The sequence below is a fragment of the Vigna unguiculata genome, chromosome 6 (assembly GCF_004118075.2).
Source record: "Vigna unguiculata cultivar IT97K-499-35 chromosome 6, ASM411807v1, whole genome shotgun sequence".
NCBI classification, from domain to species: Eukaryota; Viridiplantae; Streptophyta; class Magnoliopsida; order Fabales; family Fabaceae; genus Vigna; species Vigna unguiculata.
In genome coordinates, this window is record NC_040284.1 from 11,792,021 (window position 1) to 11,864,109 (window position 72,089).

The following is a 72,089-nucleotide window of genomic DNA, read 5'->3' on the forward strand; positions in this document are numbered from 1 at the left end:
CTTGTTTTTGTTTCGCTCGTCGATCTGTTCGTTTTGTTGTTTTGCTCAAAGCTCAGTTTTATTTAGAGTTTGAAGGAAAACATTGGTATCAACTGGTTTAGGTGATGCTCCTAGAAGAGGAAGTGGAATTGAAGCAAAGATTGTATCTACATGAAGTCCTTGAGTTTCTATTGATGGGAAAGAAAGAAATGTGAAATGTAAATATTGTGAGAAATCATTTGTCGGTGGAATCTATTGATTGAAGCATCATCTAGCAGAGACTTAAAAGGATGTTGGAGCATGTATAACAGTTCTTGAAAATCTTAAACAATTAATGCTGGATGTGGTTTATGTGCTACAACAACATTTGATTAAAAGATCAATATCTAGAGGATTTGAATAGGATAGTAGTATGGGTGATTCAAAAAAGGCTAGAAAATGATTAAGACAAGAGTGTGAAGAGGGGTCAAGTATTTTTAGAAAAAAAGGGCACTCAAACTACTAGCAATTCCATTTTCAAGAAAAGTGAGAGGGAGATGAATGTCAAGAAATTGCTCTATTTTTCTACAACAATGCTATTCCATTAAATGTAGCAAAGAGTAAAGAGTACATGTAGGGATGACAACAGGTCGGGTCAGGCACATATAGTGCTTACCCGTCACTCGACTTGAAACAAAAAAATCCACTAGTGACCCGAGCGGATACCCATTTAAAAAATATTTGCAGATGTTTTAAAACTCGCAGGTATTTAAAGGGTAAATTTCGATCTTTTGATAGTCCGCTAGCTGAACGTGCACTTAAAAACCAAAACTCCATCACAATGGTGGGAATCATATGGTGATGAAATTGATTTGCAATTAGAGTATTGGGTTTGACTTGTTCATCCGATTGTGAGCGTAATTGGAGTGCTTTTGAGAAGTTAAGAATTTAAATTTATGAAATTGATTTTACAATTATTAGAGAGGCTAGTATGACATGTTAATTAACTTTATAATAATTTAGGTCTGCACCAAGAAAAGAAACCGTTTGCAACAAAAGACCACGAATGATGTGGTGTTATTGAAGATTGAAGAAGGATGTTAGGAAAAGAAAAGACTATAACATTGATGATCTTGTTTTTGATGATGAATGGACTACGGAGGTGAATGAAGCAAATTCAAGTTTGGATGCTTCAGATGAAGACATTTTAGTTGAAGTTGGAGAAGATGAAGATGCTAGTAGAGGTGGTGTTTGTTGCACCTGTAGATGATTTGGAGGTTCCTGCAATTGTTGATAATGATGAAGGTCATGGAGGAGATGACATTAATGAAAATGAAGATCACATGGAGGATGACAATGATTATCCTACGTTTAATATGAATGACATCCTTGGATAGTTTGTTTGTATTAAACATTTATGAATTTATTTGTTGTTTTATGCATGAGCATTTTAAGAATTATGAACCTATTTTTAGTTGGGTTATGTATTAAATTTTACTACTCAAGACTTATAATGTATGAGTTATTTTTATCATCTATATTATTTTTAATGGATGCACATGCTGTTTATGAATATAATTTTTCATATACTTGTAACTTTATCGAGTTGAGTTATGGTGCGTGCTCGATTTACGATTTTTTATCCTCTTAGGATCCTGGAGTTTTGCAACATTGATGTGAAGGTAGATTTTGGTTATAGAATTTGATTTTAAAGCTTGTCTTGGATGAGGTCATGAGATGTAGGGCTTGTGATGAGAGATCCCATGTCATAAGGTCATATTGATTGAATAAGTTGACTTTCATATTTAAAGAGGGCATTCAGAACTGCAGCCAGGGATGATACAATTTTTCAAGGAGATAATTTTTTTCTCTCATGAGCAAATTCAGAAATAATTTACCCATGAGATCTTGTACAAGTGTGCTTGACTTTGCTCCTCTGATGTATGCATCCAGCTCTTCATATGGCTGCGGCTAATGGACATATGGATATTGTGGAGTATCTAATCATTAAGGGAGTGGTGAGTGGCTTTTTCTCAAACATTCTCATTTGGTTTTCTTAACTTTGTGATCAAAGTGAGCCATTGGTTGATTGCTACAATAAAAGTAGACACTTTCTGTCTGATATCAAGTCATATCACGGCCATTACCAACTTTTTCCTTGAGTAAACTGTTCTCGCACTTTATATTTGATGAAGATTCACTGTCTCTTTTCATTTACCATTTACCTACCTTTCCGTCTCTCACTTCTCACTTCCAAACATCCTATCATATTAGAGGTTTTAAAGCATCTGCTTGTGAACAGGATCTTAATGCACCTAATGAGGAAAAAAATACACCTCTTCATTGGGCGTGTCTCAATGGGCATGTTGAGGTAAATAACGTGTTCCTTCAACGACATCTTATTTTGCAGCTGATAGTTTTCTTTAACATATAAAATGCCTTTCAGGTTGTGAAGAAACTAATCTTAGCTGGAGCTAATGTCAGTGTTTTAAACAGGTTTGTTATATTACCGTAGCCTCAAGAATTTTAAGATGTGCAGTGAGTTTCTTTTAAGACAAAAATTAGACGTAGTTTCTTAAATGCTTCTGATGTTCTTTAATTAAAGTTGGAGTCTTATATCAATAATCTGCCTGATAAAGATTTATAAGAAAGTTTAATGCAGGTTCGCAAATTAAAATTTCAATTTCCATTGTAGAACATTTAAAGATCCTAAATTAAGTACAATGCTCATGTACAGACAACTTAAGATAGTCTTACCCTGCCATTGAATCGTACACCGTTGTTGGTATGACTTTTATGGTAATTATTGTAAAAGTCAACAAATTTAACATAAATGATAGTTTGTGATTGGAGGATAGCGTAAAATTATTTTTGCATTGGCTTACTTTTTTTTTTTCTAAAAAAATAATTTAAATTGCCCTTATAATGCATCTGTTTTGGCAATGACATTTTTCAGTCACGAGAGGACCCCAATGGATGAAGCTGTGAGTAGGGGAAAGCTAGAAGTGATGGATGCAATCAATGAAGCTGTGGCACTAGTTGAACTTCGTGGTGCTATGGTTTCTGCACAAGAAACCTGAAGTTTATGTCACTTTAAGTAGCTTCTAATATGAGAATTTGGTGATAGTTATACGTGTGCTCTTATAATGTTTACATTGTTAGTTGTGAACAATGTCATGAGTTTGTTTTCTTTTATCATTTTCCATATTGGATTTCCTCATTCGAAATCAAAGCGGGTTCATTTCTTCCTAAGCCTAAAACAATCAATCACACCCCATTCTGTTCCCAGAAGAGTTTTCCAAGAGTGACATTATTTCTTTTTAGAGGTAGCAAAATGGTTTGTTTGGTGTGCTGAGGATGCTAAAAAAGGCATGTTCAACCTGGTGGACGGGTATGATTCAATGTCTTTTTATAATAAAATAAAAAAGTTTGAGTTATTATACGTATTGTAAGATGTTAATTGTTCTTGAACAAAAATAAAAATAGGTTTTTGTTAATCCAAAAGTTTAGAATTAATTATCAAAACCTTTTATATCTCGTAATTAAATGTTTATTTATATTAATCGAATAAAACAAAAGATTTAGACGTTTTTCATTTCGCTTGTTTTATTTTTCCGTGGTCTGCCCTCTGCAACGTGCTTAGATGGGTTAAAATTGGTGATAAAGGATTGATCCCTCCCAAGGATGATGGCCCATGGCACATGCTTAGAAGAAAGGGAGTTCCTTGATCCCTTCCTTTGCTTTTATTTTCTTTACTTTAAAATTCCTTTAAGTTGGCTTGGTTGACTATTTTTGAGTTGACTTGTTGACCTTGACTTTGGGTTGACTTGTTGACTCAAAAGATTAACTTAACCTTAAACCAACATGCTAATAAATTCCTTAATTTGCTTTTGTAGGAATAAGAAAGGAGGAGGACCACATAGGAGACACTTGGCGTCCTAAGGAAGAGAGAGAAGGAATAAGACTTTCTAGAAGCATCTAGAAAGGGGAGGCCCACATGCCTTGGACACCAAGTCTTCTAGAATGTTCTAGAACCTTCCTTTGGGAGCCTTGGCCATGAAGACTTGCCACCTAGATGGCTTGGACGAAAATTCACCCATGTGCACCATAGGATGACCTACTTTCTAGAACATGCTAGGTTTCTTTTGTAATCCTTTAACTTGTTTTGCTAAGGGGCCCCTAGACTTGTCTATTTAAGGGGACCTCTAACACTTGTACAAGGGTTGAACATTTTGAAGTAAAAATACTCTTGTGTCTCAACCATTTGTGAGAGTTTCCTCCCTTGGGAGTGAATACTTCTAAGCCTTATCTTGCATAGCAAGTGGCGGCACACATCCACTCATCTTCAAGGTTACCATGGCTTCTAGCCTAGCCTTGTAGTGGCGTGCTTCTCACATTTTTACCATTCCTTTCCTTTCCATTTTATGTTTTTTTCTTCCTTTAATTGTTCTTGGTTTTCTATGGTTTATGTGCTTTTCATTTCCTTTTTGTTTTGAATCAATCTATCATCTTCTTCTCTTGAGCTTTGTGAAAGGAACCTTCACATCTAGATAGCTTGCTATCTTAATGTCCAGTGGGGATTTCACTTAGTTTTCTTAATCAACTCACACCATATTCAATAATCTTAAAAAGGAACAAGATAATCCTTCATCAATTGGTTCAAGTGTTAATTAGCTCCCCTTAATGTTTTTTTTGCCTTTTCTTCCTGCGCCTTATAATATCTTACTCAAGGACTTCTAGATTATTTGTTTCAGAAATAATCTACAATAAGCTTTTTGAAAACTTTCGAATAGAATTTTTAGTTCAGGATTTCCAGCACATGATTCTTAGAACAAGCTTTTGTAGACCATACGAATCCATTCAAGGTTTCTAGAACAGTATAACTTTTCGAAGAACAATAGATGTTTTTCAAAATTAACCTTTTGAGACCCTTTCTGGAACAAACATTTTGAAAAATATGAGATGTATTCCAATATAGGATTCCTAGAACAAAATTACAATCAGTTTTTTGGAATGAGCCGGAACAAGTTTTTAACTTTTATGTTTTGTACACATAATTATAGTTTTATTGTATGATAAACTATTTTTAGTTTTCACATAACTTTTTGATTGTAAATTAGGTTTACCTAATGTACATATTTGTTTTTGATGATAATGTTTTAAGCAGATATTATTTTGGTTTATTTTCATGGTATTGGAATATATATTTCTAGATCTTCAAACCGGAGATACGGTACGCTATATTTAGATTCTTTGTTATTTTTTACCATTACTAAAAGTTGGAGAGAATTTGCTGAAATTTTTTAAAGGAATCCTACATATTTAATTATACTTATGTTGACTCGTACACTTTTAATTGGATATATGAATCTGACTAGAGTCTATGATTAGGTTTCAATTTTCAAAACCTATGTAAAGTCTAATTGTGCTCAAAGTAGAGAGAATTCATTAACCAAATTTTTATAGTTTTAGTTTTTTTCATTTTCTCTCTTTTCTTTCTATCTTTCGATTTACCAAAGTGGAGATAGTCAAATAGTTAACTGAATAAACGAACACAATTATATATTTAACTGAACTAAAGAGCTTGGGTAGCAAGAAGGGATTGAACATGATTGTGCAGAACGAAGAAGAGCGCAGAACCAGTTATTCTCTCCAAACAATTCACTCAATAAATAATATTCACCTAAGACAAAAGCCATAAAAATGAATATATACTAACCAAATTTAAGCCAAACTTAAACGAAACCAAATTTAAGGCACTGTGCGTGAGAGTTGTGTAATGCATGCATTTTGTCTCAGGCAATGTCACCAGTTTCATGACCATGACAACATTTGTATTTAACAGAAGCCACTCCCATTTGATGTCCACACTTATTTGGACATGGCAAGCGAGCCAGAATATCTGTGGGGTAATTAGCAAATTCCCTATGTTCACATTTTTTAGGAACACTCTTAACCTCACAATTATCATAGTAGTCCTTGAAAGCTGCATCAAAGCTCACTTCATGCTCCAATCTCTCTTTCCAAATTTCGAAGTCCATCACAGTTTTAAGCATAGGCTCACCAAGACCCAGAAGCTTGACGTGAGACCCTTTTGTAAGAATGGCCCATCCATTAGGATCTTGTTTGAGGGACAACAAATTCTTAATCTCTCTTGTTGTGGAGTCTTCCACTTCTTCACCACCCTTTTTTGTTCGTTTCCTGCTGGCAAGCATGTTGTCTATGGTGATCCAGAAGCGTGGAACGTTCTTGGGGCTCTCACTTCCCAATTTATAGGACTCAATTGTGGTTTCCGCTAGGCTGAATGTTCCACTGTTTTTCAATTTCTCCACAGCTGTGCTGAATTCTTCAACCCACTTGGTGTTGGTGCCTCCATAAATGAAGATGTAACACTCCCTGTTCATCTGAGTTACCCACACAAAAAACACAGTTAGTTTTATCTCCTGCTCATATCTAAATTATGTTAATGCCAATTTAATTGAAGAAGTAACATTGAGTCTTTTTCACAAAGAATATGGACTCAATTGAGTAAACAACCTATATAAGGACAAAATCGAGTTAGAGACAAAAATATATATAAGAACCAAATTAATAATTAAGCTGATTAGAAAATGATGATGTCAAGAAAACATGGGATTGCAAGCACAAGCCTTTGAGATTGCAGATGAAAGTATCACTAAAGGTTTCATTGATCCATGACTTGTAAGACTTTAACAGTTTAATTTGGAAGAATTCAAGAAAGAAGAAACAGTCATCAACGAATTATGCATGTACCAAATAGAAGAAGCATTAGTTTGCAGAGCTTACCAATTCCCTTATTGTTGAACTGAGGTTCTTCATTTCAGTCCAAAACCAGTTCCATTGTTGAGTAAGTCGAGTATGGTCAGAGGTTCTGAAAGGGAATCCCTCAATCCCCCATGTTGAAATAATTTGTTTTGCATCAGGGTTTTCCACTTTACCCTGAGGGCTAATGAGCAAGATAATGGGGTTACCCTTGTACTTGAATACCTCTTTGATAAGATCAATACCTGTTTGGAAATTGAATTCCTTCACCACATACCACCCAACCTCACAAATATTTTCTACCTTTTTCCTTTGCTCTTCATCCCAAACTCTCACAATGGGGATCCACAAAATACTGAAATCCTCTTTTCTGTAACCTTCTACCTCTTTAGGCCCTTCCCTCAATTTCCCATCAATTGATATCAAAAGCTGACTCTCATATTCAATGTTGTCAGTGCCCGAAATGAACAACAACACATATTTGTTCTTGAACACTCCAATTCCAACCTGTTTATAAGTCAAGCAAATAATAATGAACAATGAATTTCTTATTTTACTCACACTGATACCTTAATAATTAAACCCTTTGTTTACACTAAGTTTAATCACTCATTGTTATTTTTACTTTTAAAGAAATCATCTTTTTAGTTTCTGGACATAGCATTTTAATACCTTCAAAGACTAAAAGGAATTAAAATGGAATGGGTGAAACTAAAGAATGATTCTAATAATAAGAAGTAATGAAAAAGTTCTATAGTTATGTGGACAAAACGAATAACCAAACATTGCATATACATTGGATTAATACTATAGTATAAGAACATGGTAGCAGTGAAGATAGAACAATATTAAAGATATTTCTTTAATCGATACCTCTTTTTGGGTAAGAACATTATACACTACTGGTCTTGGATCTTGAGGATCAGTGGGGATAATAAGAGCTTCCAAATATTTTACAATGTCAGTTTCAGTGAAATTGTTTATAATATCCTTCCGCTTTGAGTAATCTTCTATTCGCCCTGCAATCAACACAAAAAACCTTTACCTCTGTCCCAACTGTAGTTCAATTTATCACCTTTACTAGTTCAGAGAATTTAAGGAAAACATGCTTCTAATGTTCATATAAAATATTTGCAAGAGCACTAAACACTTAATTAACCTATCTGTGTGTTGCACTTCTCCTGATGCTCCTTGAAATTTTTGAGAATGTAGTCCAACTTATAGTCAAATTTAGACAAGTCATATCTGTATCCCCTGAATCCAAGCATTTACAATTTCGAGTCATTACACAACATTTAAACGTACATAAAAGCAGATTTGGATCCTCTCATGTCTATAATTAAAACGACAATTTCATGTGTCGAGAATCGAGAATCTAAGTAAGAGTTTAAATTTAATGTTTGACAGAAAAAAAAAATTAATAAAAGAAGCTTACTTGTCACACAAGAAATCAATGTGGCTAGTACAAGTGACCAAGGTGATAATGGTCCAGTACGCAAGAATAGGAATCTCATGCAAAGTGTCGGTCAAAGAAGGAACATCGTTTATGTTATACTGTGCAGTAATGAGTTTCTTCCAATCAGTGATGCATTTAACTACTTGCATCACCTTCTTCACCAAAGTGTTGAAGTTATCTAGTTGCTGCATGTTTTCCACGATGCTATGAAGTCCATTCAACTCTGCCAATGATTTTCCAAGTTTGTCACGTGGAATGGGGGCAAGTTGCCAAAACTTGCCATACTCAAGAGCAAACGCCGCCAGAGCTATCACCGCTTTTGCATCCCAGGAATACTCTCTCAGCTGTTCAAGGATCAACATTGTTGTCTGATGCGCATATTGCTCTCCACGACCCGTGCAAATCATCTGCAACCAATTCTTAAGTTTCTCTCTTTTATGATTTTTATGAGTACTCGAAACTGTTACCAATTGATTCTGCGTTTACCTGGCAAGAAATTCGCTTCAAGGTAGGGAGTCGAGGGAAAGAGATTAATGGATCCTTTTCTTCTCTGACTTGTTCAATTTGTTGCCCATTCTCCTGTACATCAAATTTTCAACACTTAAAAGAGCTTACATTGGATTTAGTTTCTCCCTTTTATAGTATTTAGTCCTATTCGAGAGACACAAATATTGTTAGTAAATCACATATTGGACTTTTGCTTCATATTTCTGTCTTTTCCTCACTATGTAGTGTATCTCAACGATAGGATAACAAATGCAACCCATATCCAATGAATGAATTCAGATCTCACACATTTTTGTCTTTAAAAAACATCCAGGAATGGTGAAGAATGAAAGTGAATTTAAATTGTCTTTAACATCGATTCTCAAATAATGTGAGACTATTTAATGTACCGAAACCATCTTCCTCATCGATGGTTAAAGGAGTTTTCGTTCTCATAGCTAATAAAATGTCAGTCTTATATTGTTTAAAAGTTGAGGTTAAACACAGTATAAATATATCTTTTTCTAAATTCCAAAACATACGATATGTCAGATATAATATTTAACTCTAACAATGTTATCTAAATGAGCTTGAAGTAAGAACATACAGATCACACATTGGATACATGCTTTTCACAATCCTAACTCATTTACATTCAATGAGACTGTGATGTATATACAAGAGTGTGTGAAGTGTTGAAGTTACCTTGATCAAATCAGCAATTTCAATTGAGTGATGGATAACGTTTGAAGCAATCTTGTAAAGAGATTCAACGTCATACTTCTCAACACAGTGGTAATGAGTCATGTATATTTTCTCCAACATCTGATCGTCATTGACATCAAATGGGTTAAGCAGCAGCTTCTCTTGGTGAAGAGTGTTACTGGAAACTTGCTTAGACGACATGTTAAAGTTCTTTAGACAAATATTTGAAAGCCAACAAACAATGTGTATTTATAGAGTGAAGAAAAGCACTATAGTTTAAAATGCAAAGCCAAAATAATGATTAAGAAACTTCAGTATATATCAAGAAAGAGAGTGAATTACATGATACAAAATTTCATGTGGCTTTTGTGGCCTATAAGTTTGCTCTCATAAAGGGTGTAACTGATAATTCATTATAATTCCCCAAACTAGAGTTACTCACTTACCTACTTCGATTCAAACCTTGAAGGAAAGAATATGTGTAACAAACAGTACTATAAAGAGTGATATGTTTTCAAAAAGATAAAGGTAAAATTGCGAATAAAGGAAATAATATACTCGGAGTGCTTCTGCTATCATGTTCTGCACTTTTATATAGTATACTATCTAAAAGATTGAAAAAGATTAGTTATATAAACAAAAATATGATTGATTGTGCATTTTTAAGGGCTTAGAAATATATTAATAGTAAAACAGGTAAAATAATCATAAAGGGAGAATTTGGTTCCATTTAGGAGTACTTTTTATATGCTTTGGAACACCCTTTATTTTAGTTCAAGATTGGTTGTTGGGGACATTATTTCGAGTGACTAATTAATATAAACTACTGGAGTTTTATATTTTGCTGAGCCGTGAATTTTGCATAAAAATTAGTAAGAAAGGAGTTTTTTAATTTTTCAATGAATAAAGAGTTATTTAAGAATTTAGGAATTTTTCTGCCAAATTAATCTGCAGAAAATTTTCCTGTGAACTTTCTTGCAGGAAAGACGCCAGTTAGTTTACTGCGAATTCCGAAAACGCGGGTAATTGTTCTTATGAAATTTTTATTCGTAATTAAGTTTCCTGCTAATTTAATTTGAAAAAAAAATTCAAATGAGATTTTGTGTAATTTTAAAATTGATATACATATACATTTTTTTCTTTCAAAATATTTTCTTTTACCAAATAATTTTAACTATTTATTTTTTATTGAAATTATAAATTCCACATGAAATTTTGTATGAATTTTAATATATATATATATATATATATATATATATATATATATAACTTTTGCATTCAAAACAATTTATATTTGACTATATAATTTAAAATTTGCTTTTTATTTAAATTATAAATATTAGTTTCGTCAACGCTTGTTTGAAAACATAATTACTTTTTGGCTTAAATACCTTTTTGGTTCTCATTTTCGTAGTGTTTGTTGCAGATGGTCCTTATTTTCACAGAATGTTTAAAATGGTCCTCATTTTTACCGAATGTTTAGAATGGTCCTCATTTTCGCAATTCGTGTTTTATTTGGTCCTTTTCTGTAACGCCGTGTAAATCATTAACGGAACATTGTACAGGTGGCACGGTTTGTATTAGGGTGTGTTACGTGTATTGTACAGGTGGCTTAATTAGATATTTGGGGATAAATAAGTGAGCTAGGGTTTTGGTAGGGAATGTTTGGGCAGTTAGTGAGTTTTGACAATCTTGTTCCTCCATTCCCAATTGGTATTGCTGCAATCTTCTTCTTCCTGCAATCCCATTATATAGGTATGTTACAGTCCCTGTGATATGTGTAATGATATTTGCAGCTGGTCAGGAGAAAAGATATTTGAAGTGAGGCATATATCCATGGTTGGAGATAAGTACACAGTGAATGTGGATGCTCAACATTGCAGCTGTAGGAAATGGCTTATGACTGCTATCCCTTGCTGCCATGCTATTGCAGCAATGAATTTCATCAATGTCAATGCTGAGGACTTCATACCAATTTGTTTCAGGAGATCCACCTATGAAAAAATATATCAATCCATCATCTTTCCAGTCAATGGTGAAGTCTTATAGGAAAAAACTCCCTACCCTGACGTCCATCCACCACATAAGAGAATCTTACCAGAAAGACCCAAGAAAAAAAAGAAGGTTGGAAGAGTGGGAGTTGAGAAAGGATAACACACAAATCAACAAAGGAGGTCATAGAAAAAATGTAGCATATGCCATCAAATTGGACATAACAGGAACAATTGCCCAAATAAGCCTGTGGATGAGCAGACTGCAACACCTGCTGAGACTGCACCAGATGCCCAAACTGCTGAGAATGCACCAACTGCTGAAACTCAAACAACTCAACCACCAAGGAATGAAGTGGAGAGTCAAGCAACACCACTACCAACACCAGAAGAACCATCTCAGTAGTTTAGGATGAAATTACAGATTAGGAGGAGGCCATGATAGCAGCTACAAACGTCTTAGTTATTTTTTAGAATTTCTGATGTAGAATTCATTATTGATGTACTGCATTTTGACTTTCCTTAAACTTCGTTCAGTTTCACTTTTGCCAAACATTGATGTAGTGCATTTTGATGAGGATGAATTAATGTTATGAATTTAACTTCTTCCAGACTTATATCAATTTAATTTTTCCCAAACTTAAATCAATTTCACTTACTTCAATGCTCAGATTAAGATGTCATTTTGAACATGTTGGGACTAATATCAACATAATCAAACTAATTCATTTCTTCATTTAACAATAGTACAAAACAGATTGGACTTTAAAAGATTACACACAATAACAATACGAATAATACAATAACAACTCACGTGAACCCTATTACAAATTGCAGCCTCTTCTCAGCAACCTTCAGTGACTTCTCCAAATCATTAATCTGCCTCATTTGTGTCATGATGATGACATGCTTTTCATCAACAACACCATTTGAAAAAGTTGCAGCCTACATTATTGGAACCACCACTCTGTAAATCAATAAACCAAAAATTAAAACCAATTTATTATTAACACAAAAATAAAAATAGATTGTACCCAAAATTTTCTACCAATATTCTTTGGAGTTCTTGCCATCCTCATAGGAGCCATCTCTCTGCAACTACAAATCGGGGTTAATTCGTTTCTCGTTGAACCACCAATAGTGCACGAAATGATACAACACGATTGCCTCCAACGATTACAACCAGAGGTAAAGGAAGAAGATTGAGACCGTAACATACCTATATAATGGGATTGCAGGAAGAAGAAGATTGCAGCAATACCAATTGGGAATGGAGGAACAAAATTGCCAAAACTCACCAACTGCCCAAACATTCCCTACCAAAACCCTAGCTCACTTATTTATCCCCAAATATCTAATTAAGCCACCTGTATAGTACACGTAATACACCCTAATACAAATCGTGCCACATGTACAATGCTCCATTAATGATTTAAATGGCGTTACAGAAAAGGACCAAATAAAACACGAATTGCGAAAATGAGGACCATTTTAAACATTCTGTGAAAATGAGGACTATTCGCAACAAACACTACGAAAATGAGGACCAAAAGGTATTTAAGCCTTACTTTTTTTTAAAAATAATATATAACTATAATTAAATTCTGAGAAATAAATGTCTTGAAATTTATTATAATGATTTGTCTAAAACTTAATTATAGCCTATACTTTTTCACATACCAGCTGATTTCATAGTGATTTGATGTTTAATTTGTATTTATACTAGTTTTTTACCCGTGCAATGCACGAGATTATTTTTAATAATTATTATAAATTATTAAATTATTAAAAAAAGTTTAACAATTTATTATAAACAACTATATTGTCATATAACAAAGTTCAATGACCATAATTGATGAAGTACACAATTATATTGTCATATAACAAAGTTCAATGACCATAATTCATCAACATTATAAAATTATGCTTAATCTAATCACAACAACAACCATTAACGAATATTTCAACATTTGATTCGATGAAATCATTGTTTGCTTGAAAGACAACAATATCTCCTTCTTTTAATTCATTTTCAGAACAAAATAGCCTCCAACCTTGACCTATCTTTGTTGAACTTCGTTGTTTGTTGGATATTAGTATTTTGCAATTCACTATAGTTTTAGGCCCTATAAGAAAGACGTCTTCTACCTTCACCTCCCGAATAAAGTTGGCAAACTTTGATGGCAAATCCTACATGATTCAAACGTTTATTGTTAGTATAAGTATTTCAATTTAATTATAATAATAAGCATAAGAATAAATAAGAAGGAATATACCAAGTGACTTGCTTTACTTTGATACTTTGTCAATTTCACTGAAAATATAGATATTGTATTTTGATGAGTAATACGGTGCATAAATGTTGTCAAACTTGTTGTTGTACATCCACCTTTAAACACTGTTAGGTGAAATAAAGAATTTCCCAAATACTAAAACTGGATGTGAGAATCACTTTGAATTTGATACAAATTTCTCATATTAAACCAACCTTCAATGATCCTTGGGTTATCTGAATCCATGTTATAGGTAACTTTTATGCTCTTACCATTTACATCTACCAAGTGTCACTGTAGGCCTAATTCGTGTGCATAACCAACAACAAAGTGTCGATCAACAAATAAAAATGGCTACAAAATAATGAGGACACTAAATTATTTTCAAACAATAAAGACATTATCAATATTTTTTCCTGCAAAAACAGAAACAAAAACAAAACATATATAAGTTGTCAACATACTTATATATGAACAAAAAATATATTATATATAAACAGACGTTGATAAAAATTAAATCCAGAATTAATAATTCTTTACAAAAATAATTAGAAAAAAATGAAATAAAGTAAAAATTCTGAAGATTGAAATCTTTAGATATATATGAAAGTGCAGTACATACGTTAAATGAACGTTAGTAGATTTGATTGTGTTCCTCTGTAATACTACTACTAAAGTGGGGATCATGATGATACAATATGAATACAAAACATATCGAACCACATAGAACAGAAAATCTCAATGCATGGTATTGGATCTAAATTTGTATTTGTGTTAAAATTGAAGACATACCTTTCAAGAATGTTATAAAAGTAATTTTTATACCTTTATCAAAGATTTTCAAATATTTCTTTGTAAACCACATTTGTAGTTGTAGTGGTTACTTTTCCATCTTCATCCAGAATTAAGATTTTTAGTCCTTTCTTTAATGTCACTCTAGAAATTGCTACGTACAATTGTCCATGAGTAAAAACTGGGCGAGGAAGATAAAGTCCAATTTTAGAAAGAGTTTGACCTTGGCTTTTGTTTATTGTCATCGCAAAGCATAAGGATATTGGAAATTGCCTCCTTTAAAATTTGAACGGGATGCTGGAATCAAAAGGTGTCAAGTTCATTCTTGGTATGAATATTTTGTCACCAACATTTTTGCCAGTTATGACCGTAGCAGAGATAACATTCTTTCCCAAATCATTAACTTGCAACCTTGTACCATTGCACATACCATTTGCTTGATCAATGTTTCTTAAAAGCATAATTGGTACGCCAACTTTCAATTTAATCCTATGATTTGGAATTCCTGAACATTTAATATCATTTAGAAACTCTTGAGTAAACCACTCACCTTGAATTTCTTGATCATCATCAGATTGGCAAGGACTGTCTGAACTTAAATAAACTTGTTCTTCACCAGGAATCAAAGATAAAATGAAGTCATTTACTTGTTCAACACTATCAATTGTAGGGAAAAGTATAACACCATCATCAAAGAATCCAAGAATCATGATATTTTCAATTAGACCACCATAAACAAATTTGACTAAAGAAAGTAAAGGTGTTTCACTTTCCTGAATTAGAAGATCTGTTGGTATTGAAAGGTTGGTTTCACCACTTTCATTCAAATTCATATTTCCATCTCCAATTTTAAGAATCCAATCAGCAAATTCTTTTATATCTTTTGCACTTTCATTTGAAGCAGCAGCCTTTAACCTCATGTTTTGTGATAGCTTAAGAACTGTGCAATATTGCCACAAATCAGAATAGTTAATTGATGAGTTCACAATATCATACCTTGATTCCTTTCTTACTACTGGCAAGATTTGTCTAAAATCACCGCCCAAGACCACCACCTTTCCACCAAATGGTTTGTCAGCATTATGTTGATTCGTAGCTCTCATAATGTCTCTCAATATTCTATCAAAAGCTTGAAAGCATAACTTATTCATCATAGGAGCTTCATCCCATATTATAAGTTTTGCTTCCATCAATAGTTTAGCACGAAGACTTCCTTGATTGATGTTATAGGTTGATTCATCATTGATTGTTAATGGTATGCAAAAAGTAGAATGAACAGTTTTTCCTCCAGGAAGCAATAAAGATGCAATGCCACTTGAAGCTACATTAAGGGCAATCATTCCCTTTGCTCTAATAGCAGCTGACAAAAGTTTCCAGATATATGTTTTACCAGTACCACCATAACCATATAAGAAAAAGAAATTCCCTACCTCTGAATTCACTGTTGTCATAATTTTGTTATAAACATGTAGTTGCTCATTAGTGACAGACTGCAATAGAGATTGATGTAGCTTTTCCATTTGTTCTTTATCATAATTCATTTCATCAACAATGAACCTGTTTTGAAATTTGAATGAATTTGAAAGATCAGGTTGAGGAAGGCAACTATAATCTGTTAAAGCTCGCCCATTTGAATTTAAAAGTTCTTGTACTTCTAGTAGACAAAGATTGTGTAAATCATGCTCTTGAATTTGAAAATCTACAAAATAGAACATGTAAGTAATACATAATTATGGAAAAAATAGTGTAGATTAATTCAATTTAGTACCTGGTATGTTCAAGTCTTTTCTTTTTTGATATAGGATACCATCTGCAAGTAAAGTCCAAGTTGAATCCCAAACAACATTTGGCTTAGACATTGTATTCATGATTAACAAAGCAACAAATAACCTTCTAAGATGATTTCCAGATGCAAGATGGCTAGCCTCTTTAATGGCATCAATGAATTCTTTGTCATCTGCCAATAATCTTAATTCTTGGCAAGCCTCTTGGTATGTGGAGAATGTTTTACCATTAATTGTCTTTATACTATCATGATCAATACAACCTTTTTGTTTTGTTAGTAAGATTCTCATGTAGTAGCATTCACTTGATCCTGGAGGAACATATGATAGTCGACAAATACTATAACCTTGCTTTCTTGGTTTCCATTGTTTTTGTTGAGACATCCAAACAAACTTTGTTGGAAATTCAGCATAGGTCAAGTTTCTGCCTTCCTCAAATTTTTTGTTAGCTTCAAACCAAGCTAGGAACATGGTGTTCATATTCTCATTCCTATTCAATACATCATCAATTTGATCATCATCTTTAAACAAAACTGGTTGTTGATCTTGTAAGTGAAAAGTTAAACGTTGAACAGCTGGCCATCTATGATGGATATCAAAGCCATAAATTTGCCAAACTGCTTCACATGCAGATAAATATCTACAATCATAGTATCTTTTTATCTCATCAACAACACGCATCTCTGTAGATTCATTCTCTTTGTCTGTAATTTTAATTGTTGCTCTATTAGGACCTTTGTTGACATATTTGAACAAATACTTGATTGAGTTGGATTTGTTGCAATATTCTGTATTAACATAAGCTTGATAACGCATTAAGAGAAGAGGACTATACGGCACCACATTTGCATTACCTAATTTATGTCCATTTTTCAACACAAATAAACCATCATTTCTACGTCTATATACAGGATATCCATCTTCATCAATTGTAGTTGAATGTCTAAATTTTTTAGGAAAAAATTTAGAACACCGACCTTCTTTCATACATGGCGAGTTGAATCTAACGGCTCCGCAAGGACCATGTATCATATATGTTTGAACAACCTTTGAAAGTTTAGGATAAAGATCTGGATGAGGAAGTTCAGCATAGATGACTTGATCTATATGCTTTGCATTTTCTAACTTGTTTGAGTCACTCAATCATAGTAATATATGAGCATGTGGCAGACCTCTCTTCTAAAATTCAACTGTATACATACCTAAATTTGGAACATAATTATTAGAGAAAACAATTGCCAGTAAGAAAAATAAATTAAGAAAAGTAGAATGGTATACCTGCATTGACTTTGCCAAAGAAATCATTCTTCTTGAAATCTATCATCATTTGGTCTAATTTCATTTTAAAAACTCTGCAAACAATGTCTGGCCTATCTGAAGCAGTTAATCCTCTTGATTTGACAAAATCAAGAATTTCAGGCCAATTTACATTACATGTGATTATTATAAACAAATCTGGATAGCCATACTTCTTACAAATTGCCATAGCATCTTGGCAATTATTGAACATGTATCTCATACCACATGTAAATGAAGTTGGAAGAACAATACGCTTACCAATGGAAGAAGGATCAGTTTAACCTTTGTTAACAACTTCTTGTAACCCATTTAGAATATCTGAACGAATAAGTTTTTGATTATTTCGTATAAAAGACAACCTTTGGGCTTCAATCATAGTGTATGTATCCACTAAAAACTGTTGAAACAATCTACGTGAATTTACAACATTACCAAATTCAACCTTTCTATCTTGTATTCTGAAAGCAATGAATTCTCGTAAAGAAATGCGAATTCTCTTTCTACTTTGTCCATATTTTTGACAATCTCTAATTGGAATATCCTCTTGATAACCATCATCTCTATATGGGAAAATCAAAGGATATTGAAGAGGAATGAAACATGTGTGTGTTTCATGTAGTCTTGTTAACTGACCAGAAACTTTCTTGACAATGATGTCCCTTCCTACATCTAAGGTGCTCAAATCACCAACAATCAATGCTGCCACTTCATCTACTACTGGTGTATTGTATACTCTAGGATCCTTAAAGCGATGTCTAAATAACCTCAATCCAAAATCTGATTGTTCATCATCATGTATAAAATCTCTTACTCTTCTGAATGTTTGAGCAAGTACATTGTGTTTGTCAATCATTTTCTTCAACTCTTCGATCAATGATTCATCAAATATGGATTGCTGACTATCAGACCTGTAAAATTAAAAATTAGACAATTATATGCGCAATGATGGCTAAAACATAAATAAACTATTTACACATACCCAAAGTGACTAACTCTGTTGGTTGTTTCATTTTCTGTGTCATAAATATATAGTTGTGCAAATTTTGGATTTGATCCTTTTTCAGGCAATAAACTTCCAATGCGATGGTAATTTTGACCACTAAGAATAAATTGAGGAGGACCCGATCCATCGTTGATTGAGGAATGGATCTTAACACCAATGGATGTAAATGAGAACATGTTGTAACTTCTTATGTAATGTAAGAAATGCTGGCTTGTACTGTCTTCACCTTTGAACAACTTTTGAAGCAATTGTGGAGGTTTCTTCAACAATGGAAGTTGTACTTTTCCCTTTTGACAACAAAGAGAGAAATCAACTTGTTTTAATCTTTTGCATTTATCAGATCTTTCTTCGTACCACAATTGAGCTTGACAATAGGGACACTCAAGTGAACACTCCCCAACATCAACATTTCCTAAGTACATAAAAAACATATATGTCATTACTTAAATAACATTTATATTTATATCTATATAGTAATATAAAAACACTAAAAAGTATTGCTCCACCTTGAATTTCAGCTTTTGAATACAAATTAGAGGAGAAATGTCCAATTATGTTATCTGAAAGAAAAGGAAAAACCAATTTTACATAAAGAAACAGTAAGTATTTATTATTTAAAATGAACCATTATTGATTACCATTATTTTCATCTTCGTCAGAATTATTGTCAAAATCCAATATCTTCGAAATAAATCTAATAGCCTGCTCCCGAGAAGGCTGACAGAATTGTACACCTTGAACATAGATTGAAATGAATATTAGCAACCTGAATTTGTAACAATTAAAGAAAAGTAATAAAATGAATTTTGTTTATATTAGAAATTACCATGACTTTGGTTTTGTTGAACATAAAAAGGATTAACAACTTCAGAAAAGGCAGAACAATTTAGTGAAGCATGACTGGAGCTGCTACCCACAATTTCTTTAGGTAACAATTCTTGTGTATTAAACATATTGGTTTTGCTTCTTCCAATATGACAATCAAATTGAACAATACCTGCAAGTACATCCATAAATTAATGAACTGAATTCTAAATTTATAAAAACAATAAATATTATTGATATATATGATTTTGTAATTCTATTCTTAATTTAATTTATCAATAAAATATAATTATACATTTGAATAACTAAAATAACTTAAATTTGACTTTGAAAAACTAAAATTAATAAAAAGACTAAAATATATTAAAGCACTGTGTTTGTACTTTTTCTATTAAGAGAAAAGCATTAAAAAATTAATATATTTTTTATTTGTACCTGTGTTGTTATTGTTGCTGTTGTGCAAAATTGGAGCATTGGTAGATCCAATAAAGGTAGAACCATGAAATTCTAATAAGAGAGATAGTAATAGTAAAATTTAGTATGAAAGGAATTGAAATCAAGATAAGATAATAATAGATATATAAAGAATTAGTAATTAAACATTTTTATCACCAATGGTATTACTTTTTTCTGCCAACTTCTGATTTATAATAAGTTTCCTTCTTCTTCGTGCAACTTCCCATTATTTTGGTCAAGTTCTGCAAAATGCAGTTAAACAAATGATTATGAAATGCATTTAAAGATGAAACAAATTGATTATGAAATGATGTCATCTAATATCCATGTGTGTTAATTGTATAATATGCATTAAAGATGAATAATGAGACTAATAAGTCTGTAGTGCTAGCATTTGTACTGAATTTGAATGAAAATTAAATTAAATAACAAACTTACCACAATATGTCAACTCAGAAAGTGGCTTTCTATTTGTAGATTGAATTCTTTTATTCTGCACGTGTGTATCTTCATTAAGAGATAAGTAGGTTTTGATAGATGCATCTGGGGTAACATTTCTTTCCATACTGGTAGAATTGTTATAAAGTCAAATGAGAAAAGAATAGATGTAAACTATGCAACACAAATAATAAACATATAGAAAACTATCACACTGAAAGTTTTTACAAAATCCATATTTGTGTTAGTGCATTGAGTAAATTGATTTTGGTGCCTTTTTGATATCAATATTTGTGAAGGAAATGAAAAACAGATTGACAATAATGAATGCAGTAATAAATTTGTTGGATGAAATTTATAGTGAATGAAAAAAATGATTACCACAATTTCTTAACTGAGAAATAGGTGTAGTATTTGGAAAAGGAAATGCTTCACTTGGACTGGATTTGTCCTCATTTGTTACTGCAATCAAAAGAACAAAAAAAAAAAATAACATACATGAAGTAAGATTAGTATTTACATCTTTGTTTTTACGTATGAGTGTAGATTTAATTGAATTGGATGAGAAATGAATGAAATGAGATAGAAAAAATGAAGAAACTTAAAAATGCAATGTGAGAAACATAAATTTATTTAACTTTTGGACTTCATCAAGGTATTGGAAAAATTTTGTGAGACAATGTTCTTCCTTTTTCTTTTTCCATTTGTTGAATCCATTTTGTTGCGATAATGTTCAAAGTGTGTAGAAGTTATGCATTGTATTGTTGTATTATGGTGTTTTACAAATTCAGAACATGTTGGAAATAAAATAAGATTAAGATTTAAAATTAATAATAGAAAAGTAATAACAAAACCAATTAACAATGCACTGTGAAGAAAGTATAGCAGAAAGCAAGAAAAAAGCTATTAATAGATGTAGGCACATTTTTAGTTTTCCACACACATTCTTCCTGATTCAGGTACTGTTAGTACAAACTTTTGACAAAAAAGAACAAACATTTCATTGATATGGAAATATCAGAACTGAACATATAACTCAATATTTGGAAAAGCACACCTTTTAAAAAAGATTTGATCTGCAATGTCCAAATTGATGATTTGCAGACAATGCAAAGCCTCATTTCAGAATGTGCATCTGTGCTATATGTCCTTTTTTGGCAAGCACAAAAGTACTATGGTTTGTAATAGTCAACCCTTAAAGTAGACATTTGTTTCTACATTGAGTGTAACATGCAACTACTAAAGAAAGGGCAAAACAAAATAATTTTATTGTTTTGAATTTTAGAAATGAAAATAAATTCTAAGAAATTAAATTTAAATTAAAAAACTTCTAAAAGAGTTCAAACTGAAATGGGTTTTAATGTTTTCATGGTTACTATATTATTCGAATAAGTTAAAGATTACTAAAAGACAATTAAAATAAATTTTGCAACAAATATTAAAATAATTTTTGTAAAGAAATTAATAAAATTTTATGCAAATTATATTCAATTAGTATGTCCAAATATTAGTACTGTAAATTATAAAATTGACTTGTTTATTATTACTTCTAACCTTTTTTTAAGAAAATCAATCAAATATTTTAACATATTTGAATTCTCATCATAATCATTTTCAATTATTTTTATTATCCGAATTGAAAAATTATTTTAGAAAATCATTATTTAAATAAATTTTGTATTAGGAAAATAATTAAAATATAAAACTTGACGATAATTAAATTAGGTAAAATACTTATAGATATGGCTTCTAATTATTAGAAGTAACAAAAAAAGATGCTAAAACTATTACAAACAAAATAAAAGTAAAATACTTTGAAAGTTCTTCAAAAAACCATACATAATATAAAAAGTAAACTAAAAAAAAGTGCAATATTAAAAACTGCATTCTTTGTGGACATAGACTTTGATCTTCTTCTTTTTCATTTCTTTGTCAGCTAGAAACACAAGAATATCTCCTTCTTCCAAACGATTGAATATGCAGAAGTCCTTTCATCCCTTCCCAATCTTACTTGACTTCTTAGGTGTATTACGGAGCAGAAGCTTACATTGAACAATGAAAGTGTTGTGACGTCCCTGCAATTCTAACCTCCTCAATCTATGTTTACGAACGTAATCTGCAAAGTCAGATTGTAGGTCCTGAATTGAACAAAAATAACAAATATAGGGACTAAATTAAATTTAGAACATTGACTTTGACACATGGCACACTACTGGGTTGACACGTGGACATTTAAAAAAAATTTAATTTTTTTTAAAAAATTCAAAAAAATCACGAAGTGACACGTGGCACACTCCTGGGTTGACACGTGTACATTTACAAAAAATTAAAACAATTTTAAAAAAATTCAAAAAAAATTCAAAAAAATTCAAAAAGAAGTAAAAAAAATTGAAAAAAACCACGAAGTGACAAGTGGCAGTCACTGTTCATGGCCGTTAATGATTTAAACGATGTTAGTAAAAAAGGACCCAATTGAACAAAATTAACAAAAATTGGGACCTATTTGAACACAAAACCAAAATTAGGACTTATTTGAAAAAACTTTACGAAAATTGGGACCAAAAAGGTATTTTAACCTAATAAAATCATATTCTGAAGATTAATAATATTACCTAGGTGTAACCTTAATGACATGCTTGTTACACTTTTCACAAAAAACATTTTGGAATCAGGATATACTGCTTTGTTGCAGATACATGCTGTATACCACCAATCATCATGATCTAGCACATGTTTGATAGTAGCCTTTACTACAAAAGTACTTTCCTGTAAAATAAATAATGAAACAATATGAAAAAAAAATAAACGGTAATTAAATAAAAATATTTATGTGCAACATAGAGACAAATATTTGAACCTGTTTAAAATCTTTGAGACCTTCAATTGAACTCCTAGGATTAGGGATGTCAACGGGGCGGGTAGGGTACGGGTAGTAGCTCCCCCGTACCCTACCCGCTAGATAAATATTTGCCCCGTACCCGTACCCATATCCGTCGGGTATCCGTTATGCGAGTACCCGTCTATTTTTTTCATATCCGCAGGTATCCACGGGTATCCGCGGGTATTTACAAAAATATTAAAAAAAAAATAATTAGTGCTTAGATCAACAAGTCTCCTTTCTCCGATTGATTCTTGAAAAACAAACAAATAAAAAATCGCTACCAATTTATATTGTAGTTTATTTTTGAATAAAATATTAAAGAAATTACTAATTTCATCAATGTCCACCTCTTGCAACATTGTATAAAGTTTCATTTTGTCCAATTTTAATCTAGAAGAGCCTTGAAACATAAGAAGTTCAGTAAAAATTTCTTACAATCACTTAATTAAAATATCTAAGTAAAAGTGTTAATTTCATTACCTTCCATGTTGGTCCATAACCAGTCTTAGAGACACATCAATACCTCCACAGTATATGGAAGTAATTTACTTATTTGTGGGGTAAGAATCTGACCACCATTATTGGATGAAGACTCATAATGTTGTTTACTAATATATATATATATATATATATATATATATATATATATATATATATATATATATATATAAGGTAAAGTTTAACGGATACGGGTATCCACGGGTACGGATACTATGATACCCGTACCCGCCCCGTTAACATGCGGGTATCAAAAATACCCATACCCGCGGGTAGCGGGTATCCATTTTTAATATCCATTTCCTACCCGTTGCGGGTTTTATCCGCGGATACCCGCGGGTACGGATTTTTTTGACATCCCTACCTAGGATGCAACTTAATGAAATCATCTTCTAAGCTAACTTTAGAAGAAGCACAAAGTTGGGTAAGAGGTTGAGAAAGAGATTTAGTACTATCCCACATCATACGTTAAAAAAATGTTATATTACAAAGATATATATATCTATCTATAAACAAAGATATATCTTATGTATATATACTTACATTTTTTTCAACTTGGTTGCATCTTCACCATCACAGTTAAAAATTATCTTGGTTCAGTTCATACAATTTTGAATAGAAACTTTATCTACAAAAGACAACATGTCAAAAACAATTTTAAAAATTAATACAAATGTAATAATCAATCAAAGTTAGTTACCTTGGAAGGTCTTCACTTTGCAATAATGTAAAGCAATGACAACATGTTGATCCTCTCCAGAGGCCAGAAATGCATTTAACATATCAACATATTGACCAAATAAAGTACACTCCAGTCGCAAACTATTGAATGTTAAAAATCACATAAAAAGAGAAGCAAATGAAATACATAAAAAAAATAAAAAACACTAAAGAAGAAAAACAGATGAAATCCGCTTACCCATCAGCTTCAATAAGGATGACATTCATTTTGGTTTTCTTACCAGCTTTCTCTAGCTCCCTTTCTATTCCAACACCAGTAAACATTCCAATGACATCTACAAAAAAGGAAAAAGAAAGAAAAAAAAATTAACAAAAATTTATACGAAAAAAGAAAGAAAAATAACAAAAATATACTTACTAACTAAGTAATCTGTGTCAAAACCAGCAGCTATGATTGTTGAAAAAGGGGTGTATGAAGTTGAAGTTTTCGGAACTAAGGTACTTTCAACCATATTGACCTTGGTTCCAAATTGGAAGTTGATCTTATAAGCGTGATTTGTAGTTCTATAAGAACCACCATTACATGAAACACTAAAAGATTGAATGGTGTAAACCTTATCTTCTTTGATTTCAGACTGGAATTTGTATATCAATGTGTGTCTAACAGATGCATGGATTAGGACACCCTGCAAAAATAGTTTCATAAATGAAAGAATAAAAGCATATTTAAACTTATGGGTAAAAATAAAAAATTTAGGAAAAGTAAAAAAATAAAAGGCATTTATAGTTTTAGGAAGGTACCTCTTTGTCTTGAAGAACAATTTCCATGGAAAATGGAGTTTTTCCTTTTGTGTAATCTTCAACAAACCATAACCTTACAACTCTTGCAACGATATTCCAACTTTCCTTCTCAGGGTTGAGTTCTTGTAAGGAGTGAGTGTGTTTTTGGATAACAGACATGGTGTAAGGAATGAGGGAAACGAGGGAAATTAGAGTATAGTAAGGAATGAAGAAAGGTCTGTAGACATGTATTTGTACAAAACAAAAACACATAATAAAAAAATATTGGAAGATCATAAATAAAAAACAACACCATACGCATGCTCTGGTTTTCATTTCAAAAATTTAGAAACAATCGGGAAAAGCAGAAGCATATTTTGACATGAGTAAAGATATTTACTAAAACAATACGCATACTGTGGTTTTGGTTAACCAAATGGAGTAAAAATTGGGAAAAGTGACTGACAAAAATACGAAGACCACAGAAAAAACAAAAGTTGTTTTTCACATGGCTCAATGTTGTGTAAGAAGAGGAAATATGGCAGAGAGTAGTAGAAAAAGACAACATAAAGTCACTTTAAATGTTGGAAAAGGTTGACAAATAAACGAAAATAGGAAATAAAGATCTGATTTCAAATAAAGATGTAGTTTGAACATTTGAAAATTTAAAACACAAAGAAGAAAAAGGAAAGAAGTAAAGTAATGCAAACAGTAACATAAATGTTGTAACATAGATGAAAAAGGAAAGAATTGACTTGATGTATGCATATCAAAAGACATAAGAATTAAGTAAACCTGAAATGTTGGGGTTTCTTGAAAGTTGAGGTACAATTAGATCAAATTTCAGCAACCATTAAGAATAAAAGGTCAAATTACATCTTGCTAATATTAAGAAGCAACTTTCTCAGGTAATAGAAACCAATAAAACATGAAATAGGCCACAAAAAAATAATTTTCAAATGGTAGTATAGAAGATCTTTGAATCAACAATACAAAAAAAAAATAAATACAACATATTAAAGGTATTCCATTATATCAATATTCTTGACTTACATTTAAAAGTTGGTTACCATTAGCAACTACTCCTTGGTCTCTTCTTACTTCAATGCCATATTCATAACTAATCAACAACAAATTTGCTTATGACTTAAGATGGCAACAGTTTCTGCATTTAAACAAAATTATACCTGAAACCTTAACGTCTCTTGAAAGTTAAGGTGAATGGAAAGTAAGAGAAAATATAAAAATAACATAAGAATGAAATAAACCTCAAATGTTGGGGTTTCTTGAAAGTTGAGGGACAATAAGATCAAGCTTCAACAGACATTAAGAATAAAAGCTCAAATTACGTACGAGATGGAGAAAATTGAATTCATCAGACATCAGAAAATCAATAACAATGGAAGACATGTTTAATCAAAACATATGAATTAAACAATACAAAATATTAAAGGGATTCCATTATAAATTTAATTATAATGGAGAAAAGAAATTTGATAAGAAACTGGAATCCGTAGTGCTCGTCATGATGAAGTTATCTTCTTAGAGTTAGTGAAGGAATAACCCCAAAAACAATCTACATAAACAAAAAAAAACAAAAACATGAGTTAGATTTCTAAAAAATAAAATGTAAACGAAGTTGGAATCAATGAAATTAAGAAAAAATTAATTAGGGTTTCAAAATGAGAAGTGAAGAATGAAAATAGAAAGTATGATTAGAAGAACATATCATATTGAAATGGTAGGGTTTGAGGCGGCAAAGAAGTGGAGAGGGTTTGGTTCAGCAGAGACGTCGAGAGGGTTTAAGGCGGTACAAAACCACAAAAACAATCTACACAAACAAAACAAACAAAAACATGAGTTAGATTTCTAAAAAAAAAATGTAAGCGAAGTTGGAATCAATAAAATTAAGAAAAAATTAATTAGGGTTTCAAAATGAGAAGTGAAGAGATGAAAATAGAAAGTATGATTAGAAGAACATATCAGATTGAAATGGTAAGGTTTGAGGCGGCAAAGAAGTGGAGAGGGTTTGATTCAACAGAGACGTCGAGAGGGTTTAAGGCGGTACAGAACCACAAAAACAATCTACACAAACAAAACAAACAAAAACATGAGTAAGAAATAAAAAATTAGGGTTTCAAAATGAAAAGTGAAGAGATCAAAGGTATTAGCCAAGAGCGATGGAGAGCGTTTGAGGCGGCGTTAGAGAGGTGGCGGCACAGAAGCACAAAAACAATCTACATAAACAAAACAAACCAAAAAATGAGTTAGAAGCCAAAAAAAATTAATGTTAACGAAGTTGGAATCACTGAGAATAAGAAAAAAAAATTAGGGTTTGAGGAGAGCGTTTCAGGCGGCATCAGAGAGGTGGCTAGGGTTTGAGGAGGCAGAAAGGGGGGAGTGCGATTTGAATGGAGAGGGTTTCATGCGGCACAAAAGTGGAGAGGGTTTGAGTCGAGAGAATCGTGGAGATGGTTTGACGCGGCAGAAATGTCGAATGCATTTGAGAAGGAAGAGAGGTGGAAAGCGTTTGTGGAGGAAGAGTGAGAGAGAGCGTCTGAGGCGGCGGCAGAGAGGTGGCTAGGGTTTGAGGAGGCAGAGAAGTGGAGAGTGCGTAAAATAGGGCAGGGTTCGAGAGAGGGAAAGTGAAGAGAGGTGGAGAGTGTAAGAGGTGGAAGAGAGGTGGAGAGCGTTAGAGGTGGAAGAGAGGTGGATCACGTTTGTGGAGGAAGAGCGAGAGAGAGCGACTGAGGCGGCGGTAGAGAGGTGGCGGCAGAGAGGTGGCGGCAGAGAGGTGGCTAGGGTTTGAGGAGGCAGAGAAGTGGAAAGTGCATAAGAGGGCTTGAGAGGGAAAGTGAAGAGAGAGGAAAAATGTGAGTGTGGTGGAAAGTGAGAAAGAGGGCCTGAGAATTGATAAGAAGATGACACGTGACCAAATTACCTTAAGAGGTAAAAAAATTTTGAATTCTGAAATTGTAGAAATTCTAAGAAAATAACCCGAGTAAGGTTTTACTTTTTGTGATTCTTTGAATTGTATTATAAATATATATATATATATATATATATATATATATATATATATATATATGGGATAGTTGATAAGTTAATGAATGGATAAGAAGACAATGAGTAATAATGTATTATTATTCATAAGGGAATGCCTAGAAGCACGATAAGACAGTGTTTGTGATTAACAAAATATTCTTTCCTTTTATTAGTTTTTTTTTTTTTTTTACTTGACAATGGTAGGAATTTATTTATTATTTTTGGAGGTATAAAAAGCAAAAACAGAATATCAAATCCAAGAAGATAAAATAAAGGTGATTATCATAACTGGTGCAATCAAATAGAAGTCACTGGTCTGGTGTGTTGCAATAAGGTGCACTGATAGCAAACAAAAATAAGTATAGGTGTAGTTAAACTAATCCAAATTGTCTTTCAACGAATCTAACAAAGAATTCTACTTAGAATAACACTTATTTACATATGCAGAAAGGGTTTATAAGCACAAAATAGTAAAAGGAAGGGGTTTTTTAAATAGTAGATAATGTAAGGAACTTCTGATAAAAATAGGTTGATTTTTTTAGCTTTCTCATAGTGAAATGATTACCATATGATTATTATTCATTAATTTATAAATAGATATTTCAAATTAACTTATAAACATTAAGTAATTTGTTTAGACTCTCAACTGTTAACATATACAATTAAGATTTTATTTAGACATGAATTTTTTTATTGATATTGTGGATATTTTTTTTAAATATTATATATTATATTATTAAAAGAAATTAAATTAAAGTATTTTTATTATTGATATAATTTATGTGGAATTGTAAATATATTATTTAGATTTTGGTTAATTATGACAATTTGTTTTATTTTTTCATTATTCAAGACCATTCATTAAATTCATTATATATTGATATAATTCATATTTTAAATAATACATAGTTTATAATTATACTTAATTTATATTAAAATATTGAAATGATTACATTTGAGAATAAATCTAAAGGGTGTAATTTTGATAGCAAGGTATAATAATAATGTGTCTTATGAACTTTTGTTCCGTGTAAAAGTATTGTCCACCTGCAAATAATCAATTTAAAGAAAAATGAAAATTAAGACTTGTGCTTATACACAAATTTTTTTTTCTAATTTAGAGTAAAAATATTAATATAATTATTGTTACATTTATAAATTATTTATTCATGTATATACATATTTTATTATAATTATATATATAATATTTAAATAATATAATAAAAATTAAATAATTAATTATTATTATTATTTTAATTAATTAATTAAAAGTAAATAGTATTATTTTAATATTGTTTTTTATGCTAAAGTAATAGGTTATAAAAAATACGGCTAGTAATATTAATAATAATAGAATATACTAATAATAATATTAAAAAATAATAGTTAAATATTAAGATTAAAAAATAATATTTAAATATGAATTCATTTGTTTTAAATTATAAAATTGACACTAATTAATTTGTGATAGGTAGTAAAATAATATTTTTATATGATTAAAATTTATAATTAAATTTTTGTGTTAAATATTATATTAAAATGAGATGCACATGCACCATCATTGTTAAATGTAGAATGTAGGCATAATGTGTAAAATGGTAAATGCAAACATGAAATTAATGTTAAAAGTTTTAAATGAAAATCCGTGTAGATATAAATATATGTATATTATATTAGGTATAATTACTGAATTGGTCCCATAATTTAATTGTTTGGTTTAATTTATTTTGGTTCCCTTGTTATTAGTTGATTCAAGTTAATACCTCAACTATTTAAGAGGGTTCAACTTTATCATCTTCCATTGTCATGTCGAAAATAACTATTACAACTGCCATGTGTCATGATTGTAAACTATTACGTGACATGAATTAATCTGACATGTGGCAATTTATAAATTTTTAGAAAAAAAAAATTAAAAAAAAAATTCAAAGCTTGACAGGTGTCTTGTACGGACACAATGTTAACTTCAACTTAAGGGAGATGACCAAATTGAATCCTAATAAATAATTGTGGTACTAAATTGAACCAACCAATAATAAGGGAACCAAATTGAACTAAACAAAAAAATTAGGGGACCAAATGAGTAATTATACCATTATATTAGAATGAAATGTGTATGCTGTAAACATATTGTGTAATGGTCCGTATAAAATAAATACAACATGAAATTGATGTTAAAATTTGTAAATAGAAACACATGTAGATATAAACACATGTATGTTATATTTTATATTAAAATTATATATGTACGCAAATCGTTGTTATAGTAGAATGTAAGCGTATCGTGTAAGATGTTCCCGTACAAAATAAATACAACATGAAATTAATGTTAAAACTTTTAAATGAAAATACATGTAGATATAAATAGGTGTATGTTATACTAAAATGATATGTGTATACATTGGTAGACATATTGTGTAATATGGTTCTGTACAAAATAAATATAACATAAAATTGATGTTAAACCTTTTAAATAGAAAAACATATGTATTTTATTAAAATGAAATAGCTATGCACGGGTCGTTATTTTTCTTTTTTTACATTTTAATTGTTTTTATTAAGTAAATTAATATATTTTTTATTATATTTAAATAAATAATTTTATTATCTAATTATGTAAAATATTGAAATTATGTATAATTGTAGATATAGTATTTAGATATATGTACGCAAATCGTTGTTATAGTAGAATGTAAGCGTATCGTGTAAGATGTTCCCGTACAAAATAAATACAACATGAAATTAATGTTAAAACTTTTAAATGAAAATACATGTAGATATAAATAGGTGTATGTTATACTAAAATGATATGTGTATACATTGGTAGACATATTGTGTAATATGGTTCTGTACAAAATAAATATAACATAAAATTGATGTTAAACCTTTTAAATAGAAAAACATATGTATTTTATTAAAATGAAATAGCTATGCACGGGTCGTTATTTTTCTTTTTTTACATTTTAATTGTTTTTATTAAGTAAATTAATATATTTTTTATTATATTTAAATAAATAATTTTATTATCTAATTATGTAAAATATTGAAATTATGTATAATTGTAGATATAGTATTTAGATCAAGATTTTAACAATATAAAAAAATTAATCATTTTTATTGTTATTATAAATAGATTTGTGAATGTTAATTAATTAACTTGATTAACTTTTATATATATATATATATATATATATATATATATATATATATATATATATATATATATATATATATATATAATAGTCTAGACCATATACAAAATAAATTTTAAGTTTTTTATTAATAATATATATGTAATAAAAGTCTCGTGTTTAAAGAAAATTGTAATAGTTATTAAAATTTAAAATAATCAACGATATACAAATATAATAAAAGTAATAATTGTATCTTTCTTCTTAAAAATTTAGACTACAGTAAAAACATATATGTAATAAAAATATTAAAACTAAATAAAATTATAATAATTACTGAAATTAAAAATATATCTATATATGTAACTGTAATAAAAATATTTAATTATATTTTAATATTAACTGTAGTAAAAATATATCTATAATAAAAATAATGAAATTAAATAAAACTTAATACTTATTAAAATAAACAATTTATCTAGTATATACAAATCCCGTTAAACAACAAATGAATAATACTATAAGAACAATTTGGTTCCATACAGAGTATATATATATATATATATATATATATATATATATATATATATATATATATATATATATATATATATATATATATATATATATATATATATATATATATATATATATATATATATAGTTTTGTATAATAAATAGATCGAATATCAAAATGAAAAGTTTAATCTTTTAGGAAAATAATTAAATAATTATATAGTTAATTATTATTAATAGTATTATTAAATTTTTTTATCGCATAAATGTATTTATTTTATTATTATTATTTTTTATTATTAAGTTATGGATTTGTATTATATATAATATAGTATATAGATATATTAAGGAAAAAAAGGCATGATAATGTAATAAAAGTTAGTAATTTAATTATCATATAGTAAGATGTACTAAAAAACATTTTTATATATAGATTAATGAGTTTAGTTGACAGATAAAATGAAATAAATGGAATACTGAAATGACATGCATAATTATTTTTCTTTTATGCTATTGTTATTAAGGTGTCTCAGTCAACACAAACTGATATACGATCAGACGTTTTCAGTGTCACTCCTTTTCACATTATTTTAACTTCTATTACCACTCCATTCCAAATCATAATAAATTGGTTACATATGCATGTTATGCAGCGTTTCCTTTCAGAGTTTGGAATTTATTTTTATATAATTTAATTATCATTTATATTTTATAGATCGTGATAGCCTGTCTGTTGTTTGGTTACAAAACATTAAAACATAAGAATGAACTGAGTAAAAGAAAATTAACATTAAAAATTATAATAGATCCAGGTACACCAAACAGAAATTGAAACACCACAAAAAGGGGCTTCAACATAACATCATAACTTAGCTAAAGGCTTAATCTATCACATAAGGCTAAGGGAAGGGTTCTACCATTTTAAGAACACACGCAGCACCATTTGATGTCCCATTTGTGCCACGGATGTAACTGCCTGTGGCACGAATATTGTGAACAGAAACACCAATTCCACCAGCTGATTTGCTAATGATAACACACTCCTTCAAAGTGTCATATTCCCTCTATACTATCATCTTTCATGCACACAAGGAAGCAACTACTCAACTGCCAAAGCACATGAGCAGATCCAAATAAATGAGAGCTAGGATTATCAAATATCAAACTGCATGCTTACAAAAAGAGGAAGAATTGGAGATAGACAACATTAGCAAGGGTGGGCAAAAAATCTAATTTTCTTGATCCAATCCAGTTTTGCTCTAATCCAATCCATTTATAATCCATTTTATTAAAAATTCAATCCATTTAAAATACATTTAATGGATCTAGATTTCAATCTAATCTACATTTTATATATTTTATGGATTGGATATCCATTTTATAAATCAAGATTTTTAAATATGGATAATCCAAAAAATCCAATCCAAATTTTTAATTTAAACTTTTAGTTGGGTTAGACAAAAGGTTGAGATGGACTAGGTTAAATTCAGACTCGGCGGGCCTTGCTCGACGACCTATACAGATCGGGCAGGCCTGACGACCATAAGAGGTTGGGCGGGCCTAAAGATATGAATGGCCTAGGTGGGCCCGACAAATCGATTGAGTCAATCAGGCCCAACAATCCAGAAAATTCAAGTGAGCTCGATGACCTGAACGGGCCAGGCGGGCTCAATGACTCGATGAGCCAAGTGGCCCCGAAAACCCGAACGAGCCAAACGGGCCCGACGCCCCGAACGGGCCTAACGACCCAGACGGGACCGAAGACCCGGACGAGCCTAACGACCAACACGTACCTTACACTTGGATGGGCACGACGACACGAACAGGCCGGACGACCCAGATGGGCCCGACGATCCGAATAAATCTGACGACTTGGACGACCCAAACGGTCTCGATGACCCGATTGAGCCTGACGGGCCTAACGACCTACATGGGCCTTACGACCCAGATGGCACGACGACACGAACCGGCCCGACGACCCAGACGGGCCGACGTCCCGTTCATGTCGTTGGGTCTGTTCGTGTCATCGGGTTTGTCCAGATCGTAGGGCCCGTGTAGGTCATCAGGCTTGTCCAGGTCGTCAGGCCCGTCCGAGTTGTCGAGCCTATTTGGGTCGTCTTGGTCATCGGCCCTGTCTGGGTCGTCCGGGTTGTCGATCTCGTCCGAGTTTTCAGGCCAGTTCAGGTCATCGCGGCCGTTCGGGTCGTCGACCCATCCGTGTAGTCGCGCCCGTTCGGGTCATCGGGCTTGTCAGGGTCGTCATGCCCGTCCTGGTCGTAAGTTCCGTTTGAATCTTCTGGTCCATCCGGGTTGTCGGGCCCATCCGAGTCGTCAGGCTCATTCGTGTTGTTAAGCCCGTTCGTGTCGTCCGACCCGTTTGGGTCGTGGAACCCATCAGGGTCATTGGGCCTGTCTGGGTCGTCCGGGTCATCGGGCCTGTCTGGGTCGTCGGGCCCATCTGAGTCATCCGACCTGTTCATGTCATCGGGCTCGTTCGTGTCATCGGGTCTGTCCGGGTCATTAGGCTCGTGTGGGTCGTCGAGTCGTCGGGCCCGTCTGGTTGTTCGGGTCCGTCTGGGTCGTCCGGGTCATCGGGCCCATCTGGGTCGTCCGGGTTGTCGATCGTGTTAGGGTTGTCGGGCCCGTTCGGGTCGTCGCGCTCGTTTTTGTCGTCGGGTCCATCCTGATTGTCGCGCCAGTTTGGGTCGTCGTGCCCATCCGGGTCGTTGGGCCCGTCTGGTTCGTAAGGCTCGTCCAGCTCGTCCAACGTATTCGGGTCGTCGTGCGTATCCAGATCGTTGTGCCTGTGATCATCTATTTTAAAAAATAATATATTTTTCATGTTAAAGATGAAAGTGCATGAGTTGGCTCTGACTAGGGGTGTCAAAACAGTCCAGTCCGGCCCGTTTTGACCCGGCCCGATTTTGGCCCGCTTTATATGGGCCGGGCCGGGCTGGCCCAAAATGGTGAAATGAATTGCATTTCTGGACCCGGCCCGCGAGCTGGTGGGTTAACGGGCTGACGGACTGGCCCGTCAGCTTTTTCTGATATGTTTGATTTGTGGCTTAAAATCAGATTTCAATGTATAAGCAAGGGTGTATAAGCAAATTTTGAAAAGAAAGGAATAATGGTGTAGCATATTAATCCCTTTGTTTGAAAATTGAAAGATCAGAAGGTGTAATTCAAACATATGGCATCTGAAATCGAAAGCATGACACATCCTAATATTTATTATTAACTTAAACTTTTCGTAATCTTGTTGATTTATTAATTATACACAAGTAGAGTTGTTGGCCACATACATCACTTTCTTAATTACAAATTGTTGTCTGAGTGGTTGATAGCGTACATAAACCTTCTCATCCACCAAAAGCCAAAATCCAAAAGGTAAACGTAATAACCTTAACTTACGTTGGAATCACAAATCACAGAAATTATAAAATGCTTATTCTTTCCGTTTAAGTTAATGCCAAATGAGAGATTAACGGTAACAACTACCAAATTGAAAACGGTAATAGCTACGAAATTGAAATTGGGGGAAAATTTAAGGATGAACAACGATTAACAGATGAACGGGATGAACAACGCAATTGGGGGAAAATTCACAGAATGGGTCGTGGTGGTTGGAAATCGCAAAATCAAAAATTTAGGGTTTCAAAAATCAGGAATTTAGGTTACAAATCGGGAGAAAGGTTACCAGAACGCAAATTACGAACAAACTTGTCTTCGCGGTGGTCGTGGTGGTCGGAATCGTCCGCCAATCGCAGTCCAATGGTGGCTCTGCGTTCTCCTTACACTGCGCTGTTTTCTCACTGCTGCCAGCGACGTGGTGGATGTAACGGTGGAGGGGAAGCGGGTATGGCCAGCGACGACGTGGTGGCTAGCGGCGACGTGGATGGAGGAGAAGCGAGTATGTGTATGGCGCGAGAAGAGGGTCGAGAAGAAGAGTCGTTGTCTTAGAGTGTGTGAGATGTTTTGGCGCAGAGTGTGTGAGGGAGGGATATTAAAAAAATTGTGCATGTGCTGTTTATTTTAGTAAATGATACGGGCCGCGGGCTGGCCTGTTTTGGCCCGCGGGTTGGCCCGACGGGCCAGTGGGCTTGACGGGCCGGGCTGTATCGGGTTGGCAAGATGAATTTCTTGACCCGGCCCATGCTTTTTTTGTCGGGCTGGTGGGCCGGCCCGTCGGGCCTGGTCCATTTTGCCATCCCTAGCTCTGACCACAGGGCTTTTGTAGGGTTATTTGCCCTATGGGCTTCTTTGATGGGTTTTTTTTTTCAGTGTGGGCTTTTTTTGGCCTTAGCCCACATGGGTCAGGCCAAGCCCTGTGGGCTGGGCCAAATTGACACCTCTATGGGTTGGCCTGACGACTCAGACGGGTCGTGCCTGACGACCTGAACGAACTGAGTCATGTTGGCCTTAATGACACAAGTTTTAAAAAATTCAATTTAAATTTCTTTTATATAAAATGGATTCTGGATTTTGAACTTGATCCAAATATTTGAATTGGATTTAAATCTTGATCCAAATATTTGGATTTGGATTTGGATTTTAAAGAAATCCAAACTACTTTTGCTAAAAAAATGGATTTGGGTCAAAGATCTAATCCAATTATTTGGATCTAAAATAGATGTGGATTGGATCATTAAAAATTCAATCCATGCCCACCCCTAATTAGCATATACTGTACATGTGGTCTAGGTGTTCCCGCATTGAAAAGAGTTGGAGATGCATGAGTGAACCACCGTTGAGACACCAGGTGGTAAGTTTTGACAGCAGAGTCAATGTCTTCCTTATGAATTCCAACAACAACCCTCATCAACATGTGTTGTGGTCTTTCCACAACCTTACCTTGAACCTTTAAGAGGTAGGACCTCTTAAGGCTTTTGAAACCAAAATAATTATAGTCAAAGTCCCTATCATAGATTATTTCACTGTCCAATGGAGCAGCATTCTGAAGCATAATAGAAAACAACACAAACGTGAAAATCCCATCATACCAAAACATTAAATTTAAAGTACGTAAAAATGATAAAAGTCCACCTTTGGAACTCTGTGATTTCATCCAAGATCTTCTCCTCATCAAGCAATAACTTTTGCAGTTTTGGAATATTGTCCTCGAATTTTGGTATCAAATTAGTTCATTCCTTGCTTTATTTCATAAAAGCTTCAATTTTGGATGAATCCTGACATACAAAGAAGAAACAAAAAAATTAGATGTCTCTTGGACAGAGTTTCAATTGCAATGAAATCTTCCCGATACTTACCACCTCAAAAGCCTAGTATTAAGAATAAATGCACAACAATATAACTATGAAAACTGATTCAATTACAAAACTCATGTCATCCAAAACTCTTGTCTATTTGCATAGTTGTTGTGCTTAGTTTCAAGCTCTTTGAGAGTTTATTTACTTTCATGGATTTTATCCCTGGAATATGATATCACGAAGTCATTCATTGGTATCAGCCCTGCACCCATTGCCTTAAACAAACAACAATTTAAAATGAAACATAACAACATCAGGAAAAATCACAACCATAATCCAACAACATAAAAGCAAGAAATCATAAACATAACTAAAGGCATAAAATAGAAAAACGTAGAGACGTCAACCTTAAGCCACACACATGGCATTCGATTAAGTTGGATAAATCCCTAGTCCTTTTGTTTATTGGAACAGAGTATTAGAGATTTTTAGATAACTCTGGTTGCAGCCCAATTCTTTCTTCAATTCGAGGAGCTTCGTCGCCTGTGACACTAGTAATCAAAAAAGAAGAAGAAAATGATAAAACTTTAACATGCTAATCCAGAGATTAAACATTAGTACACATCTTAATAAAAATAGGAATCCAGAGCACGAAATATTACCCTAATCAAGGAATATTACCCATTAACACTTTTCCAAGAGAAAGAAATTATAACAACATACCGATCGTCGATTTCATCTTTGTTCTCCACCCAATGAAGATTTGGGGAGGAAGGTAGCAAAGAAAGATAACTTCTTGAAGAAATTTTCAGAACACCATCAAGACATTATCTAGTGTTCCCTTCATCCCACAATCTTAGAAGTGGGAAAAACAATATGACTTATAACACAACAGATGCTATTGTTTAAACACAAAAAAAAAAAAAATATAGGGCAAAGTTGTAAAATCTGGACCTTAGGGAAATGAAATGGAAAGAAAGTTTAAAAAAGGTTTAAACGAAAAGAAAGTTAAAAAAAACCCTAAATCTAAACAAACCTTCAATGGAACAACAAAACGTGAAAGAATAGAGGAAAAAATAAAAAACATTAGAAAACTCTAAAACACATAACGTATTCTAAAAATAATACCCTTTACACAAAAACTTGGAGCCAACACCATTACCACTAAAATCGGTACCCATCCCTATTGTCTTCATCCTCATTAGAACTTCTTCAAAGAAAACCTAAAAAATCATGAAATAAGTTCATATAGGAAAACAAAACCTAAAAAACCTATAACCGGAAGAAGAAAACTCATCATGGTTGCTCCACCAGGAAGGATTTTCACATGCTTATGTGGAGTTCAATTACTTCTTCGGTGTCGGAAAGTGGGATCCATTCTTTGAGAGCTATGGATTATAGAAATGACAAACTTCATGTTGGTGGGATAACTGGTCAGAAAGGTTTGATTTTTCCCTCAAATATTCCATCACGATCATTTAAAATATTGGTCTTTCAAATTAAAGGTTGGCGCTCAGAAATTAGTGCACATATAGAACTGACGTAAGGTTCATTAATGGATGTAACATCCATTAACTCAACTCAGAGTATTCCCTCCTTCCACCAATCTCAAAAGTGGAAGAATTGAAATGACTATTTAACTCAAATGCTCAATCGAAAAGGAGATTGACAGAAGGGTTAAAACAATATTTTCCTGATCACAGATCAGAGACTAAGAAAATATTTTAAAACAGGAGTAATTGACGAAACGAACAAACCTGTAAAATAGACAGGTGTCAATGATTGGAGATGGGGTATTTTGGTATTTTGCAGAGGTATTTTCTTTAAGCTCTGTAGTTAAACAAACAAGCATATAAACTTGAAACTCAACTAGCACCAATTAACTCATCTGAATTATTGAGATCAAAGTTTGGAGTATCTATGAAAAATATCATGATGTTAGAAAATGAGACTTTTCTAGATCCTCTAAAATATTTTTTTTCTTGTTTGCCAGGTCTTGTGAGGTTGAAATTAAGTATGAATGTTTGTGGGAAAGTTGGTTGTATGGACAGTGGTAAGCTGAGAATGAATAATAACATTTATTTTATACAGATTTACATTTTTTTTATTAATTAAAGAAAAATCTTTTACAACATATAAAACTACTGCACTCACTGCACTTACTGCACTCAGAATATTGCTGTAAACTTTTGTGTCCCTTCTACAATTGTGCAACTTCAAAATTAATACTTTTTTCTTTGTTTTCTCTCTGGTTTTACAACCTTTTTCCTGATTTTATAGCCATGTTTAACAGAAGCTACTTCCTTTTCATCTCCACACTTATTTGGACATGGTAATTGAGCTAAACTATCGGTGGGGTAATTAGCAATCTCCCTATCACAATTTGTAGCAACATTCTTACCCTCACATTTATCATAGTAGTCCTTGAAAGCTTCATCGAAGCTCACTTCATGATCCAATTTCTCTTTCCAAATTTCGAAGTCCATCACTGTTCTAAGCATGGGCTCACCAAGACCCAGAAGCTTGACGTGAGACCCTTTTGTAAGAATGGCCCATCCATTAGGATCTTGTTTGAGGGACAACAAATTCTTAATCTCTCTTGTTGTGGAGTCTTCCACTTCACCACCCTTCTTTATTCGTTTCCTGCTAGCAAGCATGTTGTCTATGGCGATCCAGAAGCGTGTAATGTTCTTAGGGTTCTCTCTTCCCAATAGATAGGACTCAATTGAGGTTTCCAATAGGTTGAAAATTGCATTACTTTTCAATTTCTCCACGGCTGTGCTAAAATCTTTAATCCACTTGGTGTTGTTGGTACCTCCATAAATGAAGATGTAACACTCCCTGTTCATCTGAGTTACCCACACAAAAAACACAGTTAGTTTTATCTCCTGCTCATATCTAAATTATGTTAATGCCAATTTAATTGAAGAAGTAACATTGAGTCTTTTTCACAAAGAATATGGACTCAATTGAGTAAACAACCTATATAAGGACAAAATCGAGTTAGAGACAAAAATATATATAAGAACCAAATTAATAATTAAGCTGATTAGAAAATGATGATGTCAAGAAAACATGGGATTGCAAGCACAAGCCTTTGAGATTGCAGATGAAAGTATCACTAAAGGTTTCATTGATCCATGACTTGTAAGACTTTAACAGTTTAATTTGGAAGAATTCAAGAAAGAAGAAACAGTCATCAACGAATTATGCATGTACCAAATAGAAGAAGCATTAGTTTGCAGAGCTTACCAATTCCCTTATTGTTGAACTGAGGTTCTTCATTTCAGTCCAAAACCAGTTCCATTGTTGAGTAAGTCGAGTATGGTCAGAGGTTCTGAAAGGGAATCCCTCAATCCCCCATGTTGAAATAATTTGTTTTGCATCAGGGTTTTCCACTTTACCCTGAGGGCTAATGAGCAAGATAATGGGGTTACCCTTGTACTTGAATACCTCTTTGATAAGATCAATACCTGTTTGGAAATTGAATTCCTTCACCACATACCACCCAACCTCACAAATATTTTCTACCTTTTTCCTTTGCTCTTCATCCCAAACTCTCACAATGGGGATCCACAAAATACTGAAATCCTCTTTTCTGTAACCTTCTACCTCTTTAGGCCCTTCCCTCAATTTCCCATCAATTGATATCAAAAGCTGACTCTCATATTCAATGTTGTCAGTGCCCGAAATGAACAACAACACATATTTGTTCTTGAACACTCCAATTCCAACCTGTTTATAAGTCAAGCAAATAATAATGAACAATGAATTTCTTATTTTACTCACACTGATACCTTAATAATTAAACCCTTTGTTTACACTAAGTTTAATCACTCATTGTTATTTTTACTTTTAAAGAAATCATCTTTTTAGTTTCTGGACATAGCATTTTAATACCTTCAAAGACTAAAAGGAATTAAAATGGAATGGGTGAAACTAAAGAATGATTCTAATAATAAGAAGTAATGAAAAAGTTCTATAGTTATGTGGACAAAACGAATAACCAAACATTGCATATACATTGGATTAATACTATAGTATAAGAACATGGTAGCAGTGAAGATAGAACAATATTAAAGATATTTCTTTAATCGATACCTCTTTTTGGGTAAGAACATTATACACTACTGGTCTTGGATCTTGAGGATCAGTGGGGATAATAAGAGCTTCCAAATATTTTACAATGTCAGTTTCAGTGAAATTGTTTATAATATCCTTCCGCTTTGAGTAATCTTCTATTCGCCCTGCAATCAACACAAAAAACCTTTACCTCTGTCCCAACTGTAGTTCAATTTATCACCTTTACTAGTTCAGAGAATTTAAGGAAAACATGCTTCTAATGTTCATATAAAATATTTGCAAGAGCACTAAACACTTAATTAACCTATCTGTGTGTTGCACTTCTCCTGATGCTCCTTGAAATTTTTGAGAATGTAGTCCAACTTATAGTCAAATTTAGACAAGTCATATCTGTATCCCCTGAATCCAAGCATTTACAATTTCGAGTCATTACACAACATTTAAACGTACATAAAAGCAGATTTGGATCCTCTCATGTCTATAATTAAAACGACAATTTCATGTGTCGAGAATCGAGAATCTAAGTAAGAGTTTAAATTTAATGTTTGACAGAAAAAAAAAATTAATAAAAGAAGCTTACTTGTCACACAAGAAATCAATGTGGCTAGTACAAGTGACCAAGGTGATAATGGTCCAGTACGCAAGAATAGGAATCTCATGCAAAGTGTCGGTCAAAGAAGGAACATCGTTTATGTTATACTGTGCAGTAATGAGTTTCTTCCAATCAGTGATGCATTTAACTACTTGCATCACCTTCTTCACCAAAGTGTTGAAGTTATCTAGTTGCTGCATGTTTTCCACGATGCTATGAAGTCCATTCAACTCTGCCAATGATTTTCCAAGTTTGTCACGTGGAATGGGGGCAAGTTGCCAAAACTTGCCATACTCAAGAGCAAACGCCGCCAGAGCTATCACCGCTTTTGCATCCCAGGAATACTCTCTCAGCTGTTCAAGGATCAACATTGTTGTCTGATGCGCATATTGCTCTCCACGACCCGTGCAAATCATCTGCAACCAATTCTTAAATTTCTCTCTTTTAATTACTTTTCACTACTAAAAATTATTACGATACATTGTTTGATGCTTCATTTTCGATATTTCTATTTTTGATGAGTTTATTTATTATTTTAATCCAGAGAAATTTTAAATTTAATTCCGCCTTTACCTGGTAAGAAATTCGCTTCAAGTTAGGGAGTCTAGGGAAATAGATTAATGGATCATTATCTTCTCTGTCTTGTTCGATTTGTTGCCCATTCTCCTGTACATTAAATTATCGACACTTAAAAGAGCTTTCAAGTTACAATCATTATAGATTACTCGAATACACACATATATATATATATATATACATATATATATATATATACATATACATATATATATATATATATATATATATATATATATATATATATATATGTATATGTATATATATATATATATGTATATATATATATATATATATATATATATGTATATATATGTGTGTGTGTGAGAAATTATTAAAAAAATATGCTTTGCAATCATTAGTTTCACCTATTTATCGGATGTAGCCCTATTGGAGATACACAAATATTGTTAGTAAACTTTTGCTTCATATTGTGTCATTTTCTCCCTATACAGTGTATCTCCACAATGGGATAACAAATGCAATCCAGATCCAATGAATGACTTGAGACTCTGATTTCCTTTCCAAAAATTTTACATACACAATTTTGTCTTTAAAAAGTATTTCAAAAGGTTGAAAAAAGGTGTATTTAACTACTCATTGATATTGACTCTTAAATGATATAAGATAATTTGGTGTACATGTACCATAACAATTTCCCAGTCGATAACTAAAGGAGTTTCCATTCTCACAAATAACTTCTAACCTCACAAATAGTCTTACGTTATTTAGGAGTCGAGACTAAGAACAATTTAAATATATATTTTTCTTTCAACTTTCCAAAACATTTTTTAAAGACAAAACAGTGACAGGACTCTAGGCTCCAAAGTGGATAATATTTCAAATTTTATAATTGATTCTAACAATGTTATCTCAACTAACTTGAGATCTCCAAAGTGGAATATACTTTGAATGCCGTGATTTACTCTAATGATGTTATCTCAACCGACTTGAGATTGGAAAATATAGATAACATGTTGGACAATTCCACGAGACTAGATAAGTTCAGTTAGGAATCGATAAATTCTTTGCAAAATCGTAACTTATTTACATTCAATGAGAATATGATGAGCATAAACTGTATATACAAGAGTGTGTGAAGTGCTTGAAGTTACCCTGATCAAATCAGCAATTTCAATTGACTGGTTGACAACTTTTGAAGCAATACAGTAAAGAGATCCAGCGTCATACTTCTCAACACAATGGTCATGAGTCATGCATATTTTCTCCAACATCTGATTGTCATTGATATCAAATGGGTTTAGCAAGAGCTTCTCCGGATGAAAAGTGTTCCAGGAAATTTTCTTAGACGACATGTTGGTGTTCAGCCAACTAATTTTCCAAAGTATTTAGACAAATATTTGAAAGCCAACAATGCGTATTTATACAGTGAAGAAAAGCACTATAGTTTAAAATGCAAAGCCAAAATAATGATTAAGAAACTTCAGTATATATCAAGAAAGAGAGTGAATTTGTGACATTTGTGGCCCATAAGTTTGCTCTCATAAAGGGTGTAACTGACAATTTATTATGATTCCCTAAACTAGAGTTTCTCACTTACCTACTTCGATTTAAACCTTGAAGGAAAGAATGTGTAATAACAGTACTATAAAGAGTGATATGTTTTCAAAAAGATATAGGTAAAATTGCGAATAAAGGAAATAATATACTCGGAGTGCTTATGCTATCATGAGTTCCACCCTTTTATATATTTTACTATCTAAAAGATTGAAAAAGATTCAAGTTTAAGGTTAATTAAATAAACAAAAATATGCTTGATTAAGGGGTTAGAAATGCACTAAGGTAAAATAATCATACAGGGATAATTTGCTTCCATTTAGGAGTACTTTTTATATGCTTTGAAACACACTTTATTTTAGTTCTGTTCACAACAAATTTCTTGTGAATAAACTGATTTACCTATGTTGTTGTATTATTCATGCAATGAACAATATAATTTATAGGCTCACATATTCTTGGCCGTTATACTAAAAAACAAACAAAAACAGCTAAAAGTGACTAACACATTAACTACCCATAAGACTCCAATGACTAATACATTAATTACCCAATGGCTAATACATTAACTACCCATCCAACAACTAATACATTTATGTTACACTGCATCATGTCAACATATAAATATGAATGTGATGCCCCAAGTACAGCAAATCGCAATGTGTTTGCAATGTGTTCACACAGCTCAAGCTACAAACATGAAAGAATCATTGCTTAGAGAATATAGAAAAAAGTCGAAGGGTTATTATAACAACTTAAAAGAATGGGTAAACTCAACCAGGTATGAACTTGATGAAAATTAAAGTGGGAAAAAAGGTAACATTCTCATCCACATTTTAATGAGTGCAGAATCACAATTTCTAAATGAACTCAAACATGCAACACAATGTTCAGGTGTTATTGATATATGATTGCACTAGTCAACCACAATGCAAAACCCAAAACATCAATTAGATACAGTTTTATATGTCTTGAAGAGGATCGTCAGCCTAGCTTCATGATATAAAGCTAAAAAAGGAAGGAACATGAGACTAAACCCCTCCCTACCCATACCCAATACAGGTAAACATTTGCATAAAACAAACCTTTTTCTGAGAGCAATATATAGCAACAACTAAAAACAATTTCCTAAACAGTACCAGCACCATGCTATTAGTGATCCTGATATTCAAAAAATGTTTGAAGCAAATACCTGCAAGTTCCTTTGAAGTTCTTGAGTCTTCTTTCGAAGAGCTGATAATAGCAAACAGATCATCTAATCTTTTTGGCCATTAGAGCAGATACCACTCTCTTGGGAGCTTTGATACTAAATTGAAAAAAAAGCAGAATAAGAAAATAGAAGAAAACGAGAACTGAGCATTGATAACTTCTCTGGTACAGAGAACGAGTCCTCTTTACAAGGTAAAGTATCAGTAGCTATGAAGGAATTGAATGGAGCCATGCTCCATGTAAAATGATTGAAACAGAAATTTCACAATTCTCAGATAGAACACTTCTCTACTCTCGACCCAAACCAATCACAAATTGCTAATTCTCCTCTCTCCTTTCCGTTATTAGTCACCCTTCTAAATTTTTCCAGCCTGATATTTTTAATCTCTTCGACCAATTCATCTAGATCATACGTCCATTCTGTTATCTTTGCTGTCTCTCCTCCCTCTCCACTTATTCTGCTGTCACCTGCTTCCCCACTTGCATATACTCTAGAACTTTGAGCGTCCAGCAATCCATTTATTTCGTCTTATCCCTTTCTTTTCCTCTTAATAGGGTTGTAAATTGGGCCTATCAAATGAATTCACATTTCTCTCCAATACATTTTTTTCCTCCCAATGTGATAGAAGTAATAGTTCAGCAACCTGAAACTTATACCTCAGCATGGGAAAACATCAGAAAGAAAGACTACCATACATCATATGCATAAATATGCCGATCACCGAAAATGGTGTAAAGACCTAGCAATGCTAGTGTTAAAGTATTACCTATTCCACCTGCTAAAAGCCACATAATATGCAAGCAAGGATTTAACAACTAAATTATGTTAATCCTTGACAAAACAAAACTGTTTATCAACCCAAAGGCTAAGCAATTAATGATTGACCGACTGAGATTAACAAAAAAATTCTCTATAAAAGTCTAGATTTACGTAAACCCTTCTGCCACAGAAGAATATCGTACAAGTGCAAACAGAATCAAATTCATTTTCCATGTCTTCTTAGTACATCTGAAAAGCAGATAACAGCAAAACACATAATTAGCCTAAACTATTTACTATATTAAGAACAACAGATAATCGTTGAGAAATTGGGGAAAAAATTGGATAGGAATTGGCCATTCCACAACGTTAAATTTGGCCATTTTTCTCACACACTCATCCAGTGCCTAAGCCCTCCATAACATTCATCAACCATCAACTGTTACAGCAACAAAAGACCAACCACACACACCTCTACAAAGATCACAAAACTTTAACCCTTTAAAAGTCAAACTTTAATTATTACCATACCACATAAAATAAACTACCAACAAAACATAAAAAAGAAGGGAAATAGGGTAAAACATATAACTTATAATTTATCATTAATTAACCATAAACAGGCTTCAGTGATTCTACATCTAACATAAAAAATCTAGAGCACTAAAACTGAATTTCAGAATTACTCCAACACAACAGCAGCACCCAACTCCTTGAGTTTCTCCATAATGGTATTAGCCTCCTCCTTGGTGAGCCCCTTCTTCAAAACACAAGGAACCTTTTCCACCAAGTCCTTGGCTTCCTTCAACCCCAAGTCAGTAAAGGACCTCACTTCCTTGATGATTTTGATCTTGGCAGCAGCATCATACTTCTCCAACTTCAAATCAAACACCGTCTTCTCTGCCACCGCAGCACCGGCCTCCACCCCAGGGGACCTTGCAGCCGGCATTGATGGCGTGACAACGGCGGCCATCGGAGCGCCATAGCGGTGGAGACCCATCTTGAGCCGCCAGAGGACGGTGAAGTCATGCCTTTCAAACCTGTTGAGATCGAGAAGCTCGTTGGCAATGCGCTCCACCTTCTGCGCACGCGCCTCCGTGGAGAGAGCACGCGTGAGGTTCACAAACCTCCTGGCACACCTTGCCGCACTGTGAGACATTGATTTTCCCTTCACCACACCAAATTGTCACCAAATACAAATGAAAACTCAAATCGACACCCTAATCGTATGAAACGACAAACGAAGAAGGACGTACTATGGAAGATTTTTCCGGCACCGGATGATGCAGTGCGGCGGCTACGCTTCGGGTTCACTTATGTGTGGGGAAATGAAGATTCTTATGTTCACCGCTTATATGCCGGTCGGCTCAGTTCTCTTTCACGGATATGGACCGGGTTTTAGTTCTTCAAATCATTTTTGGATTAATTAATTTTTCTTTCAGAAAATATATTCGTAGAATTATTGACTTGGTTCTTCCTAGTATGAGGAGATTTTAATTTAGTCTTAGGATTTTTAAAGCTAAAATAAGTTTTTTAAAAATAACTTTCATCTTTTTTTTTGTTTTCAAGTAGTTCCTAATTATAGTTTAACTACAATTTAGCTCTTGTATGGTTACCATTAAAATGGAATTTAGTTCATATGTAAGAAATAAATTGCGTTATAACATAATAAGTAGCAATTTGTTTGAAATGAAAGGCATATATCAAAGATGAAAGATATTTTTATTTATTTATGTATTAACATCAAATAACAAATTTGAAAATAAAACATCACTCAACATAAATTACTAGAGGACTTTTAATTACCAAAATTGTACTTAAACAATAATGTATCTTTTTCTTAAAAAAAAAAAAAAACTAAATCTTCAAATGGATACTATAACATTATATTTTCAAATGGAGAGCAGAATTTCCAACTAATTTTTTAATGTCTGATGTTTCTGGGTAGGGACCAAGAGCCTACTAAAAGAATCTCTTCACTTCACGTTATCTTTCTCCTCTCTAGTAACCTCAGCGAAATCTACTCCTTAGCTCGATCGGTTGGGATGACGATCGGGGTACCTGTCTAAAGTACTCCGATGCTTAAGTCAGAAAGGGCCGATCGGTATATCAGAATATCAGCTGTAATAAATGCGAAATTAAGATCCTCACCAACCTACCTTTGGGCCCTATTTATAGCTTTCGACATGGGCCTGTAATTAGGGTTTCTTAATCACGGCCCAGTGACTCCCTAATGAAGATTATGGACTCGTTTAATCGATAATTATTGAATTAAGTTATTTGACCGTGCGACCGATGGCCGCTTGGCTGGGTTACTGACGTTATGCTTTCAACAAGCTAACAATGTGTTTTACCGATCAACCGACAGGTGCTTTAGAAGGTCCGTCGCTGCTGTTTTACCGACTAACCGATGGGCCCTCGAGGTTAGAGGGTCCACCGCTGTTGTTCTACCGATGAACCGATGGGCCCTCGAGATTAGAGGGTACATCGCTGTTGTTTTACCGATGAACCGATGGGCCCTTGAAGTTAGAAGGTCCATCGCTGCCGCTTTACCGATGAACCGATGGATATGAACATGGTTAATGCGTGACTTGTATATTCAACCGTTTGACCGATGGTCTTATATTTTATCCGTGATCCGTTCGACCGATAGTCCCTTAACGATGCTACGTGGCTGTTCGTTTAACCGTGAGACCGATGGTCCCCTGAGGATTATATTTGGCCGATTGACCGATGGGACATACTGTACACAAGCCCCCCCAGCATCGAGCGATGGGAATGAAGCGAGGAGGTTTTACCAAAATCGTGGTGTCGATTGACCGCCGGCGTTTCTCAGCGGTTATTTTACCTCGTGGATCGTGCCTGACAGTTATGATTTGAAGCGTCGTGAAGCATGGACCGTCGATCTGAATGTGATCGTAGGGTTCCGGGGTTGCCACGTGTCACATGGTCCCCCCTATAAATAGGTTTGTGTGGTTGTCGTTATTTTCACGTTTTCCTTTCTCTTTCTAGCCGAATCTCCGATCGTCCTCTCTTGCTTGCAGGTAAAAATGTCTTCCAGCGTATCAGGTTCAGATGGTCTGTCGGGTGGAGCGGTCAGGTGGTCTGGGGGCGCCGGGTCGGTTTCCGCCCTATTCGATTCGTCCGAGTCGGGAACTTCGCTCGGGGGAGTGTCGAGCGCGACAGGTTCCCCAATTCTCCTAAGTGGCAGCTCTGAGGCCGAGCCACCGGTCGCTGAGGCGGTAGAGCAGGTCGTTATTTCTAACGAGAGCGGGGACGTCATAGGCATCGACGTTCGCGACGAGGGGGACGAAGCCGATCTGCCAGAGATATCAGGATATGACTGGGCCCCCTATGAGCCGCGCACACTCGCGACAAGGTTTCGATGGGGCAACGACCTGGGGGATCTGGTCGAGCGGACCAGGATTTTCAGCGAGGAAGTAGAGGATGGACACCTTCGAGTCAAAGTATGTGCCGGCAACGAGAGAGTGTGCCACGGGAAGGGGGAGGCGAAGCTTGATTTCTTCTATGTGTACTCCTGCCTTTTTCATGATTTGGGTTTGACCGTGCCGTTTGCCGATTGGCAGATGGCAGTCCTCCGCCAGATCCAGTGCGCACCGACGCAGATTCATCCGAACGCATGGGCGTCTATGCAGGCGTTCGACGTTCTATGTCGGGCGGCCGGCCTGACTCCCACCATGCCTCTGTTCCTTCATTTCTACAAGACTCGACCGACGGCGTCGAAGGGCTGGGTTTCCTTCCTCGGGGCGAACAAGAGTTTGCTCACCCTTTATCTCGCCTCCTACAAGGGTTTCAAGACCGGCTTTTTTAAGGTTGCGATTCCTGGCAAGGGGAGGAGGTATATTTTTGATGAGCAGGATCGTCCGAAATTTCCGTTATACTGGACGGCGTTCCCCCCTCCTACTGATGCTTAGGCTGAAGAGCGGTTGACCCCAGCCGAGCGGGCTGACCTGGCCGTCCTCAAGACCCTGCCTGACAAGATCCCCCCACGGCCACTGATCCAATGCCTCCGCTCCCCGGATTTACCGAGGGCGGTTTATGGTTAGTTGTTCTGATATTACCGATCGTTAAATTGATCGCAGTTAACTTATTTACTTTGCTGTTTTGCAGATATAATGGCTCGGACGACCGCTCCTAACGCCGAGTTTCTGGCTCGCGCAAAGACTCGACGACGGGGAGAGGACACCGCTGAGGAGGTGGTGCCGCTTCAGACCGTCCCTGCAGCCCCTTCGACCGGTCGAGTTCCAGCTGCCACTGCTCCGACCGGGGCTTCGGGTGCCGTCTCACAGCCTCGTTTCATTGTGAAGCCTCCCGGATCTGGCGCTGTTGTTGCTGCTGCTGCGGCTGCTGCTGCGGACAAAGGCAAAAAATCAAAGAAGGACGACTCCCCAACCAGTCGGCCTTCTAAGAAACAGAAGAAAGGGGAGACGTCTGGTTCCCTCGCTGGTGCTTTCCTCGGCGGTGATGTCCGCCTTGACGAAGAGGTCTCCCTTCAGCTGGGACCTCGAGTGACGGACGCTCTGAAGGATGTGTCCGAAGAGGAAGCCATTCGGACCGCCGGGGAGCTTGCCCTTAGGCTTGCTGCCTTATATACCAAGTTTCCTCGCCCCGACCGGAGCAGGATAGAGAACTTGGAGAAGGAGCTCGCGGCGGCCAAGACTGAGCTGAACGAGGTGAAGGCATCGGCGGCTGACCTAAAGACGCAGTTCGACCGGCTAAACGGCATTAAGGCTGAGCATGCCAAGTGTGTTGGACTGCTGAAGGCTGCCGACGATCGAGCAAAGGCGGAGCAAGCCAAGGCAGGGGAAGCCACCGAAGAATTACGCAAGCTCCAACGACGCTTCGACGATCTGACTCTAGAGCATATGGCCGCCGCCAGTTCAGCTTCAGATTGGCAGAAGAAGGCGAAAGACTTAGAGGCCGAGCTGGGAGTGGCCGACGAGCAGGTATTTGCTCAATATGAGGCGGGATTCCAAAGTGCCGTCGATCTGGCGGTCTTTTATTATAACTGCTCTCCCGACCGGTTCGACGTACACATGGGGGTGGTTGATGGGAAAGTTGAAAGGGTGTTTGATCGGCTGGATGAGGTCAATGATCCTCCGGCCTAACATTAACTTATTTTACTTTGTTGTATATTTTGATATAACCGATCGCACCCGATCGACCCTTTGGTGGATCGCGTTCGATCGGTTATTAGGTTATTTTTTGACAAACGTTTATGTAAGTATTTAGATGCCCTTCTATTTCGTCTACTAGCTCTTCTTTATCTCTCTGCGTTTATTGCTTTACGCTTTCGATCGACCGCAATTCGTTGATTACTCTTCGCGTTGGCGATCGGCCTTATTTTATCGATTATCGTTCGCGCTGGCGATCGGCCCTAATTGTTACTCTTGTTGCATGCGTTTAGCAGCGAACATAAACTTTAAGTTTCGCGTAGTTATCTTTATTAACTGTATCGGAAGGAGACCTTTGTGCGCTTAATTTTGTTTTAGATCGTAGATGTAATATCTCGATCGGCCAGGACAGCTCGTGTCACTCGTTTACCCGTAGGGTAATTGGATCGCTAGGATCGGTGTTGACAGAGTGGGACATCCTCTTGGAAGTCCCTGCCTCGATCGGTCAGGCTTTGCTCGGGTCCCGTAGGGAGGCCCGTCGGTCAGATCGTTAGATGGAGTTGCCTGAAACACTCATTTTATTCATAGTTAACTGTAATACATTTTGAGGTGTGAAGCGTTCCACGTGTTGGGTATTTCTTTACCGCTCAAGTGCTCTAGCCAATAGGCTCCGTTCTGCAGGCTCTCGGTCACGCGGAACGGGCCCTCCCAGTTTGGCGCTAGCTTTCCCTGTGTTGACTTCTTTCGGGCGTCATTGGTTTTCCTCCATACTAAATCGCCTTTGACGAAGCTTCTTGGTTTGACCTTCGCGTTATACCTTCTAGCCACCATTCTCTTGCATGCTTCAGCTCGTACAGTTGCTCGCTCTCTTCGCTCGGTCGTCCAGTCTAACTCCTCGCGCAGTCGTCCGCAATTCACCTCGAGATCTTGCATTTCCCGCCGAAGAGTCGGCTCCCCTACCTCGACTGGCAGCATGGCGTCTGTACCATATGTGAGGTTGAAAGGAGATTCTCCCGTCGTCCCATGAGGCGTGCACCGATAGGCCCAAAGGACTTGTGGTAGCTCGTCGACCCATGCTCCTTTGGCTTCTCCCAGCCTTTTCTTCAACTCAGCCACTATAACCTTGTTCATGGCCTCAGCCTGGCCATTGGTTTGGGGATGCTCGACCGAGCTGGTGACGTGTCTTATCCCTACCTGCTTATAGAAGTCCCTCAGTTTTTTGTCGATGAACTGACGACCGTTGTCGGTGATGATCGTGTGGGGGAGGCCAAAGCGACATATGATATTGCGCCAGACGAAGGAGTGGACCTGCCGAGCGATGATATTAGCCAAAGCCTCCGCTTCGACCCACTTGGTGAAGTAGTCTACTGCTACAAGTATGAATTTCTTCTGCGCTCGGCCAACCGGGAAAGGTCCGACGATGTCCATGCCCCATTGAGTGAACGGCCAAGGAGCTGTCAAGCTGTGTAACTCGGTCGGAGCCTTCTTTACATCATTTCCATGGGCTTGGCATCCTTCACACTTGCGTATCATGGATTCACAGTCTTGTTCCATGGTCGGCCAAAAATATCCCGCTCGGAGTATTCTCGCTTTCATCGTCCTCCGACCGGTGTGCATTCCACAAATGCCGTTATGGACCTCGTTCATGACATACTCCGCTTTGTCTGCAGATAAGCACTTGAGGAGGGGCGCCGTGAAGCCTCTCTTATATAGATCTTCTCCAATGATCACGAATCGGAGTGCTCGTCTTCTCTCCGTCGGTCTGATTTCTTCGCCAGCCTCGCATCTCTTTAAAAGTTCTCGCACCTCCCCGATCCAGTCGGCCGATCGATCCACTGCAGCACATTCTCCCGCTGAAGGTCTCATCAAGGTTTGCCTGATAATTGTCTTTAACTGGCCCTTCTCTTTTCCTTCCGCTAGCTTAGATAGTCTGTCGGCTCTGGTGTTTTCTGCTCGGGGGATGTGATGGATGGTCACCTCTTCGAATTCTTTCATAGCTTCAACGGCTTTGTGATAGTACTGGAGCAGCAAATCATCCTTAATTTGATATTCTCCTAGCACCTGTCCTACCACAAGTTTCGAATCTGTGTTGCATTTTAACTTCGCCGCTCCTAAGTCTTTTGCTAACCTTAGTCCGGCGATCAGCGCTTCATACTCTGCTTGATTGTTCGAGGCTTTAAACTTGAACTGCAAGGAGTGTTCAACCGTGAAGCCGTTCGGCCCTTCGATGACGATCCCCGCTCCAGCATTACGCTTATCCGATGACCCATCCACGAAGAGAGTCCAAATGCGTTCCGATGGGGGGATCGATCCTTGGAGCTCAGTTGCAAAGTCGGCCAAATGTTGCCCTTTGATGGATCCTCTAGGTTCGTACTTAAGACCGAACTCGGATAACTCGACCGACCAGGCGATCATCCTACCAGCTAAGTCGAGCTTCCGGAGTATCTTGGCAATGGGATGATCGGTACGGACGATCACTAGGTGACTCTGGAAGTATTGGCGCAATCGGCGCGCGGCCGTCAACAGCGCCAAGGCTATCTTCTCTATCTGTTGGTACCTCGTTTCTGCACTCTGCAATACTCGGCTGATGAAGTAAACGGGCCGCTGCTCCGAGGTTTCCTGTACTAAGGCTGCACTGATTGAGTCGTCCGATACTGACAGGTACAGTTGTAGAGGCAATCCTTCCACCGGTCGGCACATTATGGGAGGACTACTGATCATCTCCCTTATCTTCTGAAACGCCGCCTCGCATTGATCGTCCCATTTTTCTGCACTTTGCTTCTTCATGATTTTCAGTATCGGCCTAACTTTCTCCGTCAACCTGGGTAGGAAACATGCCAGAGAAGTCAGCCGCCCCATCAATCGCTGAACCTCCTTCAAGTTTTTAGGACTTCTCATCTCGACAATAGCAGCGCACTTGTCTGGATTTGCCTCTATGCCTCGGGCGGTCAGCATGAAACCCAGGAATTTCCCTGCTGGCACCCCGAAGACACACTTCTCAGGGTTGAGACGCATATTGTACTTGCGCACCTGGTGGAAGACCTCTCTGAGATCGCGTGCATGATCGTCGGTTGTTTGGGACTTCACGACCATGTCGTCAACATATACCTCCATAGACCGACCGATCTGCTCCCTGAAGACCCGGTCCATCAGCCTCTGATACGTTGCTCCTGCGTTTTTTAGGCCGAATGGCATGACCTCATAACAGAAGTTGGCCCGGTCGGTGATGAACGCCGTTTTAGACCTGTCTGGGCCATACATGGGGATCTGGTTGTACCCTGAGTAGGCGTCTAAGAAACTCAAGAGGTTGTGTCCTGAGGCTCCATCTACCAGCCTGTCGATGCTAGGCAGCGGATATGCATCCTTCGGACAGGCTTTGTTTAGGTCTGTGAAATCTGTGCACATCCTCCACTTCCCGCTCGCCTTCTTCACCATGACGACGTTTGCCAACCACGTAGTGTATTTGATCTCCTTGATGAAACCCGCTCCTTCAAGCTTCCTGACTTCGTCCTCAACCGCTCTCCTCCGCTCCTCTCCCATTTTTCTCTTCTTCTGCGCGACTGGACGAGCTTCTCGGAAGACGGCCAACTTATGGGACATCACATCTGGGTGGACGCCAGGCATGTCTGCGCTCGACCATGCAAAGAGATCTTTGTTTTCTAAGATCACCGTCTTGAGGAGGTCTTCGTCTTCAACGCTCAGGGCTCCCCCAATCTTGGTGACCTGTCCTGGTTGGCTCCCGATCAGGATTTCCTTGGTCTCTCCTTCTGGTTGCAACCGATCCTCCGTGTTCGTTCGGTGGTCTAGGTCTGTCATCGCTACTTCCGAACGATGTTGTTTTCGCGGGCGGCTATAAGGAGTAATCCTCAATCCCACGGCATAGCATTGCCGGGCGACTTGTTGGTCTGCGTGTACCGTGCAAATCGTCCCTTTGTCCGACGGGAACTTCATGGCTAGGTGCAAGGTAGACACGATCGCTCCGAAGGCGTTCAAACAGGGTCTCCCTAGCAATACATTGTACGAGGTGTTAGCTTCAACCAAAAGGAATCTAACCCTTACCTCTCGGCCGTCCTTCCTTGACCCGATCCTCGCACGAAGGTCCACATATCCCCTCGTGTCGACCCGCTCGCCCGAGAAACCTACTATCTGCTCATTGTATGGTACAATCAGGTCCTCGGAGAGGTTCATCCTCTGGAAAGTCTTCCAGTATAGGATGTTGACAGAGCTTCCCTGATCGACCAACACCTTCCCGATCCCATACTCGGCCACCTCTATCGAGATAACCATCGGGTCATCATGATCGGGATCGGGTGCCTTGAAGTCGTCGTCCGTGAATGTGATGGGGGGCATCGAGCGGATCTTCCTCTCGACCAGATGAACCGACTTCAACGCCCGAACGTGCCTTTTTCGAGCTGCGGAGCTCGACCCTCCTCCGGCGAACCCTCCGGAGATGGTGTTTATGTAACCCCTCAGGGGTCTATCATGACTACGACTACGACTCCTTCTTGGACTTTGATGTGACTGGGATGGTCCTCTCCTTCGTTTCTCGCGCTCGGGTTCTCTTTTCTTCTCAGATCGGGCTGGGGGGACTCTTCTCATCGGACTTCGGTTCCTCACCGGACTCCATGGGGGACGATCTTGTCGAATGTATTTCTTCAAGTGTCCCTGCCGAATGAGCTCTTCTATCTTGTCACGGAGCGTGTGGCACTCTTCAGTAGTATGTCCGATTGTCCGATGGTACTGGCAATGTTTGCTGCCGTCGGCATCGGGTGGCGGTGGCTTCTTCCTAACCGCGGGGAGCGAATCAGCGCTGAAAGCCTCTTGCAGGATCCTGGCCCGGGGAACAGCCAGAGGAGTGTAAGTTGTGAACTTCGGTGGCTTCCTTTCGGTGGGTCGGGCTGCGGGTTTGTTCGGTCTAGGCACGATCGGCTTCGGGAGTGCGACATCCTCCTTCTCCCTCTTCTTTACCTTAAACTCCTGCATATCTTCCATCTGTATGAATTTGGCCGCGCGTTCCCTCATCTCTTCCATCGTCTTCGGTTTCTTGCGGCTTATCTTGTCCGCAAAAACTCCCGGCTGGAGTCCATAAGAAAAGTGATGTCGCGCGATCTCGTCGCTGAGACCTCTTATCTTGACCGACATCCGATTATACCGATCAAGGTAACTTCTCAGCGATTCCCCATCCTCTTGTCGGATATTCACTAGATTATCGACCGTCAGAATGGCCGGTTTCAGGGGCGCGAACTGTGTGCTGAACCTTGCCTTCAAAGTAGCAAACGAGTCAATACTACCGGCCGGTAGCTCGGAGAACCACTCCAACGCCTCCCCAGTCAACGAAGTTGAGAAGACCCGACACCAGATGGGGTCGCTGACGGCGTGAAACATCATCTGATGCATGAAGACACGCATGTGATTGTCTGGGTCAGTCGTGCCGTCGTACTTGTCAAACGTCGGCACTTTCCACTTCTCCGGTAGCGGTGTCTCCAAAATATACGCAGTGAAGGGGGAGGACCCCGACGCGGGGATCGGTTGGCGCGACGGGCGGCCCCCGTTGTTTGCTCCTGAGCTCTCCGCCGCCGTGTGTGACGGATTTCCCCTCGAAACCTGTGTCCTTTCAATCCGGGCTGGTTGTGATTGCTCATGTCCCGTGGGTGGAAGACGACTCTCTACTCGCTCAGCATCCCGATGCTGTTGTACCCGACTCAGCCTGTTCGGGTCGGGTACGGTAGGCGTCAAAGGGATTCCTTCTTCCTACTGCCTTAGGATGACATTCTCCTCACGTAAAATCTACATCTGCGCTTCATAGTTCCTCTGCATCTCATCCATTCTCTGCTGCATCGCCCGTATCATCTCTCTAGTGTCCGCCTGATCATCTGCCAATCTTCCTCCGTCCATGTTGCTGTTTCGGTTCCTCATGGTCACCATATGGGTATATTCTCAAAGGAGACTGCTCGGCCCCACGGTGGGCGCCAAAATGTTTCTGGGTAGGGACCAAGAGCCTACTAAAAGAATCTCTTCACTTCACGTTATCTTTCTCCTCTCCAGTAACCTCAGCGAAATCCACTCCTTAGCTCGATCGGTTGGGATGACGATCGGGGTACCTGTCTAAAGTACTCCGATGCTTAAGTCAGAAAGGGCCGATCGGTATATCAGAATATCAGCTGTAATAAATGCGAAATTAAGATCCTCACCAACCTACCTTTGGGCCCTATTTATAGCTTTCGACATGGGCTTGTAATTAGGGTTTCTTAATCACGGCCCAATGACTCCCTAATGAAGATTATGGACTCGTTTAACCGATAATTATTGAATTAAGTTATTTGACCGTGCGACCGATGGCCGCTTGGCTGGGTTACTGACGTTATGCTTTCAACAAGCTAACAATGTGTTTTACCGATCAACCGACAGGTGCTTTAGAAGGTCCGTCGCTGCTGTTTTACCGACTAACCGATGGGCCCTCGAGGTTAGAGGGTCCACCGCTGTTGTTCTACCGATGAACCGATGGGCCCTCGAGATTAGAGGGTACATCGCTGTTGTTTTACCGATGAACCGATGGATATGAACATGGTTAATGCGTGACTTGTATATTCAACCGTTTGACCGATGGTCTTATATTTTATCCGTGATCCGTTCGACCGATAGTCCCTTAACGATGCTACATGGCTGTTCGTTTAACCGTGAGACCGATGGTCCCCTGAGGATTATATTTGGCCGATTGACCGATGGGACATACTGTACATCTGATAACAGAAATCTAAATCTGCTCCATATCAACCAAATTGTAATAACATTTTCTATTGTTTTTTCTTTATTCTTCTAAAGAAAGAAAACAAATGAAATATTAAAATAAGAAAAATATAATTTAAAATATCAATTAAAAAAGCTGAATTAAAATCAAATTGCTTGAAGAGAAAAAAACTAAAAATTAATTTAAAGAAATTTTACAATATTATTTGTTATCACTAGTATTAATTATAAATATTTTTTGTTATAATGTTTTTATTTTTCAAAAAACATCAACAATAACAAATTTAATTTAAATTATATTAAAAAACCATAAAAATTTTTTTATTTCTTTTTTTAAGTAATTAAAATTAAAATTTATTATTTTTAATTATATTTTTATAATTATAATATTTTTTTCTTCCTTAATTTAGAAAAGGAAAAAAAAACTTAAACACGTCCAATTTGAAAAAAAAAACATTTCAAAAAATTTATTTAAGAAAAATTTATGTCAAAATATTATTTTGAGAAAAAATCACTTAAAAATATATAAATCTATACATAAATATTTAACAACCGTAAAGGATTTAGATTCGATTATACCAGTTTATTAGAATGGCGTCACGCCAAACAAAACGGGATTTTTTGCGAAGTGGTAACACTGGAATGTTTGTTGCATTGGCATATGTTGTTCTTCTTTCCACTGTCCTCTTCTAAACCTTTTCCCTAAAAATTTTCCCTTTTCTGCACCCCTCTTTCTCTCTCTTGGTCATCACTCATTCAGAAAAATAATGGTGGGTTTCTCTTTCTGAAGGAGAAAAGAAACAAATGTGAATGCAATTGGATCACCGTCATCTTCTTTAGCATTCCTTTTGTTGTTGTTTTTGCATTGCTATTGTTTCATGAAATGTGCTAATCAATTTGCCTCACGATCAGAATATAATTGCGGGAGCTTTCAAGCCTCCATGCAAGATCTCAATCTCCTTAACCGATGGAAGTACACGCAAACAGGTGTGTTGTCTGGTTGTGCTGCAATTTGCTGATGATAGTGATGTGAATGAATGATCTAACCTTTTCCATTATGATGGTAATTTGGGTTTATGGCGTTTCCTTGTTTACCATCACTTCTAACCTATCTATCAATATGAAAATTGGACCTTTGTGTATGTAACTCATAAGATGTTTTTCAAAAAGTTCCTCCTGCCTCTTTTCATGACAAAGAGGTTTCAGAGTCGAATTATTGCAGATGAAAATTTGATTCAGAAATAGCTTGCAACCACAATTGCAGCCGCAATGTTAAAGTTTTTGTTGCCTTTGTGACTGCATTGCGACCGCAATTGTAGCCTCATCAACTTTAATTGTTCAATTTTCCACAGTATGAAGCATTTTAACCAAACAACCACAATCGAGGCCGCTTCAGTCATCATATTTGTTTACAATTTTTCACACTATCAAAGATTTCAACTAAATCAAAACCACGACTACATAAAACTCTGGACTAATTATTGATCTAAATGATTTTTGTATGCGATCAAATTGCTTGTGGGTATCTATATTTTATCCTTATCTGACTCGCATGTGAAACGAAATTGTATGGCAATGTCCTATCTAGGTAATGGCTCAATGATCTGATTGGCACAGTAATTTGTGATGCATGCTATAATCTGTGACAGAAAGTGGTTAGTCCATGACTTAGTCTCTGTATACCCATGTTCAATTTTTTGAATTTTTAGATGAGATTTGGGATTTCTTAGTTAAGTATTGTGTTGTTTTTCTTTATCTTATACTAGCATGTTAATCCTTTCAACTCTAATTTATTATTGCTGAGGGAAAAGATACCTCTGTTTGCTTTGTAACTTCTCCATTATTATTACTCATCAAATGTAATCACTTCAACATGAAGATTAGGATTTAGCTTGCAGGATGCTGAGAAAGGGTATTTCATTCATTTTTTAAAAGCTTTAACTAGAACACCTTGATTTACTCGTTTTTATGCTTTCTCATTTGCTAGGTACGCATAAAGAAGGAAAATGGCCAAATGGTCACAGTTCCTCTCTTTCAATGTCATGACAATATAGTTGGGCAGGTACACTGCTTGGCATCACCAAAGGCTGTGCTTTTTACCTATGATGTGAGGATTTTGTACTGTTAATAGGACAGAATTTAATTGTTTTCACTTTTGGACTAGGTTATCATTGAACCTTCAAACGGCAAGAGAGTTGAACATAATGGTGTAAAAATAGAGCTTCTTGGTCAAATAGGTGTGTTTCCTTAGTTATCGTTTTTGGTAAAAGTGCAGATTGTTATGTTTATATTCAATAGTGATGGCAATACTCTTTTGCGTCTAATTTTTGGTTATATGTTTGTCTAACATCAAAAGAATAATAAAGAGTTACTGTAACAATTATATCTATATTTTTTTTTATTATTCTATTTATCATGATTTTAACTTGTGGTTAAATGTGTGTGTATATCATTCAAGATATCTAGAAAAAAGGAAGTTGGATTTGAATCGTTCTATCTTTTTCTCATCTCAATACATACTATGGTCATGGAATAAATCCCTCTAAATGCCATCAAAAGAAGTGTGCTCGAAGTTTTGAATTAATGGATATTGTTGGTATATGGAATTAATTGTGTTCAATGATTTTAGCTGTGGCATTACTTTTTAGCATTGTGTGTATAATGAATGATTCTCCATTAGTTCATTTCCTTGCTTGCAGAATTGTATTTTGATAGAGGCAACTTCTATGACTTTACTTCTCTTGGTAAGTTTATAAGCAACAATTGAGATTTTTCATTTTTTGTCTTTTCCTTCTATTTTCGTTTATAGAGGTGTTTGAATAGTTAGTTAATTTCATAATTGCTTCTCATACTTATAAATTATAGTACATGGTATTCTTCTAAATCATGCTAATATTTAGAAGTTCCAATACAAAATCTGTTTTGTTCTCCTTGTACTCTCCTAAGTTTCATGCTCTCTCATGGTGGGCGATGCTTTGATGTAACATTGGTTAGAGGTTTTATGATACTTGTTCATAATTTTTAACTCCCTATAACTTATGCGCAGTACGCGAACTTGATGTTCCTGGCAATTTGTATGAAAGGAAAACATATTCATTCGAATTCTCCACTGTTCAAATGCCATATGAATCTTACAGTGGAATCAATGTTAGGCTTAGGTATGATAGTTATTTCACTTCTACGCTAACCTTGAATTCTCAATTTCTCTACTTTGTTTCTTACTTTTCTTCAATAAATGTTTCAGAATAATTAGATTCTCTAATATGAATTTTAAAAGTCATGAGCAAATGCTATAAAGCTAATGGCTCATCCTCTAAACCATTTTTAGTTAAAGGTTACCATCTGAATATGCTAATGGTTTTGCTGTTATGGATGATTCCATCTGTTCACCTTTTTCATAATTCAGTCAACATTGTTATTAGCTAAACAATTAAAGTTTGTAAGGGATTAACATAATAGTTACTTAACTGAAGGCAGTAAATCCTTTTTTGAAATCATGCAGGTACATATTGAAAGTGACAATTAGTAGAAATTATGTCAACAACATTGTGGAATACATGGATTTTGTGGTGAGTTGATTTTCTACCGTATTATCTTGGCTTTCAAAGCTTGTCTGCTACGTATTCCCCATTGTTTTTATTATGCATTTTTTGTGGTTTAAGTTGTTCTTGATTGCATATATGAAAGCAGACAATACTATGATCTAAATGATAGTATTTGTATTCAAGAATAACTGTCTCCCCTATTAATTCTTAGAGTACATTAAATGCACTCTAGTACTACTAAGTGAATTCATTTTAAGACATCGATGTGAAAATTGCAAAAACCAATTTTATGGTAGAGCCCATATTTAGATATATTTTAAATGAAAGAACTTTTCTGAGACAATGGAAAAAGATTAGAAAATATAATGAAGGACAAGGAGAACATGTTTGCTCTTAGACCTCATAAGAAGAGTCATGTGCATTTTATATCAAGTGGAAGCCAAATATCTAATCCTATATCTTAGAAAGTGGACTTTAAGCTTAACTCAATCTGACTACCTCGTAAGGTGAGGTCTACACCCACTTATATATTATAATTTGACAATAATCTAGTCAATGTAGGATCTCTAATCGGATGACACAATAGGCCTAACAAATTATGCTATGATAGACTTGTAAAGTAAAGTTTTCACCTACTTATATATTATGATTTGACCATATCTCTAGTCCATGTGGAATATCCAATGTTATCCATTATAAATGGTGTGCCCTTAAATCATTGTTAAGAATACAGGGTTTTGCTCTAACAAAATTCACTATGATGTAAAATGCTTGTTCCTCTTAAATCATGAATTTATGACCATGCCACTTATTTTATTATAATTTTGTTTTCCCAAATTTTGAACCTCTTTTCTTTCATTAAGATCAAAGTATTTGTGAATGGTGTTGCAATGTTTTCTTTTTGTGGCCCTACTTGAAAAGATTAATATGAAAGAAAGAAGATTTTGATTCAATTGATTAATGTGAAACTGTACATCGACCTCTGTATATAGAGACCTCTAACGTTATAGTAATAATTTCAGAGAGATCTATAGGATTTATAACAACTTCTAACATCTTCTAATAATACACATAATATCCTACTAACAACACTCCCCTTTCAAGCTAGTGAATGAATATATACCCTTCCTAACTTGCATGTGAGATCATGAAATCATTCAATGGGAAATCCTTTGGTAAATAGATTTCCTAACTGAAGCCCAAATGAGACATAAAGAAGTAGTGATAAGGCCAGTATCCAGTTTCTCTTTAATAACGTGTTAATCTATTTCTATGTGTTTGGTCTTATCATGCCGAATGTTAATAGTTGACTTATTATCACAATAAAGAATCATATGCACTTCACATGCCAATTTAAGATCATTTAGAGTAATTCTCAGCCATAACAATTCATACACTCCATGTGCCATAGCTCGAAATCCAGCCTCTGACTTTGCAACAACATTTTGTTTCTTACTTCTCCAAGTCACTAAATTTTCACCCAAGAACATGCAATTTGTAAAGAAAAAATGCGGAAAGTATGACTTCTAATTCTATATCTAGAGAAAGGAGAGAAGGAAAGGAGAAATAGATTATTAGTTCTTTGAATCACTTTTTAGTGGAAATTTTGCATTATTGTATTAAGAACTACCATTCTTTTAATTTTTCTTTTATTCCTTCACATTCACTTCTTGCACTCTGAATGTCGTATATTACAGAACTAAACCCAACCATCGATTTGATTTCTATAGTACAAAGTATAACAGATGAACTTTGCCACAAGCCTCAACAACCCATCATATTGTTTCTTGCTTGATCTTGACGAGTTTCAATATTTTTATATATTCTTATTGTTGTAGTAATTACTTTATGTATTTCTTTCTATCCGTCAATTTGAGGTGAATACAGAATATAACATTTTATTTTTCCCGGAGTATAGTTTTCTTACAGCTATCTCTTTTCAGGTACGCAATTACTCTGTACCTCCACCAATTAATAACAGCATTAAGGTGAGGAGTGTATGGTCGTTATCTATGATTACGTATCACTAATTTCCATGTGCCTCTTATTAATCTATAATTTAAGCTTTATATATCTAATAGACAATGTACTGGAAAGTTTTGTTTTCCGCACTCCACTCCTTTCATCTAGTTGAAGACTCATGATGTTAGGAAAAATGGTTTGATGTCTTTGTTCAATGTTATTCGTTCTATAAATAATGATTGGAGCATTTACAGATAATTACTAATAATTACAAATATCCTATTTCTTGATTTGTGTAGCCCATCTTAAGAATATTATTATATACACTTAAAGAGAACAAATAAATTCATTATTTGTCTAGCTTATTGTTAGAAAAAACAAATTAATACAATTAAGGAGATAAAATTATTCTCGATTCATACATGCTCGATCATATTAAGCTTTATTTTTTATTCATGCCATGGAGCATGAATGCCTAGGGTATTCTTGGACAAACTTCACCTTAAGTACTTCTAGGAAAAGAAAATCAGAATGAAAAAAGAAATAAAATTTTTCATAGCATGGATGCATCTCTCACTTAACTTCTCCAAAATCAGTTTTTAACTAATGCATAAGCTAGCATTGGTTTATGAAGTTTATTTCACTTTTTTCTTCTAGAAGTACTCATGAAAAAGTTTACCAAAACAAACACTTACTCTGATCGATATTGTTATGCTTTTGCTAAAAAATCTGCATGGATTGAGGAAGTTGATTTGTAGTTAGAAATGTTGTTAATTTAATGGTATACTCTAATAAGAGTTGATGTCACTTAATATTGACCTAAACCTTTTTTGTATGTGTGCTCCATGCAGATGGAAGTAGGAATTGAAGAATGCTTACACATAGAGTTTGAATACGGAAAAAGCAAGTGAGTCTGAAATAGCACATGATTAATGATGCATTTCCACTGTTCTTCAAGTAGATTAGAGAAAACTTACTTACGGTGACTAAAATATTATCAGGTATCATCTGAAGGATGTGATTGTTGGTAAAATATATTTTCTTCTGGTGAGAATCAAAATAAAAACTATGGAACTCGAGGTGAGGCGCCGAGAATCAACTGGATCAGGGACCAATACATATGTTGAGACAGAGACCCTTTCAAAGTTTGAGTTGATGGATGGTGTTCCAGTTCGAGGTATGTGGAAGGACTAAAATACATGTTTAAGTAATAAAGTTGATTCCTTTGCTAGCTAAAATGAGTTTATATTATTAGCATTGTTGATATTTCTTCTTTAGGAGAATCAATTCCTGTGAGATTGTTCCTTGGTCCATATGAATTGACCCCCACATACCACAACATCAACAACAAGTTCAGTGTGAAGTACTTTCTAAATCTTGTTCTTGTAGATGAAGAGGACAGACGCTACTTCAAGCAACAAGAAATCACAGTATACCGGTTAGGTGAAAACTCCTAAGCTTATGCTAGGTTACGAGGAATTGGTCTGTTTTTGTCACCGTTTGAGAGTGGAAAGTTTTCTGATAATTTTATTGTAGTTAATTAATTAAAAATGGGTCAGAGTATTATTATATTTTATTCTATTCTTTTTGGGTTTTCTTTTTTTACTTCTTGGGTACTACAACTATCTTCTAAAATTTTCCAACTTGGCTCTATGTTGAGAAGTATTATTAATTTTGGCCAACCTGATTTATCAACTATTTATTAGATGGCTAGAACTATTTATTCCTTTGATGACAAACCTTTGTTTATCAACTGTATAATAAACATTTAAAGGCTAATTTACTTTATATATATATATATATATATATATATATATATATATTTATTATAAAGATTTAAAAAAAAAGAAACTGTAGGGCTACATCCAACCAACTACATAGAAGTGGCATAAGTTGTCCACTTTCAAAGAAAACAATGCATTTAATATGAATAAAGGTTTATTTAGAAAATATACTGTGATTCAGTGCTCAAATTTCTCATAAGAATTGAAATTGAACAATACAGGTTCGACATGCAAATTAAATCACAAGAAGAAATATTCGTAGTTTTGATTTCTATGGAATTAAAGGAAAATGAACTCTGCTATAATCACCTCTTATACATAAATTTAACTCGATGAACTAAATATGTGTAAAATTTTGATTCAAAGAGTGGGACAAAAGCCAAAACAAAGGAGATTAGTACACCCACACCACTTATATAAAGAGTTCCAAGATGAGACTCGTGGAAAGAAAATTCTCTCTCAACTTCTTTCACTTGAGATTTCTTCATTGTCTCGAAGGGTATCATTTCCACACAAGGTAACAAGATGATGACTAGGTAACAACAAATGTATGATGGTTCCTCAAAAATTTCAAATACCAACAAATTAGAGTGGAACTTACTTGCACTTCAGCTTTCTTCATTGTCATATTTGTTATCATTATGTTCTTAGTTTAATTGCATGTGATAAGACATTTATCATATGGAAAAACATTCATAATAGAAAACATGTCATGACACACAAGCTTGAGAGCTTGCATCAACAAGCTGATCAGATAATAGAAAACATCATCAATGACCATAAAGAGGCAAAGTCTAAGGCCAAAGTTACCAAACGGAAGCAACAAATCTTGTGGATGTTCTCATATAGTATGAGGATGGTATCCAACAAGATTTTTCTTTAATTAACTAGGAACAACATAAGGTTAATAATTTTGGTATGGATCATAACCTCTTTCAAATACATTAAATGTTCATAATCTTTTGTAATGTGCCATTGGTTGTGGGTGTATGCATGTGTAGGTGGATGTCTGTTTGGAAAAAATAATAGAAAACATCACCAATGACCAAAAAGAAGGAAAGTCTAAAGCCCCATATTACTAAAGGGAAGTAGCAAATCTTGTGGATGTGGGTGCATGCATGTATGGGTGGGTGTTTGTGTGAGTGCATTCAGATTTGTGCGTCCATGCGTGTATATGTGTATGTGTTATAAAATAAATATATAAAAAAATGCAGACTCACACGTGCGACAACCCTTGTGTTTTCGTAATAAATAAATGTATACTTAAAATCAACTGAAATTATGTCATGATCTTTGTCAATTTAATGAGGATCCATGACATTAACTTTGAGACAAGGCCTAAAGTCCTAGATGGTGATGTACTCAGTTACAACTACACAGGCATAACTTTTTCTCCTTATGCAAATTATTGAAAGTAGGTAAGAAAAAATTGCATGTTGGAGCGTTTACTGTAAGACCTGAGAAATTTAAATAATTAATTAAATAATTATTTAATAAATGCGGATAGTAGGAACCTTTAAGGCATTTAATGTGGAGTGCTATGATGTGGAAAATTATTAACTCAAATGGTTGAGAGTACTTAGTTATGTGAAAGGACTTGGGTTTGAGTCCTATGTATGCCAATTATATGTTATTTTAATTTGTGCATTATTTTAATGATATGTGTGGATGTGGTTAGTGATAATGTAATCCTAAAATCTTAGGAATTATCATGAAACATGATTGGTTGAAGTGGTTGTGCAATTGACTTTGTAATTGAGTGGTTGTGTGTTCAAACCTTACTAAGGATGAAATTAATTTCTTTATTTTTGCTAATAGGATTGTAGCCTGAATGTGAAAGGGTAGGAAACCCTAACGACAATGGGTAGCCAAATAAAAAGGGTAAACTGAGCAAAATTGTGAGAGCATTGAGGGGACCCAATTTGGGGGCAAAAAGAACTATTATCCTTCATTTTTTTAAGCAAAGAAAACCAGATTAGGGGAGCTCTTTTACATATATTTACATGATTATTGAAAATTTTCGTGTATTCTGTAATACGCATGATTAAATGTACCTTTGCCATGAAACTTTCGTGCTAACATGCTGTGAAATTAGGGGATTGATTGTTTTGATCTTGTATGAGTAAACCCTTATGAGATTGTATGCAAATAATGGGGTTTTCTGGTCTGTATGTGGATTTTTGGTTTAACTCTAAAATTGGTAGTCCTTTGGGGTCCAAATTACGTTCATAATTGTTTTGCTCTGTGAGGGATTGTTTGGTATGTTGCATATGTGAATTTGGGCTTTTGTTTTGGTGTTTGTGTGCGTGAACAGAGAAGGCTTCTGCTATTTTAGCTCAAGCGAGCAAGGCTCGCCTAGGCGAAATTAGCAGAACTCAAAGTCTAATTTTGTTCGAGCATCTTGCTCAAGCGAGAAGTCGAGGGGTGCGAGGTTTTGATTGAGTGTCTAGCTCAGGCAAGGAGCCTATGGTTTGGGCGACTGAGCATCTCGCTCAGGCGAGAGGTACTCATCTAAGCGAGAAATCATGACAGGATAAGTATGTTGCTGCTTGACTCGTCGCCTAGGCGAGGAACTTTATGTTTGAGCGAGGGATGATTTCGCCTAGGTGAGAAGGACTTGCCCAAGTGAGACCTCGCGTTAAGTCGCTGTAGCACTCTCACTCAGGCGAGGAAGTTTAGCTTGAGCGAGATAAGCCTGATCGCTCAAGCTAAGGCTTCTAGCCCAAGCGAGTTTAGTGCAGTTTGTGTGTGTAGTACGCATTGATGTGGACGTGGATCAGGAGATGCTATGCCATGAGCGGGTAGGTTCATGGATGATGGTTAACATGTGATGGTATGAGCGGGGAGGTTCATACCCATTTACTCTCATTTGAGGATACGAGCGAGGTAAGTTCGTATGTTCCGTGCTCACATTTGAGAGATGTTGCGTACGGGGAGGTACGTGACTGGTGGATCACATGTGTTGGACTACGGGTGGGCAGGTCCGTAGAGTAGGACTACGAGCGGGGAGGTTCGTAGAAGCAGGACCACGAACGAGCAGGTTTGTGTGAGCATCATGAATCCTGAGTCCATGGCTAACTATATTGTGTGTTGTGAAGGTGGAAAATCCTTGGGGTTTAAGGTCTTAGTCAGGAACTCTTAAATAAAGTATGTATAACCAAGATATAAGAGAAGGGAGAAAAGAAAAAAGATAAGAAAAGGAGAGAAGAGAAAAGTTGTGTTTTGGAAGAGGATTTAAGCACCTATTTATAGGTGATGAATGGGTTTAAAATATCGTAGCTTGAAGTTTGGTGATGAAAGAAAATATCCCATCATTTGCGGTAGTGGGATGAACTTATGGAGAAAAGTTTGCTGCAACGACATGCACTAGACCGAAAAACAAGGAAAGCTTGCGAACGTTGTTGCAACAACTACAACGTTAATTTTTGCAATACACATATATATTTATAACAAGATTTACATCATCAATGTATGTTCACATTTTTTAAATATTATTATTACAACATAATTGATTAATATTTGTAGATATATGGTGTAGGTGTGGGTGTATGTGTGTGCATGCATGTGTGGGTGGATCTGTGTGTGAGTGGTGTGAATGTGTGCATGCGTGTTTAGGTGTATGCATTATAATACAAATATATAAAAATTAGGATGATAGCCAATATAATTTTTCTTTAACTAGGAACAATGTTAAGGCAATAATTTTGGTATGACACATTTTCCACCTATATCTTATTTTCCACTTGCATCTCAAGTTGTGAATTTTAACATTTTTTATTGATAAAATATTTGTTAAGACATATTTTGTGCCTGGGTAAGGCATCCACGATAACCATAGGATAAATGATGAAGAATTCTAGAGTGAGTAAAAAAGCACAAGCTGAGGTTCGAGAGGTATTCAACATGAAATATCAGGTTGATGAAAGTTGCATCAGTGAACTCAATTTCAAATGTTTTGAAAGAGACCAAGAGGTTACACCCTTCATTTCCTCGTTTTCTTCCAAGGGAATGTGGTCAAGCATGTGAGATACATGGTTATCAAGTACTTGCCAATAGCAAGGTTATAATGAATGCATAGTCAATTGGAAGAGATCCAAATTATTGTAATGAACTAGGGAGATTTTATCCTGACAGATTCATTGACATCAATATTGCTATAAAGAGAATAATTTTGAGTACATTCCTTTTGGAGTTGGAAGAAGAATATGCCCTGAAAGCACATTTGCATCTAGAGTTGTGGAAATGGCCCTTGCAATGTTGTTGTGTTACTTTGTTTGAGAGCTTCCAAGGAAAGTATGGACTAAATGTATCATAGATTTAGATCATGAATGTATGTCCACATTTTTTAAATATTTGTATTATCACATAACTTATTAATATTTTTAAATATATGGTGCGGGTGTCGGTGAATGTGTGTGCATGCATGTGTGGGTGGATATTTGTGTGAGTGCGTGCGTGTTTAGGTGTATGTATTATAATACAAATATTTAAAAAATTAGGATGGTAGTCAATAGAATTTTTCTTTAATTGGGAACAATGTTAAGCTAGTAGTTTTTGTATGACACATTTCCCATCTATATCTTATTTTCCACTTGCATATCAAGTTATGAATTTTAACATTTTTTATTGATAAACTATTTGTGAGGACATTTTTATGCCTAGGTAAGACATCCACAATAACCATAGGATAAACGATGAAGAATTCTAGAGTGACTGAAAAAGCACAAGCTGAGGTTAGAGAGGTATTCAACATGAAATATCAGGTTCATGAAACATGCATCAATGAACTTAAATATTTGAAACTAGTTGTGAAAGAGACCTAGAGGTTACACGCTCCATTTCCTCTTTTACTTCCAAGGGAATGTGGTCAAGCATGTGAGATACATGGTTATCACATACCTACCAATAGCAAGGTCGTAATCAATGCTTGGTCAATTGGAAGAGATCCAAATTATTGGATTGAACCATGGTGGTTTTATCTTGAGAGATTCATTGACATCAATATTGACTACAAAGGGAATAATTTTGAGTACATCCCTTTTGGAGCCGGAAGAAGAATTTGTCCTGAAAGCACATTTGCATCCAGAGTTGTGGAACTGGCCCTTGCAATGTTGGTGTGTCACTTTCATTGGAATCATAGATTTATGTCATCAATGTATGTCTATATTTTTTAAATATTTGTATTATAATATAACTTATTAATATTTGTAAATATTTAGTGTAGGTGTTGGTGTATGTGTGTGCATGCATGTGTGAGTGGATATAAGTGTGAGTGCGTGTGAATGTGTGTGTGCGTGTATATGTGTATGTGTTATAATACAAATATTTAAAAAATTAGAATGGTAGCCAGTAGAATTTTTCTTAACATTAAGGCGGTAATTTTGGTTGACACATTTTTCATCTATATCTTATTTTTCACTTGCATTTCAAGTTGTGAATTTTAACATTTTTTATTAATAAACTATTTGTAAGGACATTTTTTGTGTTGGGGTAAGACATCCACATTAACCATAAGATAAATGATGAATAATTATAGAATGAGTAAAAAAAGCACAAGCTCAGGTTAGAGAGGTATTCAACATGAAAGAACATGTTGATGAAAGTTGCAACAATGAACTAAAATTATCATAGATTTACATAATTAATGTGTCTTTATTTTTTAAATATTTGTATTATTGTCAAACATGTGGTCAAATCTCTTAATTTTGTTTGTACTAAAGTCTCAGTCTCCCAACATGTTGTGCATGTGACGTAATGTTCTATGAAAAGCTTGTTGACTAATTGTTTATATATTTTCGTTCTCCTATAAAAACTTTGGATTCTCCTACATTTGGTTGTTCAGTATTAGATGTTTTGTATGTGGAAGTGACTGCTACTTTAAATTTCAAAACAAGTTCAATGACGACCTAGTTAATGCTTATTTTATTTAATTCTAATATTTACATGGTTAAAATACTTTTTTGGTCCCAATTTTCGTCAAGTTTTTTCAAATAAGTCCTAATTTTGGTTTTGTGTTTAAATAGGTCCCAATTTTCGTCAATTTTATTCAATTGGGTCCTTTTTTGCTAACACCGTTTAAATCATTGACGATCATGAACAGTGATTGCCACGTGTCACTTCGGTTTTTTTGAATTTTTTTAATTTTTTTAATTTTTTTAAATGTACACGTGTCAACCCTGGAGTGTGCCACGTGTCACTTCGTGGTTTTTTTGAATTTTTTTTGAATTTTTTTTAAATTTTTTAAATTTTTTTTAAATGTCCACATGTCAGCCTAGTAGCGTGCCACGTGTCAAAGTCAATGTTCTAAATTCAATTTGGTCCCTATATTTGTTATTTTTGTTCAATTAGGTCCCAATTTTTGTTAACATTAACCAATTTGGTCCCTCTCCAAATTAAAACCAAATTTAATTTTTATATTAAAATTCATATTTTTTATTAAATATTTTTATATAATATATTAAAATTCACATCATTATAACTTTGATATAAAAATTAAATTTGGTCACTGTAACGTCCCATTTAATCAATAACATAATTAAAGGAAGTGTAACACAAGATAATAGAACAACGCAGTCCTGGAGTTTTAAACTTAACTCCTTACAACCCAAGGCACATCACGATGCCCAAAAAAGAAACATGTTATACAGTTTAATGGAATCATATAGAAATCTAAAAGACGGACAAATACATGGGCCATAGCCCTAAAGAAAAGCCCAAGAAGAACATGAAGTCCAGCCCAAGTAGACTATGCAGCGGAATCATCTCTCCCCTGTTGACCACGAGTACCTCTCACATCTGCTCACATCAATAAATTGATGATCATCGCAAAGGTAGAAGAACAACATACAAACAATCAAACAAGCAAAGGGTAAGTTAGAGCCAAAAAGATTTCATCATGCAATCAGATATACTTCCACAGTCCAATATACACACATCATCCAAGCATGCTATGACCTTCCAAATCAATACACTAAGACTCGACTCGACTCATCCGGATACATATAATCTAGTCGGATTCAGCGGATGCTTGCACTTGTGGTGGATATCTCTGCTCACCCCCGAGCTAAGTGTTACAAGTGGTACAATGTCTCAATCCCCCACACACAAGGTTAGCCCTTAATGAGTTTCAGGCCTCTTGCTACTCTCACCACAAGAGTCAATCCGCTCTAAGTGAGACTAACTGACTCCTT

The 72,089-nt window shown here is 35.4% G+C and overlaps 6 protein-coding genes and 1 pseudogene across 8 annotated transcripts in view; 2 read left to right on the forward strand and 5 right to left on the reverse strand.

Moving 5' to 3' along the window:
* Positions 1-3,218, forward strand: part of LOC114188997 (ankyrin repeat-containing protein P16F5.05c) — a 4,712-nt gene extending 1,494 nt beyond the window's left edge. Inside the window, exons 4-7 of the mRNA XM_028077693.1 lie at positions 1,912-1,976; positions 2,261-2,329; positions 2,405-2,454; positions 2,915-3,218. Coding sequence (XP_027933494.1) covers positions 1,912-1,976; positions 2,261-2,329; positions 2,405-2,454; positions 2,915-3,038 — 308 coding nt within the window. The 3' untranslated portion in view covers positions 3,039-3,218. The remainder of the gene's footprint in view (positions 1-1,911; positions 1,977-2,260; positions 2,330-2,404; positions 2,455-2,914) is intronic.
* A 2,359-nt stretch (positions 3,219-5,577) lies between these two features.
* Positions 5,578-9,603, reverse strand: LOC114187071 (protein SIEVE ELEMENT OCCLUSION B-like). Its single transcript, XM_028075195.1, has 7 exons — positions 9,389-9,603; positions 8,684-8,776; positions 8,177-8,604; positions 7,901-7,995; positions 7,615-7,760; positions 6,766-7,248; positions 5,578-6,362 (listed from the first exon to the last, which is right to left on the reverse strand). Exons 1-7 carry the CDS (start codon positions 9,587-9,589, stop codon positions 5,754-5,756), a joined length of 2,055 nt encoding a protein of 684 aa, XP_027930996.1. The 5' UTR covers positions 9,590-9,603; the 3' UTR covers positions 5,578-5,753.
* Positions 9,604-14,482: 4,879 nt separating this feature from the next.
* Positions 14,483-25,269, reverse strand: LOC114188417 (annotated as a pseudogene).
* A 13,858-nt stretch (positions 25,270-39,127) lies between these two features.
* On the reverse strand, positions 39,128-46,095 carry LOC114188829 (protein SIEVE ELEMENT OCCLUSION B-like). Of its 2 annotated transcripts, none has more exons than XM_028077483.1 (8): positions 44,950-46,095; positions 43,355-43,474; positions 42,237-42,329; positions 41,652-42,079; positions 41,376-41,470; positions 41,090-41,235; positions 40,241-40,723; positions 39,128-39,837 (listed from the first exon to the last, which is right to left on the reverse strand). In XM_028077483.1, the coding sequence occupies exons 1-8, from the start codon at positions 45,010-45,012 to the stop codon at positions 39,211-39,213; spliced, it is 2,055 nt and encodes a 684-aa protein (XP_027933284.1). In that variant the 5' UTR covers positions 45,013-46,095; the 3' UTR covers positions 39,128-39,210. The 2 variants fall into 2 exon arrangements, with proteins under 2 accessions (XP_027933284.1, XP_027933283.1); XM_028077482.1 differs by having other exon boundaries at positions 43,355-44,447; positions 44,950-45,039.
* Positions 46,096-46,300: 205 nt separating this feature from the next.
* On the reverse strand, positions 46,301-47,106 carry LOC114188831 (50S ribosomal protein L7/L12-like). Its single transcript, XM_028077484.1, has 2 exons — positions 46,983-47,106; positions 46,301-46,894 (listed from the first exon to the last, which is right to left on the reverse strand). Exon 2 carries the CDS (start codon positions 46,883-46,885, stop codon positions 46,409-46,411), a length of 477 nt encoding a protein of 158 aa, XP_027933285.1. The 5' UTR covers positions 46,886-46,894; positions 46,983-47,106; the 3' UTR covers positions 46,301-46,408.
* Positions 47,107-51,449: 4,343 nt separating this feature from the next.
* Positions 51,450-56,777, reverse strand: LOC114188418. Its single transcript, XM_028077005.1, has 2 exons — positions 56,653-56,777; positions 51,450-56,568 (listed from the first exon to the last, which is right to left on the reverse strand). Exons 1-2 carry the CDS (start codon positions 56,775-56,777, stop codon positions 51,450-51,452), a joined length of 5,244 nt encoding a protein of 1,747 aa, XP_027932806.1.
* Positions 56,778-58,199: 1,422 nt separating this feature from the next.
* Positions 58,200-64,689, forward strand: LOC114187387 (vacuolar protein sorting-associated protein 26A-like). Of its 2 annotated transcripts, none has more exons than XM_028075632.1 (11): positions 58,200-58,378; positions 58,521-58,595; positions 59,596-59,670; positions 59,773-59,845; positions 60,308-60,352; positions 60,655-60,766; positions 61,111-61,177; positions 63,097-63,141; positions 63,967-64,022; positions 64,117-64,292; positions 64,394-64,689. In XM_028075632.1, the coding sequence occupies exons 1-11, from the start codon at positions 58,376-58,378 to the stop codon at positions 64,570-64,572; spliced, it is 906 nt and encodes a 301-aa protein (XP_027931433.1). In that variant the 5' UTR covers positions 58,200-58,375; the 3' UTR covers positions 64,573-64,689. The 2 variants fall into 2 exon arrangements, with proteins under 2 accessions (XP_027931433.1, XP_027931434.1); XM_028075633.1 differs by having other exon boundaries at positions 64,505-64,689.
* Positions 64,690-72,089: the final 7,400 nt, after the last annotated feature.

Coding starts and splice junctions, on each gene's coding strand:
- LOC114187071 (XM_028075195.1), bottom strand. CDS start 9,589: ATGTCGTCTAAGCAAGTTTCCAGTAACACTCTTCACCAAGAGAAGCTG. Junction 8,777..9,388: donor AAATTGCTGATTTGATCAAG/GTAACTTCAACA, acceptor TTTGATGTACAG/GAGAATGGGCAACAAATTGA. Junction 7,996..8,176: donor ATTGATTTCTTGTGTGACAA/GTAAGCTTCTTT, acceptor GCTTGGATTCAG/GGGATACAGATATGACTTGT.
- LOC114188418 (XM_028077005.1), bottom strand. CDS start 56,777: ATGAGGAACCGAAACAGCAACATGGACGGAGGAAGATTGGCAGATGAT. Junction 56,569..56,652: donor AGGAACTATGAAGCGCAGAT/GTAGATTTTACG, acceptor CGACCCGAACAG/GCTGAGTCGGGTACAACAGC.
- LOC114188829 (XM_028077482.1), bottom strand. CDS start 43,555: ATGTCGTCTAAGAAAATTTCCTGGAACACTTTTCATCCGGAGAAGCTC. Junction 40,724..41,089: donor ATGTTCTTACCCAAAAAGAG/GTATCGATTAAA, acceptor ACTTATAAACAG/GTTGGAATTGGAGTGTTCAA. Junction 39,838..40,240: donor GTTCAACAATAAGGGAATTG/GTAAGCTCTGCA, acceptor TGGGTAACTCAG/ATGAACAGGGAGTGTTACAT.
- LOC114188831 (XM_028077484.1), bottom strand. CDS start 46,885: ATGTCTCACAGTGCGGCAAGGTGTGCCAGGAGGTTTGTGAACCTCACG.
- LOC114187387 (XM_028075632.1), top strand. Junction 59,671..59,772: donor ATGACAATATAGTTGGGCAG/GTACACTGCTTG, acceptor CTTTTGGACTAG/GTTATCATTGAACCTTCAAA. Junction 64,023..64,116: donor TTTGAATACGGAAAAAGCAA/GTGAGTCTGAAA, acceptor AAATATTATCAG/GTATCATCTGAAGGATGTGA.